Source organism: Dromiciops gliroides, chromosome 5 (genome assembly GCF_019393635.1).
Source record: "Dromiciops gliroides isolate mDroGli1 chromosome 5, mDroGli1.pri, whole genome shotgun sequence".
Lineage (NCBI taxonomy): Eukaryota > Metazoa > Chordata > Mammalia > Microbiotheria > Microbiotheriidae > Dromiciops > Dromiciops gliroides.
Genome location: NC_057865.1, coordinates 223,601,650 through 223,673,738, shown reverse-complemented (window position 1 = coordinate 223,673,738; position 72,089 = coordinate 223,601,650). Strand labels below are relative to the sequence as shown.

The window sequence follows — 72,089 nt, the reverse complement described above, 5'->3', positions numbered from 1 at the left end:
CTTCTGGGAGGAGCAAGGAAGCGTTAGGTCCTTTTTGTTCCTGACCTCACTGTGGCAGGTCAGATAATGGGGTCTCTTAGAAATAGTTAAATTTTTACCTTTCTCTCTGATCATTATATCCTAATGCTCTTTAATAAATACTTAAAAGTCTAAACTCTTGCTAAAGCTTCCAATTTATTGCTGACCACTTGTTGGATTTTTAAACAGTATAGCTAGATAGCAACTTTACATCTATTTATCCAGTTCTATTTTTAAGAAATTCTTTTTGGGGCAGCTAGGTGGTACAGTGGATAGAGTACCAGCCCTGGATTCAGGAGAACCTGAGTGCAAATCTGGCCTCAGACAATTAACACTTACCAGCTGTGTGACCTTTGGCAAGTCACTTAACCCCAATTGCCCAGGAAAACAAAACAAAACAAAACAATTCTTTTCTTCAGTTGTCTTCTGCCTCCTTTATCATTTGGTCGATTCTGTTTTTAAGGTATCATTTTCTTCAGTATTTTTCATGCCTTTTTTAACCAAGCTGGTAATTCCCTATTCATAATTTACATTATTGTTCTCATTTCTTTTCCAAAATATCCCTCTAACACTTGATTTTTAAAATAATTTTGTCCTCCGAGCCCAATTATCTCATTCTTTAGCTCTTCCAGCAATTCTTGTTGGACTTGTGTCTAATCTACATTTTTCTTTGAGGTTTTCACATTCCTGTCTTATTCTGAGTTTGTGTCTTGAGCTTCCCTGTCACCATAGTAGCTTTTTGTGACCAGGTTCTTTTTTGTTCTTGCTGTTTGCTCATTTTTCCTTCCTATTTCTTGACTTTGTATTATATGTTTGATTTGGGGTTAGGTTACATTGGTGTTTACATATGGTTTACTTTAAATGGAGCAGGGAGAAAACATTAGAATTAATTCATTCCATCATTCAAACATTTATTAAGTCCCTGTTATGTTAGTATGGTATGTATGAAAGGGGTTTCAAAAATAAGTGAGACACGGTTGATGCTTTTAAGGAGCTTAACATGGTTGGGAAGATATGTACGCAAATAAAATACAAATTAGAATGTTGTTAAGTACCATATGCCTCCAAATGAAATAAGGACTTCTTTTTTCTCCTTAACATATTATTTAATGTCATTTGTAATTGCCTTCCAATCTACTTTTTAGGCTTATTTTATAATACCATCTTTTTATACATCATACAATCTAGTCAACCTAGAAGATCTTACCATATACTTCAGTATATACCACAAACTTTTCACTTTGCTCACAATTCTCCTTCTTTACATATGAAATATCCTTTTCTCCTCTCCCTGCTAAATCCAACATGTCCAATTTATGTTTCCTTATCTGTAAAATGGGGATAATAACACTCCTCTAGTTAGTAATAAACTTCTCTGCCTCCAACCTAAGAGCATTTTGTGCATCTTTGATGGCTTTATCATGTATCACTGCATTTTACTGTCATATGTACATCATATACCTCTAGTAGACTATAACCATGAAGTGAAGCACATACTTTCTTGTCATTTACATTGCCAATCTCTTGTTGTCATCATCTCTCCTATATTTCTAGGAATGGTGTAAAAAAAGAGTTAAGAAAACCAAAAGATAAAATCTGACTAAGCTCTAGGAAGCCTAGTAAAGCTATATGTGAAGCAGAGTTGAGATTATTTGTTCAACTCTTCATAGAATGTCCTGAAGCTTGTATTAAGAACAGCCTTCTTGACTTCCAGTCACTATTATCACTTTCCCCAATGTTATTTGATTTTTAAAAAATGCAAAACAAAGGAGAACAGAAATCTTTCTGTATAATGACAAGTATTCTGCTAAGTTCACAATAAATTTAATTACTATAAAGAGTTTATTTTTCCATAATTTATATTTAAAAAGACACAAGTTCATTTCTATGTCAGGTAGGATAGAAAAGAAGGGAAGACAAACTCCTAATAGTTTCCATTAAAATTTTATGTAAAAGGAATCAAAATGTTTGCTAGTGAGGGATATTAGGCAATAAAACTTAAAGTTGGAAAGGGCCTTGCAGAGTCTCTGATCTCACTCTTTATTTTGCAAATGAGAAAACCAAGCAAAGAAATGAGGAGATTTGCTTAAAGCCAGTAGGATGATAAGGAGAAGATCTGGATTCAAGCAGTTCTTTTTAATCCAAATTTAGGGCTTTTTGTACTATAATACACCATTTTTTTTGTATAGATTGGCCAACAAAATGTCCCACACCAAATCTTATTGGCTATTGTTTGGCCTCTTGATGGCTTGGAGTGAGAGAAAATAGCAAATGCTTCTGTTTTGGCCAGAAACCATGTAGGACTTACCTTCTTTCCCTGAGGAAGTCAAAAGGTATAGGTAGTTCAATAACTCTTTGAGCATAATTCCAGATTGCTCTCCAAAATAGTTGAATCAGTTCACAATTCCACCAACAATGAATCAGTGTACCAGCTTTTCTATATCTTCTCCAAAATTTTTCAATTTCCTCTTCTATCCTTTTAACCAACATGGTAGGTATGAAATGATATCTCAATGTTGTTTTAATTTTCATTTCTCTAATAAATAATAATTTATGCCATCTTTCCTATGACAATAAATTATTTTGATTTCTTCACTGGAAAACATACTGTTCATATACTTTCACCATTTATAAATTAGGGAATGGCTCATATAGATTTGGCAAAATTCTTTATATATGAGACCTTTATCTGATCAACTATATATAAAAATTTCCCCCTAATTTTCTGTTTTCCTTATAAACTTGACTACATTTGTTTAATTGGTAGAGAAATATTTTTAGTTTAATGTAGTTAAAATTATCCATTTTACATGTAACTTTGGTCTCTATATCTTGTTTATTCATAAATTATTTACCTATCCATAAGTCTGATAAATTATTTGTTCTATATTCTAATTTTCTTATATCTCTCTTTATATCTAGATCATGTGTCTATTTTGACCTTCTTTCAGTAAATGTTGTAACATATTGTTCTACATCCAGTTTCTGCCATACTGCTTTTGAGTTTTTGAAATAATTTTTATCAAATAAGTCTTTACTTATCTTGCCTTTACACTTGTCATATACAAGGCTATTGTATTTGTTTTCTACTGCAAATTGTATGTCTACTCTGTTCCATTTATCTACCTTTCTATTTCCTTTATCTATCATATGTCTATCTGTCTTTCTCTCTGTCTCTCTCTGTCTATTTAGCTATCATCTATAAGTATTTATAAAGTACTTATACCATTGCAGGCACTGTGGTAAGTGCTAAGGATACAAAGAAAGTAAAAAAAACAACAACAAAGATCTTGTCTTCAAGGAGCTTACATTCTAATGGTGGTGATAAAAGGGAAGCAACACTGGAACATTTCTAACAACCTCCTTCCCTCTGCTAATTAATCTATGGGACATAGATCTAAGCATTCCTTTATTTTATACTTTCATCTTCAGGAACTGATGCCTATATCTTTCCCTTGAATAGGTGCCTCTATTTGCTTTCTCCTCATTCTGTAAGCAGCTGTTGGAGCAGTGGATAGAGCGCTGGGTCAGGGATCAGTATGACCTTAGTTCTAATCATAGCATAGATATGTACTATCTATGTAATCTTAAATAAGACCCTTAACCTCAGTGTCCTCAACTGTAAAATGGTGACAATAATACTATCTACCTGGCAAGACTGTTGTGAGTCTCAAATGAGAAATACTTATAAAAAGTGCTTAGCACACTTCTTGGCACATAGTTAATATTATAACAAAACTTATTCCTTTCCTTTCTTTGTTTTGTATGTATCTTTATTAAGCCTGCCAGACCTGACCTGCAACATCATACATGCTTTATTCATATAGGAAAATTCCTTCTGTTTCATTTTATTAAATAATATTTTCTACTTCATCTGAGATAATATTAGTACTTTGGTAATTATAAAGCACTGCATATGGGTATTCCGCAAATGCTCTAAGTTCTCAGTTCCTTAATCATCTTAAATCCCATGGTCTATTCTTCTCTTCCACTTTGGTTACACACAAGTATAGTAATATGCTAGTTCTTACCCGTAGCTCAGCTTCAAGACTTTCACTAGCCCTGTTGAGCAGCATGCAAGTAGGAATGTAGAGCAAAGGCAAAAAGATTTGAGAGTAAAAGACAGGCTAGAATTGAATTAGTTACCCATAAGATTGAGATTATTAAAGGAAGAAAGTGAAATAGAGCTGAGGTAAAGGAGTAAGAAAGTGTTGAGGGGTGCAAATATTGGCAGTCATGGTGATGTGTCCATCACTCCCCAGTGAATATCTGAGGGAACATGTACTCTCTGCATTCCTCTCCTAGGATAAAAACTTCCCTTTTTCTAACTGAGGACTCAACTTAATGTAATGGATAGAACTCTGGACCTGGAGTCCAATCTTGCCTCAGAAGCTTCTTAGCTCTGTGACCATGGGCAAGATACTTAATAACTGGGCAAGTCAGCCTCAGCATCCCCATCTATAAAACAGGAATAATAAAATCACACGCCTCCCAGAATTGCAAGGAATATGTGGAAATACTCTGCACACTTTAAAAGAGTATACAAATGCTAGTTATTAATTTTTTTCATCTCTATATGTGCTTTATTCTTCAAAACCTCTTCTTTCTCATCATGGTTCCAATCTTTTGACCCATTAGCACTTTTTTTTTAGGTCATTTCATATGCTCTAAATTCACTCTCCCCTTTTTTACAACCTCAATCCTAGAGTTAAGTAATTCAACTTTATCCTATCTTTTCCTCTCACATCACTTGGGTCTTTACCCTGTATTTCTACTTGCCTGCTGATGAACAGAAGTCCTAAATCTGAGCTGACTTGGTCTATGACAAATTTATATTATCCAATTTGTGTTAATAGTATCTAACCAAAACAGGGCCCCCTCTTTACTTTGTCTTCATTAATTCCCATTTAAACTCCCTAGAAAGATGATTCTCAACCTTCCCCTCTATTCTCAGATCTTCCCTTTCCCCTAACTTAAGGTACTTGCTTCATTCATCACTAAGAACATTGCGAATATTCACCAGGATCTCCATCTTCTCACTTCTTTTGTTTCAAAATCATTTGAAATTGTTTCTCATACTTTCCTCTTTTCCTCAAGTCTCTGATTGAAGGGGTTTTTCTTCTTGTTGACAAGGTCAACCCCTCTACTTTTTTGGGGGGAGGTGGCAATGAGGGTTAAGCGACTTGCCCAGGGTCACACACCTATTAAGTGTCAAGCGTCAGGTCATCCTGAATCCAGGGCCAGTGCTTTATCCACTGTGCCACCTACCTGCCCCCTCTACTTTTTTCTTGATTTCATTCCTTCCTGTGTTCTCCAGCATATTTGATTGTCCCTTCAACATTTCCCTTTCTCTCTATAATCTCCAGTCTCTCTCTATTGAAAATTTTCATCTCTCAGACCTTAAAGCATTTCTAGGTCTCATATCATTAGGTGAAAAAAATTCACTATGACTTCTTATACCTTCAAATTAACATTTTATACATTCCTTCCCCTTTTTCATTCAAAGTCCTAGAACATCACCAATTTTCAATATTATAGATAATAAATAACAAGATACTCCATTTTCTGGATAAGATCATGCTATTATTATTATTATTATTAATAGTAGTCATAGTCATAGTAGTAGTAGTAGTACTAATAGTAGTATTTTTGTTTATTTTTTGTTTTGTTTTTTAGTGAGGCAATTAGGGTTAAGTGACTTACCCAGGGTCACACAGCTAGTAAGTGTTAAGTGTCTGAGGCCGGATTTGAACTCAGGTACTCCTGACTCCATGGCCAGTGCTCTATCCACTTCGCTGCCTAGCTGCCCCAATAGTAGTATTTTAATAGTGGATTTTTTGGAGATGATGGAAGTCATTGTTCTGCAATTCAAAGGAATTACTCTGGTGGAGAGAATTTGAGAGTGAGTATGCAAGAAGTGCAATGCTAAGATGAGCAAGTAAGATGGAAGATGCCTTGGAGTACATAGTATCCTGAGCCTTACTTGTTCAAATCACATTGTATGTCTTTGTAGTTACTGTGTAATTTGGGGCAAGTCATTTTGTCCCACTGGGTATTATTTTCTTCATCTTTAAAAGGCAGGGATTGGATTAGATTACCCTCTTTGTCATCTAGTTCTAAATCTTTAATTCTACAATTCCCCTCAATAAATTCTGACCTGGTCTTAGGCTTCATGGTTTAACTTTCTTTATTTTTCATGTCCTTTTTCTGAATGCTCACTTGTCCTAATGAAATCAATTGTCCTCCTCTGTGCCTTGGACACTCAAGGGGTACATTTCATTTTTTCTTAGTCTCTTAGTCATGCTTTATACTAAGCTTTATGGAAATCTCTTATATCTTCCATAATTCCTTTGAATGTTAGATTCCCACCCTTCTCATGTATCCTAGTATAGTCAAGATTCACTTCTATGAAGATTCATTAGAAAATATGAGGGAAAAAAATGAAGACCAAAGAAATCTACAACATTCTGTGGTTCCTCCTCCCTGTCATTGCCTTTCTGACATCCTTAGTGTTCAATTTCAATTCAATAAACAATAATTAAGTACCTGTTATGATCATTGTGGGAGGCATAGAAATATAATCTTATTTTGTAAATGTCGATGGCAATGATTTAATTCTATTTTTTGGACAACAGCAATTTCAGGTTAATGAAATTAATAATTACTTTAAAATTTCTTATCCATTATTATTCATCCTACAAAAAGACAAGTTTCCAGAAGAGTCTAATTAAAATTTTTATGCCTGGGTCTTACTAAGTTGTATAATAACATTCTTCATTGTTATTTCTGAGAGTTCCTTTTTTGAAGTCCTCTGAGAAATTTTCATTCTTTTTCTTCCTGTGAAGATAGAAGTTGTCAGCTTACAGTATTTGTACATTTTATTTAAATTCAGCCAAAAGATTATAGAATTTAGAGCTGAAACACAACTTTGAGCTAATTTTGTTCATTATCTTCATCTTAAACATTAATAAATAGTTCTTGAAGCCACTTGTCCTGCATTATATGGCTTCTAAGTGGCAGAGACAGGACTTAAAGCCACCTCCTCTTACTGTAAATCCACATTATTTCCCTGTCCTGGGGAGAGAAGGAAGGAATCATACAATGACCTAGTCATGTTTAATAAGCTTTTTTTTTTCTGGAGGTTTATAATTATTCATAATTAGATGCAGTGTGCTATAGTGGAAAGAATGCTGTCTTGGGCATCAGGAGACTTTTGTCCAAATCTTGCCTTTGCCACTTACTTCCTGTTTGACTTAGAAACATCATTTAAGCTCTCTGGTTCTCAGTTTTCTCAAATAAACAATTAGAAAGATTAATCTTGATGATCTCTAAGAACTTTCCTAAATTTATGATCTTATGGATTAAAGGACAAAGAATGACAATTTCCAACTTTATTTTCAATTAGGAAAGAATTAATGAATTAAGCTGTTGAGAACCAAACAACAAATAAGAGATCATCATTGATTTTTATTCTATGATTTCCATGAATAAAATTGTCCTCATGAGAATATGTTAGTATCTATGGTCATGTTTAAGAAGGAACACATACACACACAAACATATGCATGCAGAGTTTTGCTATAATTTCAAAGGAAAAAAGAAAAATGGATATTAAATCAAAAAGATACTTACTTTTAGGGCAATTCTTGATCACTTAGTGCTGAAATTTTAATGAAAATATCCTATATAGTTTGCCTAAAAACTGAGAAATAATGAGTTAATACTGACCACATGGGCAGGTTTGCCCACTAGCTCTCATATAAGTATACATTCAGAACATACTCTGAGTGTATATTCTCTGAGATTCCCATTTATTGTCAACCAGTGGGGCAAGTCTGTCCATTCAAATATGACCTTGCCTTTTTGATTCTGAGACATTCTAGTGATTTTATCCTCTGGAAATATAAGGTTCTTCAAGACTCTCAATGCTGATTATACCTTTTTAGAAATAGAGAAGATAGCTCATCTACTGTGACTGATACCTGTTCAGGAGGATTACTCCATTGAACAAAGCAAAAGTGTCTTCAAAAGTCAAGTTCGGAAGGCACTGAGGATTATAAATTGTAATCCACTTCAGCCCAAGTTGGAAACAGTAGTTTAGGGGATAGCGCCTAAAGAGAAGAAAAACAACAACAACAAAACTTTGGCAAGATAAATATCTAAGGATAGATAAGGCATATGGCCAAATGGGAATGTGTAGTTATTTCCCAAACTCTTCATTATCTAATCTTAAGGAATAATGTGCCAGTCTGGAGTTCTCTGGAGCTACTTACGCATGAAGGCAAGTCCTACTGTTCCTTATCACCAGAAATCCTGTAAATATAGAAGAATCCCATTTCCTATTTCCCATTATGCTCATTTCCCACAAAAACTGCTCTCTGGTGGCAAACACAGAATACACTGATTCCTGTTCCTAAGGGAACCTCCATAAATCCTTCTGTATAACCTTCATGTTTGTTCTCTCCATTCTTTCTCATTTTGTTTAATGAGCATAGTCAAAAATCTCAGAGCAATGAGTAGCATCTCAAAGTTCAAAATTTATCGGCCTTGCAATCTTTAATTACTTTAGAGGAATGTTTAACTGGAGAAAAATAAGAAAGAATGGAAGAAACAACGTGATGATAATGATAGTATGGGGCAGCTAGGTGGCACAGTGGATAAAGCACGGGCCCTGGATTCAGAAGAACCTGAGTTCAAATCCAGCCTCAGACACTTGACACTTGCTGTGTGACCATGGGCAAGTCACTTAACCCTCATTGCCCCCCCCCAAAGAATAATGATAATAATGCTCTTAGTCCTTTTTTATTAATTATTTTTATTATATTTCTTTTTAAATTGTTTTTTACTTAGTATTTTATTTTTCTCCAGTTACCTGTAAAAATAATTAACATTCATTTTTAAAACTTTGAATTCCAAATTCTCTCTTCCTCTCTCTCCCCAGCATACCTCCTTTGATAAAGCACGTAATTAGATATAGGTTATACATGTATGGTCATGCAAAACATTTTCATATTAGTCACTTTGTGAAAGGAAACACAGACAAAAAAAATCTCAAGGGAATAAAGTTTAAAAAGCATACTTTAATTTGTATTCAGACACCATCACTTCTTTCTCTGGGAATGGATAGCAGATTAGCTGTCATTCACAGCTGATCATTTTACAGTATTGTTTTTACTTTGTACACAATACATTTCACTTTGCATCAGGTCATGTACAGTTTTCTGGGTTTTTCTGAGAGCATTCTTCTCTTCGCACAACAGTATTTCATCATAATCACCTATCACTCAATTGATGGTCATCCCCTCCATTTCCAATTATTTGCCAGTAGAAAAGAACTATTTTTGTACATATAGATTCTTTTTCTTTTTTATTTCTTTTGAGATACAGACTTAGTAAAGGTATTGCTTAAAAAAGGGTATATATTTATAGACCTTTGGGCATAGTTCCGAATACCCCTGCACAATGGTTGGATATATTCACAGTTCTATCAACAACACATTAAAGCCTCATTTTTTTCCCCTACATCTCCACCAACATTTGTCTTTTTCCTTTCATGTCCTATTAGCCAATCTGATAGGTATGAGGTGGTACCTCAGAATTATTTTAATCTGCACTTTTCCAATCAGTAGTGAGTTAGAGAATTTTTTTCATATAGATAGCTATGAATAGTATTGATTACTACATCTGAAAACTTCATATCTTTTGATCATTTATCAATTGGGGAATGACTCTTATTTTTATAAATTTGACTTAGTTCTTTGCATATTTGAGAAATGAGGCTTTTATCAGAGAAATTTGCTTCAACTTTTATTTCACAGTTACTATTCCTAACTGCATTTTCCTCCATCCTATTCCCCCTTCCTATTCTATTCTCTCTCTCCTTTCATCCTGTCCCTCCTCAAAAGTGTTTTATTTCTGACTACTCCTCTCCCCCAATTTGCCCTCCCTTGGATCACCTTCTCTTCTCTTATCTCCTTCCTTTCCTGTAGGGTAAGATAGATTTCTGTACCCAATTTAATGTGTATATTATTCCCTTTTCGAGATAATTCTAAAGAGAATAACGTTTATTGACTCCCTTTCACATCTACTCTCTTCCCCTCCATTGTAAAACCATTTTATTGTGCTGTTTATGTGAGATAATTTACTCTATTTTCCATCTAACTTTCCAGTTCTCCCAGACATTCCTCTTCCACCACTTAATTTTATTTTTTAGATACCATCCCCTTATATTCATGCCTGTGCCCTCTGTCTACATATACTCCTTCTAACTGCCCTAATAATGAGTTATTACAAGTTACAAGTATCTTCCCTTGTAAGAATATAAACAGTTTGATCTTATTAAATCGCTTATGATTCTCTCTCTGCTCCTGCCCCTTGGCTCCCAATTCCGTGGCCTCCCGCCCCACCACCAAAAAAAAAACCCAACCCTAAAAAAATAAGCCCTCCAAGTGAAAGCAGAAGATGACTCCCGGGCACAGAGACCGCTACCACCGAGGGCTTGGTGAGAGAGCTCGGGCGACCAGAGAGGAGACCTTTACCCCGCTCTGCCCACCCGCCCGCGTGTCTTGTCCGCAGTCTATCCCCGCTCTGGTACCGGGTGTCTGGCCCCGCCCCCATGTGTCGCTGGTACTCCCATGTCAATCCCGCCTAACCCCCACATGTGTCCCCGCGTGGTAATCTTCCTTGTTCCAGCCAGGCCCACCACGTGGCCGGCCAAGGCCCCCTCCGCTTTCCTCCCTCTCTTACTTCTGGCGCCGGCCCCCAAGTGTCCTTGAGCCTTTTGCCGGCCCCCTCCCTCCCTTCCTTCCTTCCGCATGTCGGCGGATGCCACGCTTCCCACATGGCTTCTCCCCCGTGTGCCGGGGCGGCTGCTGCTCCCAAGCCGGCTCCCTCCCCATCCCCCGGCCTCCGCTCCTGTTCCCTCCCAGCGGGGAAGGCGACAACTGCCACCGCCCGCCTGCGGAGCATACTCGGGCTGTGGCTTGCCAGGGGTGCCTCGCGTCGGAAACCCCTCGGCCGGGCTCGTCCTTGTGGAAAGGGGAGGGGGCGCGAGCCCGAAACGCCCTTTAATCGGGGGAAAGCTCGGGCGCCTTTTGGAGGCTCGTAGTCGGAGGCCGAAGGCGGAATCATGGGCCCCATCTTGTCTGGGCTGCCCGTGGGCCCCGTACCAATGCGGCCATGAGCCTAGGGACGGCGTAGCCACCTTTCCTTGAGGCTCCGCGACCTCCCCCGGGGCGGCTCGGACTTTGTCTCGCCCCTCGTCTCTGGATAAATTTTGGCCTCGGCCAAAATTGTAAAAGTCTCGTCTTTTTTTCTCCTTGCCTTGGTTCCAGAAAGAGTTACTCCTAGTGGGGTTTGGGGTATTGGGGAGGTGGGGTGGGGAGATGAACACTGCTCCCAGCAGTTAACCCATGGCCTCCTTGTATGTGGGTGACTTGCACTCTGATGTCACCGAAGCCATGCTGTACGAGAAGTTCAGCCCCACCCAGACCGTGCTCTCCATCTGGGTCTGCAGGGACATGATCACCAGCTGCTCCCTGGGCTATGCCTATGTCAACTTCCGTGCCCTGGATACCATGAACTTTGATGTAATTAAAGGCAAACCCACCCGCATCATGTGGTCTCAACGGGATCCCTCCTTGAGAAATTCAGGAGTTGGAAATGTTTTCATTAAAAACCTGGATAAATCCATAGACAACAAGGCACTTAACGGCACCTTTTTCGCATTTGGGAACATTTTGTCCTGTAAGGTGGTGTGTGATGAGAATGGTTCTAAACGCTACACATTTGTGCACTTTGAGACCCAGGATGCTGCAGATAGGGCCATCGAGAAGATGAACGGCATGCTTCTCAAGGACCGCAAAGTGTTTGTTGGTAGATTCAAATAAAGGAGAGAACGGGAAGCAGAAGTAGGTGCCAAACCTAAGGAATTCACCAATGTTTATATCAAAAACTTTGGTGATGACATAGAAGATGAAAGTTTGAAAGAACTTTTCAGCAAATACGGTAAAACTCAGTGTAAAAGTGATGACTGACCCTAGTGGAAAATCCAAAGGCTTTGGTTTTGTGAGTTTTGAGAAACATGAGGATGCCAATAAGGCAGTTGAAGAAATGAATGGAAAAGACATCAATGGGAAAATGGTATTTGTAGTCGGGGCACAAAAAAAAGTTGAACGCCAGGCTGAAATCGCTTATGATTTCCTTTTTCTTTTTACCTTTTTATGTTGCTCTTCAGTCTTGTATTTGACAGTCAAATTTTCTATTCAGTTCTGGTCTTTTAATCAAGAATCCCTGAAAGTCCTTTCTTTCATTGAATATCTATTTTTCCCCCTGAAGGATTATAGTCAGTCATGCCTGCTAGGTGATTCTTGATTATAAACCCAGCTCTGTTGGCATCCTGAATATCATATTCCAAGCCCTCTGATTCTTTAATATAGAAGCTACCAAATATTGTGTTTTCCTGACTGGCTCCACAATATTTGAATTGTTTGCTTCTGACTTCTCCTAAAGCATATAGTTGCTTTGTCAGTCTTGGCAGGTAGACTCCCAAGAATTTTATATGGGCCACAGTTATTTTATTTTATTGTTTTTGTAGGGCAATGGCCGTTATGTGACTTGCCCAGGGTCACACAGCTAGTAAGTGTCAAGTATCTGAGGCTGGATTTGAACTCAGGTCCTCCTGAATCCAGGGCAGGTGCTTTATCCACTGTGCAACCTAGCTGCCCCCAAGGGCCACAGTTATATTAAATGGAATTTCTCTTTCTAGCTATTGTTGCTGTACATTATTGGTAATATGTAGAAATACTGATGATTTATCTGGGTTTATTTTGTATTGTGCAACTTTGCTAAAGTTGCTAATAATTTCAAGTAGATTTTTAGTTGATTCTCTAGGATTTTCTAAGTATAACATCATATCATCTGCAAAGAGTAATAGTTTTGTTTCCTCTTTACCTATTGTAATTCCTTTAATTTATTTTTCTTCTCTTATTTCTATAGCTAACATTTCTAGTACAATATTGCATAACAGAGATGATAACAGGCATCCTTGTTTCACCCCTGATTGTATTGGGAATGTTTTTGGCTTATTCCCATTACAGATAATGCTTGCTGATGGTTTTAGATAAATAGTACTTATCATTTTAAGGTTGACTCCTTTTATCCCTATGTTCTCTAATGTTTTTAATAGGAATGGATGCTGTATTAGGTCAAAGGCCTTTTCTGTATCTATTGAGATAATCATATTATTTCTGTTGCTTTTGTTATTGATATGGTCAATTATATGGATAGTTTTCCCAGTATTGAACCAGTCCTGCATTTCTGGTATAAATCCCGCCTGGTCATATTGTTTGATTCTTGTGATACATTGCTGTAATCTTTTTGCTAGTATTTTATTTAACATTTTTGCAGCAATATTCATTAGTGAGATTGGTCTATAATTTTCTTTCTCTGTTTTGGCTCTTTCTGGTTTAGGTATAAGCACCATATTTGTCTCATAAAAGGAATTTGGTAGGGCTCCTTCACTCATTTTTTTCACATAACTTATAGAGTATTGGGATTAATTGCTTTTTAAATGTTTGGTAGAATTCACTTGTGAATCCATCTGGTCCTGAGGATTTTTTCTTAGGAAGTTCATTGATAGCTTATTCAATTTCTTTATCTAAAAGTGGATTATTTACATATTTTATTTCATCTTCTGTTAATCTGGGTAATTTATATTTTTGTAGATATTCATCCATTTCTTTTAGATTGTCAAATTTATTGGCATATATTTGGGCAAAATAGTTTCTAAGTATTGTCTCAATTTCCTCTTCATTGCTAGTGAGTTCACCCTTTTCATTTTTGATACTAGTAATTTGGTTTTCTTGTTTCCCTTTTATGATCAAATTAACCAAAGGTTTATCTATTTTATTGGTTTTTTTGTAAAACCAGCTTCTAGTTCTATTTATTAATTCAATGGTTTTCTTACATTCAATTTTATTAATCTCTCTTTTTATTTTTAGGTTTTCCAATTTTGCGTTTAGTTGGGGATTTTTAATTTGTTCATTTTCTAGTTGTTTTAATAGCATGCCCAATTGATTGATCTGCTTTTTCTCTATTTTATTGATGTAAACAGTTAGGGATATAAATTTTCCCCAAAGTATCCCTTTGACTGTATCCCATAAATTTTGATATGTTGTCTCATCATTGTCATTTTCTTTAATGAAATCATCAATTGTTTCTATTATTTATTCTTGACTCACTTATTTTTTTAGGATCAGATTATTTAATTTCCAATTGATTTTTAATCTCTCTTTCAATTGTCCATTATTTAATATAATTTTTATTCCATTATGATCTGAAAAGTATGTGTTTACTATTGCTGCTTTTCTGCATCTGGTTGTAAGGTGTTTATGCCCTAATACATGGTCAGTTTTCGTGTAGGTCCCATGTACTGCTGAGAAGGTATATTCATTTCTATTCCCATTCAGTTTTCTCCAGAGATGTATCATAACTAACTTTTCAAAAGTTTTATTCATTTACTTAACTTCTTTCTCAGTGATTTTTTTGGTTGAATTTATCCAGTTCTGAGGGGAAAACATTAAGATCTCCCACCAGGATAGTTTTATTATCTATTTCCTCCTGCAACTTATTCAACTTCTCCTTCAAAAATTTAGATGCTATAACATTTGGTGTATATATATTAAGTATTGATATCACTTCATTGTCTATGGTAACTTTCAGCAATATATAGTTTCCTTCTTTATCACTTTTAACTAGATCTACTTTTGAGCAGATGCTGAGCCAAGATGGTGGAAGAAAGGCAGTGACTTGCCTGAACTCAAGATCTCTCCAAATACCTTCAAATAATGCCATAGGACAATTCCTGGAGCAGCAGAACCCACAAAAGGACAGGGTGAAATCATTTTTGATCCAAAGACAACTTAGAAGGTCAGCAGAAAAGGTCTATTATACCAGGGTGTTAGTAGAGCTCAGTACAGTGGAGGCCATGCCATCACAGACCCCACCCTGGTGCAGACACAGCCACAACCACAGCTACAGCAAACTAGGAGCATGCCTTGGAGCTTCTGAATCAGCTGCAACAGCAAATACTTCTGGAACTCAGCCCACAGACTGTAAGGGCAGTGAACAATTGGCCAGAAGGAGATTATAAGGGTCTCCTTCCTAGCACTGAGGCAGGACTCTGTTGTTTTGCCCATACTCATATCCAGGTCACAGTCCTGGGTGGCAATCCCAGGTAGGGGAAGAGCACAAGCACACAAGAACTTGAAGCCACATTGGAGCAGGATTATGTTCATAGTTCTAGTGCAGAAAAGTAGTTTTGTGATTGCTTGCAGACCAGAGCACAGGCTAGAAGAGTAGTGAACATACCTCTCCTTACATCATACCACCTTAGAAGAACTAATGACTTAAAAATTCCTAGGAGAATTTTTTGAGCAGAGAACAGCTGCTCAAACCCCCTGAAGCTTGGGACAATGCACCCTCCACCCTGGAAGCAGTGCCCCACTTTAAAAAAAGAGTAAAAAGTCAAGAAAGAGGCTGGTAAAATGAGCAAATAGTAAAAAAATGCTGACCCTAGAAAGTTTCTATGGTGACAAGGAAGATCAAAATGCACCCTCAGAAGAAGATAACAAAGTCAAAACTCCTACATCCAAACCTTCCAAGAAAATTATGAATTGGTCTTAGGCCACAGAAGTGTTCAAAAAGGACTTTGAAAATAAAGTAAGAGAGGTAGAGGGAAAAATGGAAAGAGAAATGAGAGTGATGCAAGAAAATCATGAAAAAAAGCCAACAGCTTGGTAAAGGAGAAACAAAAAAAAAATACTGAAGAAAGTAACACCTTAAAAAAAACAGACTGAGTCAAATGGTAAAAGAGGTACAAAAACTTTCTGAAGAAAATAATTCCTGGGGGCAGCTAGGTGGCATAGTGGATAAAGCACCAGCCCTGGATTCAGGAGTACCTGAGTTCAAATCCGGCCTCAGACACTTGACACTTACTAGCTGTGTGACCCTGGGCAAGTCACTTAACCCTCATTGCCCTGCAAAAGAACACAAAACAAAACAAAACAAACAAAAAGAGAAAGAAAAAAAGAAAGAAAATAATTCCTTAAAAATTAGGATTGAGCAAGTGGGAGCTAATGACTTTATGAGAAATCAAGAAACAATAAAGCAAAACAAAAAGGATGAAAACATAGAAGGCAATGTGAAATATCTCCTTGGAAACACAACTAACTTGGAAAATAGATCCAGGAGAGATAATTTGAAAATTATTGTACTACCTGAAAGCCATGATAAAAAAAAAAATCATCTTCCAAGAAATTGTCAGGGAAAATTGCCCTGATATTGTAGAACCGGAAGGTAAAATAGAAATTGAAATAATCTACCTATCACTTCCTGAAAGAGATCCCAAAATGAAAACTTCCAGGAATATTATAGCCAAATTCCAGAGCTCTCAGGTCAAGGAGAAAATATTACAAGTAGCTAGAAAGAAACAATTCAAGTATTGTGGAAGCACAGTCAGGATAACACAAGATCTAGCAGCTTCTACATTAAGGGATTGGAGGGCTTGGATATGATATTCCTGAGGGCAAAGGAATTGGGATTACAACCAAGAATCACATACCCCGCAAAACTGTGTATAATCCTTCAGGGGGAAAAATGGGAATTAAATGAAATAGATGACTTTTAGGTGTCCTTGATTAAAAAGACCTGAGCTGAGTAGAAAATTTGAGTTTCAAATACAAACCTTAGAGAAGCATAAAAAGGTAAACAGGACAAAGAAATCATAAGGGATATTAAAAAGGTCAAACTGTTTACATTCCCACATGGGAAGATGATACTTGTAACTCATAAGAACTGTCTCATTATTAGGGCAGCTGGGTGTAGTATATTTAGACAGAAGACAAAGGTGTCAGTGGAATATGAAGGGATAATATCTTAAAAAAAATAAAATTAAGGGGTGGGAAGAATGTACTTGGAGAAATTGAAAGGGAGAGGTGACATGGGGTAAAGTATCTCACGTAAAAGAAACAAGAAAAATGATTATCCAGTGGAAGGGAAGATGGGGGAGGTGTCAGGGAGTGAGTGAACCTTACTCTCATCAGAATTGGCTCAAAGACAGAATAATATCCATACTCAATTGGGCATAGTAATGGATCTTACCTTGCAGGAAAGTAGGAGAGGAAAGGGATACAGGGGCGATAGAAGGGAAGGTAGATTGGGAGAGGGGGCAGTCTGAAACAAAAGACTTCTGAGTAGGGACAGGTTGATTGAAGATAGAAAATAGAGTAAATGTCATGGGGAGGGAATAGGATGGAGGGAAATACAGCAATAATCACTGTGAAAAACAAAAATTGAAGCAAGTCTGACAGGCCTCATCTCCCAAACACATAGAGAACTGCGTCAAATTTGTTAAAATAAGAGCCATTCCCCAATTGATAAATGATCAAAAGATATGAAGTTTTGAGATGAAATACTCAAAGCTACCTATAGTCATTTGAAAAAAAAATGCTCCAACTCATTATTAATTGGAGAGATGCAGGTCAAAACAATTCTGGGTCCTACCTCATACCTAATGAATTGGATAATAGGACAGCAAAGGAAAATGACAAATATCAATTTCCCCAGTGGATAAAAAAAGACATTAATGCACTCATGGTGAAGTTGTAAACTGATTCAAACATTCTGTAGAGCAATTTAGAACTATGGTCAAAGGGCTATAAAACCATGCATAGTGTTTGACCTAGTAATACCACTACTAGGTCAGTATCCAAAAAGAGATGAAAAACAAAAAGTTCAATTTGAAATTTAGGAGATGCCTATCAATTGGGGAATGGCTGAACAAATTGTGGGATGAGACTATGGTGGATCATTGTAGTATAAGAAGTGATGAACAGAACGATATCAGAAAAACCTGGAAAGACTTACATGAGCTGATGCAAAGTGAAATATACTGTATACAAAAAACAGCAGTGTTGTAAGATTATTAGCTACAAATGACAGGTATTATCAATCCAATCAATCCATTCAAGCTGGGGCCTTTGGGCATTGGCAAAACCCATTATTTTTTTACAAAAGGGAAAATTTCTACCCAGTGGAAGAACATGTAATCCATAATTAATACAAACTTATAACTGTAAGAGGGTGGAAGCTGAATAAAGTCAATCTGCCAGACTTGAAAAAGGGGCCTCAGTGAAAGGGAATTTTCCAAGGGGCACCATTATCATTAAGGACAAGACTATTCATTATAATAGCTGTATGGTTCAGTTGTTTTTTTTGTCATTCTTTTGGGAGTAACTGAATTTGACATTCTAGCAGCCATGTCCTATGATCGCTATGTGGCCTTTTGCAAACTTAGATATATGTCGTGGGGGAAGTTCATTCCAGGGGTTCTTACGAATCGCTGTAAAGAATTACACTATCACCCACAATCCAATTAGAATTAATATGTTTGTTTTTTATGTGCTAGAGGAAGTGACCTAGAGGGAAATTGAAGATAGCTTCAAGGGGAGGGGATGGCTTAGAAACATCTTCTACACACAGTAAGAAGGCAAAAATATTATAGAGGATAGATGGGGTGACTGCCTAAAAATGGAAAGTCCCTTTTGGGGGTGGAATGGGGAAAGATTCCTGAGTGTCAGGGGATTTTTTTTTGGGGGGGGGGGGAGGATGGAATAATACTGCCGACTTCTGGAATCTTCTGTTTCTTAGCTCAAGTAATAGCCAAACCTAACTGACTTTCATGCTACAGAATTTTATTTCCCCTTACTTCTTAGATGTGTCCCTCCTGATATTTGGTTGGCCAAGCTAAACTGAGAGTCCCTTGACTCCTTGATATGACCTAAGCCCCATTCCATAGAGCACTGTTTAACTAGAGACAAATAAGACAGAATGGAAGAATCAATATCATAATAGTGATAGTAACATTGTTAGTCCTTCATTTTGTTTTGAAGAGGACTAAGGACTTCACAAGGTGTCATCTTGACTTTTGTGGGCATTGGATTTAAATGACATAGAGTTACAGAGAGGTATCATGGTCTATCTCTCTTCCAGAGTCATCAATGTCCAGTGGTAAGACAAAAATGAAGAGATTGACAATTGTATCTAACATGTCTGACAAAGCTCTAAGTGTTCCGCAACACCAGCTTCAGCCACCTTTATAGCCATTGGTAAAAGTTATTCTGATCTGTGAGGTGCAATCTTCACATGCTTTGGGTAGACATGCCCCTAAATCATAGATGGGTTTGAGGCATGTCAATGTAGTTTAACCCATCTGTTGATATGGGTTTTACCATAATATGACCACAGTGCATATTACTACTTCTTGGAGCTACTGGTGAGAACTGGGTGATGGTGGACACCAAAGGTGGATGAGCAGCCCTGAAAAGAGCTTGGCAAGGCTTCACACCACAGGTTCTAGTCCTCCCTGAATGCCCCTATACCCCATGAAAGCAATAGTAGGAACATCATGGAGTAATAGAGAGAGGGATTAGACTGGAGTTAGGAATGTGTAGACTCAAAGACACTCCCTAACCTAAGTTAGTGGTGTTCCTGGGCCTGACTCAGAACCCTGCTCTCTGTGCCTCAGGCATCTCCCTAGGACTCAACTCCAAAGCTGAAAATGGTTCATGAATGATCTTTATTCCTAGAGGGAGTTTCCAGTGTTGAGAATTATTTACATTCACATAAACATCATGACATATTGCACTTGCATTAAATTCTAACTTTTCAAACCCTCATTCTCTCTCATCCATGGGGTCTCCTGAAATTCCTCTTTCCTAATTCTTTTTCTATCTGTTGCACTAATCTTACTGACCACATTTGTACGTAATCACAATCCAAATGCTGTGTTCTTTGTATTGGTAATCTCCAAGCCTCAGTCCTGGTTTTTTTCTATTTTTTTTTAACCTTTTTAAATTACAAAGTTAACAAACACCAAATAGGTGGTAGTAGCCACACCTAAGTGACTTTTCTGCTATAGAATTTTATCTCCCCTTATTTCTTAGGTGTGTCTGTACTGATATCTAATTGGTCAATATAAACTTTAATAAGTCCCTTGATTCCTCCATATGTCTGTCTTTGGTTTTGTTTCTCCCAGGAGAATCTTCTTCTGACTTATCCTAAGCCCCATTTCAGTCTCAAAGATAAGTAAGATGTGGTTGATGATTTTAAGGAGTTTAACAGACTTGGGAAAATATGTACCCAAATAAAGTACAGGGTAGAATATGATTAAGGACCATATGCCTCCAAATGAAATGAGAACTTTCTTTTTCTTTTTAAGCTATTATTTAAGGTCACCTATAATTGTCCACCAATCATTTACTCATTATGCTCTGTAGCCAACCTAGAACAATTTACCATATACTTCAGTATATCCCACAAACTTTTCACTTTGCTTACAATCCTCCTTCTTCATCTATGACATAACCTATTCTCTCATTCCTCCATCCTGACCCAATTCATGATGTCGATTTTATGTCTGCCTCTGCTTACTTGTCTATAAAATGGGTCTCTAGTTAGTAACAAACTTCTCTGTCTCTAGGCTAAGAGCATTTTGTGCACCTTTGGTGTGCTTATCATGCATTATTGCATTTTAGAGTTGTATATTGACCAAAAATCTCTACTATACTGTAACCATGAAGTTAATGACATATCTCTTATAATTTACACTGTTAATCTCCTGTTATCTTATCATCAATTGTCAATCTTCTCATCATCTATCCTATATTTCTATGAATGGTATAAAAAAAGGAGTTAGGCAAACCAAAAAGTAATATCTGGCTAAGCTCTAGGAAGCTTAGTAAAGCTATGTGTGAAGCAAAGTTGAGACTATTTGTTGGACTCTTGGCAGAATGTCCTGAAGCTTGTATTAGGAATAGCCTTTATGACTTTCAATAACTATTACTTTCCCCTATGTTACTTGCTTTTTAAAAAATACAAAACAATTGGAGTACAAGCATCTTTCTGTATAATGACAAGCACTCTAGGTAAGTTCACTATAATATGAATTTCTATAAAGATAGTTTATTTTCCCCACAACTTATGTTGAAAAAACACATAATTCATTTCTATGTGAGGTAGGGGAGGAAAGAAGGGAGGACAAGTCCCTAAGAATTTCCATTGAAATTCTTTAGAAAAGGAATTAAAATATTTGCTAGTGTGGGGCTTTAGACAATAGGTCTTAAAGTTTGAAAAGGCCTTACAGAGCCTCTGATCTCACTCTTCATTTTACAAATACAAAAATATCAGAGACGTTGAAGAGATTTGATCAAAGTCACAAAAATAGTAAGCATAGTAAGAAAGAGATCTGGATGCAAACAGCTCTTTTGAATCCAAATCTAGGGCTTTTTGTACTATATAATACACCCTTTTTCTATAGATTGACCTACAGTAGATTCCAGTCCAAGTTTTCTCAATTAAAAAATTAGGAGGATTAACCTTGATGATCTCTGAGGGCTTTCCACTTTTAAGTTGATGATCTTTTGGAGTAAATGACAAATAATGCTAAGTTCCAACATTATTCCTACATAGGATAGAATTAATAAATCATTTGTTGAGAATGAAATGTCAAATTGGAAGTCATAATTCATTTTTCTTCTGTGATTCCCATGAATAAAATTGCCTTTGTGAGGACATGTCAACATATGTGGCTTTGTTTAAGAAGGACCACATATATGCAGACACACAGACACACACACACAGAGTTTTGTTATAATTCCAAAGGAAAGAAAAAAAATTGGATATTAAATTTTTTAAAAATACTTAATTTTTTGACAATCTTTGATCACTTACTGCTAAAAATTTAATGAAAAAAACCCCTACATAGTTTGTCTAAAAACAGAGAAATAATAAGTTAATGCTGCCCATGTGGCCAGGCTTGCCTACTACCACTCACACAAATGCATGCTCCCTCAGACACTGTTTCAGACTTCTATTTATTGTCAGCCAATGGGGCAAGTCTGGACCCATTTTCTACCTATCTATTCAAATATTACATTGTCTTTTTGATTGAGACATATTACATATTTAAGCTCCCAGAAATATCTCACACAACTCTATGGAGAATATAAGGTTCTTCAAAACTTTCAATGCTGACTATACCTTTCTAGAAATAAAGAAGATGCCTTCTCTACTGTGACTGAGACCTGCTCAGGAGGATTAATTCACTGAACAAGGCCAAGGTGTCATGGAGAGGAAGGTTCATAAGGCACTAAGGAATATACAACCTAATCAACTTTAGCCCAAGTTATAAATAGTAGCTTAGGGGATAGTGCCCAAAGAGACCAGAAAAAAAAATTCTTGGCAAGCTAAATACCTAAGATAAAGAAGGAAGGTAGCCAAATGGGAATCTGTAGTTATTTCCCAAACTATCCATGTGATTAATTATGTAATCTTATGGGATAATGTCTCTGTCCAGAATTCTCTGAAGCTACTTAATTATGAAGGCAATCCTACTGCTCCTTATTACCAGAAATGTTTTAAATTCATAAGAATCCTATATCCTATTTCCCATAATGCTCATTCTCCACAAAACTGCTCTCTGGTAGAAAAAAAAATGTCTTTGATTCTAGTTTCTAAGGGAAACTTCATAAATTCTTCCTTATAACCTACATATTTGTTCTCTCCATTGTTTCTCTACTGTTTTACTTTAGTTAGTACAGTCAAAAATCTCATAACAATGAGTAGGATCTCAAAGTTCAACATTTACCTTCCTTGCATTGGGAATCTGGAATTATTCTATAGGAATATTTAACTGGAGACAAATAAGGTGGAATGGAGGAATCAATGTAACAATGAAAATAATTTTGTTAGTCCTTCAGTTTTTCTCTTTTCCTGTTTTTAGGCTTAGTTATTTTCTCTTAATTTTATATTTATTTTTAAAATATTTATTTATATTTAATATTTTATTTTCCCCATTTACATGTAAAAATAATTTTAACATTCATTTTAAAATCTTGTTCCAAAATCTCTCTTCTCTCCTCTCCTCCCAGTTTCACCCCTATAGAACAGGCAAGCAATTGGATACAGGTTATACATATGTAGTCCTATGAAACATTGGCACATTAGTTAGCTTGTGAAAGAAAACATAGGCCAAAAAAAAAAATTCAAGAAAGTAAAAAAATAATACCTCAGTCTCTGTTCAGACAACATCTGTTCTTTCTCTGAGTGTGGATACTATTTTTCATCATCAGACCTTCAGAGTTGTCTTGGATCATTATATTGCTGAAAATAGCTGTAATTCAGAGCTGATCATCTTACAGTATTGCTGTTACTTTGTACACAGTACATTTTACTTAGCTAAGCTCATGTAGTTCTTTCCATGTTTTTTTCTGAGAGGATCCTGGTCCTCTTTTCTTATAGCACAGTAGTATTCCATCATAATCACATACCACAATTTTTTCAGCCATTCCCCAATTCATGGGCATTCCCTCAATTTCTAAGTCTTTGCCACCAGAAAAGAGCTGCTATAAATAATTTTGTACATATTTGTCATTTTCCTGTATTAAAAAAAACAAAACAAAACTTTTTTTTGTTACGGATTTAGTAGTAGTATTTCTAGGTCAAAGGATATGTATGGTTTTATGGCCCTTTGGGCATAATTCCAAATTGTTGCCCAGAATGGTTGAATCAATTCACAACTCCACCAACAATGCACTCATTTTCCCCATGTCCCTTGCTCCATGTGTTATTTTCCTTTTCTGCCCTATTAGCCAATCTAACAGTTATGAATTAGTACCTCATAATTATTTTAATTTGCATAACTCCAATGAATAGTGAGTTAAAACATTTTTTCATATAGCTATAAATAACATTGATTACTTCATCTGGAAACTGTTCATATATTTTGCTCATTTTTCAATTGAAGAATGGCTCTTATTTTTATAAATTTGACTCAGTTCTCTCTATATTTGAGAAATGAGGGTTTTGTCAGAGAAACTTTCTTCAATTTTTTTCACTAAATTTTTCACTAATTTTGCTAACTCTATTTCACTCCATCCTTTCCCTTCCTCCCCTATTTATTCTCTTCTCTTCTCTTCTCTTCTCTTCTCTTCTCTTCTCTTCTCTTCTCTTCTCTTCTCTTCTCTTCTCTTCTCTTCTCTTCTCTTCTCTTCTCTTCTCTTCTCTTCTCCTCTCCTCTCCTCTCCTCTCCTCTCCTCTCCTCTCCTCTCCTCTCCTCTCCTCTCCTCTCCTCTCCTCTCCTCTCCTCTCCTCTCCTCTCCTCTCCTCTCCTCTCTCCTCTCGCTCTCCCCCTCCCCCTCTCTGCTTTCACCCTATCCCTCCTCAAAAATGTTTTGCTTCTTACTAGCCCCACCACCAATCTGCCCTCCCTTCTATCACCCTCCCCCCTTTTTAGTTATTCCTTTCCTACTTTCCCATAGAGTAAGACAGCTTTCTATACCCAATTGAATGTGTATATTATTCCTCTTTCAGCCATGCAACTAAGGTTCTCTCACCACCCCTTACCTTGCCTGTCTTCTCTCCTAATGGAAAAGCTTTTTCTTGCCTATTTTATGTAAGATAGTTTACTCCATTCTAAATCTCCCTTTCCCTTTCTTCTAGTACAGTTTGGTCTTACTCCTTAATCTTGTTTTTAAAAAGATATCATCCTGTCATATTCAATTCATAACTTTCCCCCCTGTCTTTATATACTCCTTCTAACTGCCATAATAATGAGAAAGTTCTGATGAGTTACAAGCATCTTTTTTTAGGAATATAAATCATTTAACTTTATTAAATCCCTTATGAATTTCTTTTCTTGTTTAAATTTTTGTGCTTCTCTGAAGTCTTCTATTTGAAAGGCAAATTTTCCATGCAGATTGGGTCTTTTCATCAAGAAAAACTCAAAGTCAATTTGAAACTGAGGAGATGCCCATTAATTGAGGAATGACTGAATAAATTGTGGGATGAGATTGTGATGGAACACTATTGTGCTGTAAGAAATGATGAGTAGAATGCTCTCAGAGAAACCCAGAAAGACTTACATGAGCTGATGCAAAGTGAGATGTACTGTATACAAAGTAACAGCCATATTATAAGATGATTAGCTGTGAATGACTTGGCTATTCTTAGCAAAGTAATGATTCAAGACAACTCTGAAGGACTTATAAAAAAATGATACATCTCTAAAGAAAGAACTGATGGTGTCCAAATACAGATTGAAGCATATGTTTTTAAAGTTTCTTTTTCTTCACCCAAAGTACTCACTGGGGGTTGTTATAGTCCTTAAGCACCCAAATTTTATGCCTTTGTTAGTAAGGCAATCAGGTCTGAATTGGTTCCTGATATTCTTAGTTCTGTGATGTTTAAAATCTCAATTGTGGTCGCCAAAACGTAAAAGGCTTCAGTACCAGGCTTTGGGCATTAAACATTTATTAGAACATACAGATATTTACAAAGAGTTCAGAAGGTTATGAAAAAGAAGTCCTACCTAGCCTAGAGTTCCAGCTTGGTTGGGTTCTTCCTAAAGTCCTCCTCCACAAGCCTGCTTTAATCAGGAACTCCTCAATGAGCCTGTCTTAATCAGGAACTCCTTCACCAGCCTGTTTTAATCAGCATTCCTTAGCAAGCTGTTTGTGGAAGCTTTTTTATAGATCTGGAACAGAGGCGGTCCTTACACACTGCTTCAAGGTGATTGGTTGGCGTCATCCAAATCCATTGTCTATGAAGGTGTTCTCAAGTTGAGTTCACAGTCTAGTTTCTGAGAACAATACCTTCTTAAGGGATAGCCAGGTGTGATTACAATCCAATTAACTCAAAGTAGGCTTAATCAGCAGTCAATTACTCTCACTTGATTCAATCAGTCTTGATTAATCTCCAGGTGGGTCTTTGAGTATCTGCTAAATCCCATTATTTCATCACATTCCCCCCTTTGTTTCTTCTAGGAACAGGTGTTCCTTGATGAAACAGTAAAAAATAATTAAGTCTTTGGAAGTCTTTTCTCAGTTATCTTGTCTTCTTGGAGTGGTAAGATGTCATCAGGAGGAAGCTGGATTCTGGTCTGGAAAGCTGGATCCTTCTTCTTGAACTGTTTGAATTGCTGGATTTTTTTTACTAAACCTTAGCATAGCATTGTCACTGATCAAATTTAATACATTCCATTACATTCCCTCCTTTATATAATAGAGGGTTGAGGTAGTTATGGAATCTATAACACTTCTTACCACCATGTGTCTGGATCAAAGTCAAATTTAGTAATGTATTCATGACACCTGAAAATGTTATTGAAAGGTTATCATACCACATCACATGGTTTCAAGACATCCAGTAATTGTGCTAGGCCACAGGTGGATGGATTCTGACCATGCCATCAGACTTAGTGAAAGAAAAAGAAAACTTTTAGAAGGGAGAGAGGAAGAAACTGGACTGTGTCCAGCAATTGTGGTCTATATAGTTGCCATCATAAGCAAACCATAGACTTACATGTACCTGTCTCTCCTCCTGTTGTACATATATTCTCTACAGGGCCTATATCAAACTCATTGTAAGAGTAGTTAGTCTCTGAGAGTTCCTTTAACAGAATACAAATCAATTCGACAGTACAAACTTGAAAGCAAACACTACGACAAGGGATTATGAATCAGGAGATGTCCTTATAGAGAGGGATGTTTTCTTGGAAGGTCCATCAATATACTTTTGATTTGTTAATCAAGATTTTCATACAGCTTCTCTGGGAAGTAGGGCAGCTCCAATAAGCCCAAATGGTTTATATATTCATTAACCATTTCACTGATACATGAATTACTAAACTTTCCATACTTTCTAAGTTGTCCACTATACCACCTAGCTGCCCTTCCTAATTCTTTCACAAATAAGACTAATGACATCACAAGGTGATGCCTTGATTTTCATGTTAATCATATTTAAATGATACAGAGTTGCAAAAAGGCATCAGCCTCATGCTCTCTTCCAGAGGTATATATATCCAGTGGCAAAATAAATATTAAGGGACTGATGATGGTCTAGAATGCAGTTGATGACCTTGAAATCTTTCATGTCTGATCAAGCTCTAAGTGTTCTACAGTACCTACTTCAGCCACCCTACTAGACTCTGTAACAATTTGCTGTCATCTACCCATTCTGCCAGAAGAAATCTATACATGTTTGGGGTAGACATCCTCCTAACTCGCAGATGGGTTTGAGCCCTGTCACTTATCCTCAACTTGGTTAAACCATCTGCTGAGATAGTTTTACCATGGCATGGCCAGAGTGCATGCAACAATTTCTTGGAGTTGCAGGTAAAAGATGGGTGAAGGTGGACACCAAACATGGATGAGCAGTCCTGAAATGAGTTTGTCAATCCCTCACACAGGGGAGTTAGTGCTTCCTGAATACCTCCTATAGCCCCATGAAAGCAATTGTAGGAACAGCATGGTCTTGTGGAGAGAGAGACCAGACTGGAGTTAGCAATATGTGGAGTGAAAAACATTCTCTGACCTCTGTTAGTGGTGTGCCTGGGTCTGATTCTGAACCCTTATCTCTGAGCTTCAGGCAGCTCCCTAGGACTTAACTCCACAGCCAAAAACATGTTATTATTTTTATTTCTAGAGAGAGCTCCCTGTATTGAGGATTATTCATGTTCACATAAAGATTATGGTGTTTTGCACTTGATTAAATTCTAACTCTTAAAACTCTCATTCTTTTCCCTCCATGGGGTTTCCTGAAATTCCTCTTTCCTGATTCTTTTTTTACCTATTGCATAAAACTTATTGATCTCCTTTCTAGGTAATTCTATGGATCACTATCCAAGTGCTGTGCTCTTTGAATTGGTATTCTCCAAGCTTCTTCCCTGACTCATTTCTTCTCACTTCTTCTCTTTCTTTTTTTTTAATTACAGAGTTAAGAAATACTTAACAAAATGAACATACAAGATTAACAAAAAAAGAGGATTGTACAAAAGGAAAACAATTATTATATGAAACATGTTTTTATTGTTAAGCTTCCTTTTTATCAATTTTGGCTTTATTTCTATTCTCCTCTGAAAATTAACAACAACAACAACAAATCAATGACTCCTGCTTTCTTTTCCTTTTTTTTTTTTTTGAAACTTGATGGATAGGCATTACTCAATAACTTTTTAATTCATTCTCAGTTGCTTCTCCCCTTTGATGGGTAGAGTATTAATCTTTTTTGAAATCTATCCTTTATAGTGGGCTCACAACCTTTCAGGTTACTCTGTTTTCCATCAGCACATATGCCTGGCTTGTATTCCTTGGAACACAATTCACATTTCAACCTCTGACACTCCATTTACTCCCTTGTGATTGATACCCAAAGTTTTAAGCTTCTTTTTGTATGTTGGCTTGTTCCATTAAATTGAAAGATCACTGAGGTTATGAACTGTTGCTTTTTCTTATTTTTATTCATAGCAGTTACCAGAGTTTCTGGCACAAACCGGGTACTTAATACGTGTTTATTGAATTGGGAAGGGCTTCTTGTAGATTGTAGGATTTTAATTAGGACTTAAGGAGATCCAGGAAGCAAAGATATGAGGAGGGAGTATATTCTGTGCAAAGTGGATACCCAGAAAAAGGACTAGAGGTGGAAGATAGAGTATCCTGTTCAAGAAAGAGAAAATAAGCCAGTATCAATGGATCACATTTTTATGACACTGGATATCAAGCATCCTTTGGAAAAATAACAGAGAACACAAAGGAGGGATGTGGGAATAATGTGTATAGATGTAAAAAGACTAGAAAGGTAAGGGTGGGGTGACTCAAAAAAAAGACTTTAAAGCTTAAAGAGAAGATTTTATTTCTTCTATTCTGGAGGTGAGAGGGAGCAACTGGAGTATACAGAGTAAGATGGTGGGGTGACATGGAAAGATCTGTGCTTTAGGAAAATCATTTTGGTGAAAGACAGACTAGAGTAGGGACACACTTGTGGCAAACTGACCAAACTTTAGGCTACTGCACTAATTCCAGGTGTTAGAAGTTAAGGGCTTCTACCAAGTTGTTGCCATAATCAGAGGGGAGAAGGGATATATTTGAGAGATGATACAAAGGTCAAATTAACAGGCTTTGCCAACAGATTGGATCTAGAGAGTAAAAAAGCTTGAGTAGTCAGAGATGACAGTTGGGTTATGAGCCAGGAGAATTAGTGGATGGTGATATCCTTTGCAGTAATAGGGGATTTGGCACTAGGATGGGGTATTAGGGGAGAAGGGAAGACAATGAGTTGAGTGTTATAAGACATCTATTTAAGAGATCCAATAGATAGGTGGAAATTGGAAACTAGAGGTCAGCAGCAAGTTTATAGCCTGATAAGTAGATTTGAGAATCATCAGCATAGATAAGATAAGATGAGATAACCAATTTAAGTAATTTAGAGGAAGAAGAAAAGAGAGCCCAGAAGAGAACCTTGGGGGATACTCATGGTCAGGGAAAGTGACTTGGATGAAGTTCTATTAAAGGAGACTGAGAAGGAATGGTCAGAGAGTTAAAAGTAGAACCAAGAAATGTCTTGAAAACCTGAAGAGAAGAGAGTATCAAGTAAAATAGAGTGACTGACAGGGTTAGAAGCTACAGAAAGATCAAGAAAGAAGAGGATTGGGGCAGATATGTGGAGCAGTGCCTAGAGCACCAGCCCTGGATTCAGGAGGACCTGAGTTCAAATCTGACCTCAGACACTTGACACTTACTAGCTGTGTGGCCCTGGGCAAGCCACTTAACCCCAATTGCCTCACAAAAAAAAGAAGAAGAGGAGGATTGAGAAAAGGCCACTAGATTTGGCAATTAAAAGATTCCTGGTAACTTTGGAGAGAGAAATTCCAGTTATATAATCAGATCAGAAACTATACTATAGTGAGTTAAGAGTGAGAGGACAATAAACGAAAACACCTATTGTAGAGAACCTTCTTAAGGTGTTTAACCATAAAAAGCAGGATATGGAAAAATTGGAGATAGATGGATCAGTAATGGTCTTTTAAGAATTTAAGAGACAGGGACATGTTTGTAGTCAGTGGGGATGTATCCAGCAGATTTGGAGAAACAAGATCAGAAAGAAGGGATGACAGAAGATGAAGAAGAGATGGAATAGGATGGTATCAGTTGCAAATGTCAGGGTCCCTACCATAGGACCACTCCTCTGTTGAGTTCTCTCTTTTCTCTCTTTTCTCTCTTTTCTTATTATTAGGACACAACTTGATCTAAAGAGCTAAGGCTCAGAAATCAAGCTGTGCCCTGAGCTTGGCATAACAATAGTCTATTGCACTGACCCTTTGGATGAATTCTGCTACAGCTAAATCAGAAAACTGGCAGTCCGTGGCCTTTGGCATGCATCATCAGGAACCACTTCCCCATCATGAAACCCTTCCGTGAATATTTTTGTCCCTAATAACTTTGCTTCACTGTTGCTTTTGAGTCTCACCACTGTTGTTAAAGCTCAATGATTGATTCTTTTTTTAGTCATAACTATGTGTATCAAGACTTAGCCTTGAGTCTCCTCAGTATTAGAGGGGACCTTGGCATACATATCTGTGGGATTTAAAATTGGATATTAGATCATAAATCTCCCCTACTTAACTTTTCCCTTAATTTATCTCCCAGACCAGTAAATGGAAGAAGCTTCTGGTTTTCTAGTTAGAGCTTTTATTGTATGGTAGTTACAAGGTGATGTTGATTAGAGGGATAGGAAAGTAGAAATACAAAGCAAATCGTCTTAAATCTAAGCTTGGTCTATATTCCGTATAAAACTCACCAAAAACCCAAGGCCACCTTTGGGGAGAGAGAGAGAGAGACCGAGTCAAGCACATGCTGCTAACCAAGAGCCAGGCCGAGTCGAACTCCAGTCAGTGTCTGTCTGTGCAGCGCAGCCAGGAGACCAGCGGAGCAGGAAAAAGGACCCACTTCTGTTCTCTCCTTGCCTTTTAAGCTCACACCCCAGAAGTCGAGTGCTCAGCAGGCAATCTGGCGTGAGTTGCAGGCGGACTGGTGTGTGTAGCTCATGCCGTTGGTCTCCTCCCCAAAAGGGTGGTCCTAAAAAAAAAACTGGCATCTCTCCATTATTGATAACCGACTGTTAAAACTTTTTACCACATTCCCCCCTTTTGTTCCTCAAGAAACAAAATATTTCCTTGACGGAACAGTAAAAAGAATATAATAACTATTGCTAACTAATAATATGTGAACAACGATATAGAAAAGGAAGAGAGGAAAGTTTGTCTGTGTCTGAGATGATTTCTACAGTGACCTTCTAGCTGGTCTGCTAAAGCCCTAAAAAGGCAATTTCCATCTCCTGATACTTTACGAAGACTGAGTCCCAAAGCATTTAACTGATCAGTGGGATTATCAAATGGGAACTGCCTTTCGATAATGGAGAGATGCCATATCTAATGTCCTGTCTACAATAGATTAAGGAAGGCTTTTTGCCTATAACTTCTTTGAGCTCTTTGTTTTGGTATCATATTTTATCTTATTTTAATTTCAGAGTTGACAGTTGTTATAACTGTTATAACATCTATGGCTGTTTGGTCTTTAATTGTTCAGAGTTAACAGTGGGTGTATAATCTTTGTGGGCTCTTTGGTATTTTCAGGGCTAACACACATATAGAAAGATTGACCTTACAAAGGAGAAGGGATATTTTGTCATATGAGACAGAGGTTAAGGTAGAAATAGGGAGAAGGCATCTGGGTGATATAAGATGTGGAGGGGAAAAGAGAGAGCAATAGATTAATAGTTTCAGGGTTTCAGCATAATAAGAGGGAAGCTGAAATGGTAGGTAAAGGGGAACCTATGAAATTTTTGAGGAAGGAAGAAAAGGTTTGGAAAAGTTACTATGGAGAGTATGTTAGTGAGTAAATAAGGCAAATACAGAATTGCCTAGCAGCTGAGAGGATCCATTAACACTGTATAACATGAATTTGTGGTGGGCCAAGTCAGAATGGCTGTTTGATTTTCTCCATTTTCGATAGCATGTGTGTAGGTAGAATTGAAGACAATGGACAGTGAGAGTTACCTAAGGCTGAAGCTTGGCAGGGTACAATAGACAATATGATAAGGGGGCAGAAGACTCGAGAGAAAATGAAAGTATAGAATAGAACCACTCTGAGAATGACCTAGGAAAGAACTGAGTGATCAAGGGATTAGATATCAAAGTTTTGATGAAAGGCAGGGTTTGGTATTGGAAAGCAGAGAGAGAGGTAGAATGCCAATACATTGTGATTATGCAAGAGAATTTTAGGGTTTATGAATATGGAAGTGGTGCATTTATTAGGGATAGTAAGATCAAGGTTATGACCATCTCTGTTTTTGCTTGAGGAAGAGTGGTTCATAAAAAATGGCCTTAGGGGTAAGGATGGTAGAGGGCATTTCAATATGTATATTGAAGTTCCCAAGTATCAGTGCATATATTTGGAAGGGAGTGAAAGACTATGGGCTTGGTAGTGAACTCATTGATGAAGAGAAAAGGGGAAGAAATTAATATTAAGTGGTCATAATTTTTTTCAGGAAAAGAAAGAAGATTTTCTGATGAGAGGTTAGGGAGGAAGTAGTGTGGGGCACTTGAGGAATAACTGAGGAGAAGAAAATAGAAGATTTGGAATAAATTCAATAGGGAGAGACATATGAAATCAGTTAGATGGAATAAAGGCATTTACTGCCTTGATGGATTGAAAGTCAGATTGAAGTCAGATAATATGATTTTGTAATGTTTCAAGTTAGTACAGTGGTGACATTTTCTTCCAACTTCATTCTGTAGCTCATTAGGAGCAGAAGAGATTTTTTATGAGAGTAATCTTGGGCTCTGGTTTGGCAAGAAAAGAGCAAAGGGAGAGAGGATTTCAGAGCAGTAGGCCATATAGAGTTGAAAAGGCTTATGCTTGGGTTAAGGTTGTAGAGGGAGTAAAGTGAAATCCAAGAAGGGAAAAAGGCTGGAGAAATACTGAGTGGTAGTGGAATTAAGGAAGATTAATATGTTTAGTAGGGAAGAAACAGAAGGATCCTTGGAAAAGTAGGTTATGGATAGGAGGTTAAGGTCAGAGAGTGGATGTCAAGTTGCTAATTAGGGAAATAGTGCACTAATAACAAAATCTAGTGTGTGTTCATCCTCATTTGTGTCTAAGGAGTGAAGGAGTAGGTCATGGGGCTTAAAGGAGATTCAGACAATGGCAATAAATGGAGCTTGAGGGAGAATCTACATGGATATTAAATTTCTCTAGTAAAAGGAGTCAGGCAGAAGAAAGATGGCAAGCCAAGTGGTAGATTCCTTCAGAAAGGAGGAAGAATGGCCCGTGGCTGGCATACCACAGTTATCATAATTGTGGCTGTAAAATTTAAATGAGTGGATGGTAAAAAAAAAAAAAAAGATGAACTGAAGGAAGCAAATGGAGTGCAGAGAGTTTTCTGCTTCCCCCTCTAGCACCATCATGAGCAAATAGGGAGAGTGAAAGTCAGCCAGTGCTAGAGAGGCTTATCAAAGATTCAGCATAGTCAGAGGGAAGCCTGGTCTACATGAAGGCTAGTGTAAGAGAGAAAAGGGTGCTGAATGAATAAGAGTGTTAAATGTGGAATGGGAAATGCCAAGGACACAGTGTAATGGGTGGCCAGAGTAGGACTGGAACATGATTGGGATGTGATTGAGGGGAAAGGGGATGAAAGCATATAAAGAAGGACCAGAGATAGTTTTCTCTAAATATCCACATTTTCCTTAAATGTCCATATTCTGTATTTACTACCGTAGAAGAAAATAGAAGTAAGAGGGGCAATAGTTGTTGGCATATGGAAAAAGAAGCTCACAGCTTCCAAAGGGTGTTGCAGAGAGAGCTGGGTAGGATCTGAGTCTTCCATCACCTGAGAGACTAGTGGAAGGCATAGAAGTAAAGGTGTTGTTTGATGCCATATGGACTATTGCTATGTGGAAGTCATCACAAAGAGGAAGATGGAACATAGTAGATGTGAGTAAGCTACAAGATTTAACCAACCAGGGACTCTAAAGACATATAAGGATAAAGGTTGCCATTAAGAAGAGACTATGGACCAGTTATGTGGCAAAAGCAAGGGATGACAGGTGGATCATCAGTATTATCTAACCATACCCTGGTGACACTGATTAAGCTAGGAAGAACTCCATCATGTTGGGTAAAACTCCTATTAAAAACTTTGGGGGGGGGCAGCTAGGTGGCGCAGTGGATAGAGCACTGGCCCTGGATTCAGTCGGACCTGAGGTCAAATCCAGCCTGAGACACTTGACACTTACTAGCTATGTGACCATGGGCAAGTCACTTAACCCCAATTGCCTCTCCAAAACAAACAAACAAACAAACAAAGAAAAAACCCTTTTGGGAGAATATAGACAAGAAGCACAGAAAATGGTCATGCATAGATTCATTGCAATCTGTATTACTGGCACAAACTCACAAATTGATGACATTACAAATTGGCTTGAGCACTTGAGTCAGAAACCAATCTTCCACTAAGTAACCAACTGGAAAGCCTTAACAACATATGGAAATGACATTGATATCTTGAATGCTGTTCAAGTGTTAACAGAAGTTCTGGTGATCTTATTCTCCATAAGGCTAGCTCCTATGAAGATAGAAAGGTCTTCACAAGGGAGTGATGCATCACCAATAAGCCAGGTACAAAGTGACAATTCATTTTTCAGAGGGGCCAGAGCAACTCACAAACCATTTCTTTAGACATGGACGTATTGTGATAGGGATTACTGAATGGGCTATCAACCTCTAAAAAGAAATTATTGATAAAAATCTATAATATATCTACTTTGTGAGGCACTATGCTATGTGCTGGGGATATAAAGACATAAAATTAAATAGTTTTTATTATCCAAAAGCTTACATTCTGTTGAGAGAGGCAACATTTACAGATAGAAATGTATTCAAATTAAATACAACAGAATTTCATCTGTAAATCCAAATTTTTTAAAAAGTAATGACTTAACAGAAATCAAAAGATACAGAGATATGAGGCAGCTGATACAATTTTGAGTAGACTATCAAAATTCTCTATTTTCCCTTTCACCTTTTATTCATTTCAATAGTTTTTTCTTTCCTTTGCTTAAAGAAAATACAATCTTGCAGATCATGTCCATGAAGGCTTGTTTCACTTGCTGATTCCTTAGGCTATAAATGAAGGGATTCAACATGGGGGCTATTGATGTATTAAGCACAGCCACTCCCTTGCTCAAAGATACTCGGTCCTTTGCTGAGGGTTTAATGTACATGAAGATGCAGCTTCCATAAGAAATGGAGATGACAATCATATGAGAAGAACAAGTTGAAAAGGCCTTTTTCCTCTGACTGACAGAGGGGAACCGCAGAATTGTCTGGATGATATAAGTGTAGGAGAGAATTACTAAGACCAATGTGAACATAAGAGTCACCACAGCCCAGGAAAAGCCTACTGTTTCTAACAACTGTGTGTCTGTACAGGATAGCTGCAAGAGGGGAGAATAGTCACAAAGGAAATGGTCAATGATATTATCAGCACAATAGTCAAGCTGCTGCATCAGCATGATTGCTGGGAATATGATGATGAATGACATGAACCATGAGCAGAACACAAGTATTGTGCAGACTCTGGGACTCATGATGGTCATGTAATGCAAGGGTTTGCAGATGGCCACATAGCGGTCATAGGACATGGCTGCTAGAAGGTAAAATTCAGTCACTCCCAAGAGAATAACAAAAAACATCTGAGCCATACAGCCATTATAGGAAATGGTCCTGTCCTCAGTGATAATGGTGCCCAAGAATTTGGGAACACAGGCAGTTGTAAATGAAATTTCTAAGAAGGAGAAATTCCGGAGGAAGAAATACATTGGAGTCTGGAGGTGAGAATCCAGCAGGGTGAGGATGATGATAGTCACATTGCCAGCAATGCTGAGTATGTAGGCCAGTAACAGAAAAAAGAAAATGACCATTTGAAGCTCTGGATCATCTGACAATCCCAGGAGGATGAACTCTGTTATCTCTGTGTGATTGTTCATGTTTGTTTTCTTTCCTCATAAGTAGATCTTCAATGACAATAAAAGGAAATTACTAAAGAAGAAGAAGGAGAAAACAGAAGACTTAGGTATAGGTTATTCTTGAAATGGAGCAGGAAGAAAGCTTTCAAGTTCATTCATTCATTCATTCATTCATTCAAACATTTATTAAGTAAGAGAGTCTCAAAGGTCAATAAGATATGGTTGATGTTTTTAAGGAGATTAACATAGTTGGGAAGATATGTACAAAATCAAAAAAAGGGTTGAATGTTGTTAAGTACCATATGCCTCCTAATGAAATCAGAACTTCACTTTTCTCCTTAATGTATTATTTAAGGTCATTTATCATTGTTCACCAAGATATTTTTTTAGGCTTATCTTATAATACCATCTTTTATTTATTGTACTCTTTATTTTTCTTCTCAGTAAATCTCTTTTCTTTAAAGTTTTGAGTTCCAAATTTTATTCCTTCTTTCCTTCCTTCCCTCCCCCCTCTATGGGGCAGTAAGCAATCAGATATAGGTTATACAAGTGAAATTATGTAAAGCATTGCCATATTATCATTGTGTACAAGAAAACAAATAACAGAAAAAAATGAAAGAAAGTGAAAAATAGCATGATTCAGTCTCCATTCAATCACCATGAGTTCTTTCTTCAGAAGTGGATAGTGTGCTTCATCATTAGTCCTTTGGTATTGTCTTGGATCATTGTATTGCTGAGAATAGTGAAGTCATTCACAATTGTTCATCAAATGATATTGCTGCCACTGTATGCAACATTCTCTAAATTCTGCTCACTTCACTATACATCAGTTTATACAAATTTTTCCAGGCCTTTCTGAAATCACCACACTTGTTATTTCTTATAGAGCAATAATATTCCATCACTATCACATACCACAGCTTGTTTAGCCATTCCCCAATTGATAGGTATTCCTTTGATTACCAATAAAAAAAAAAAAAAAAAACAAACCTGGTGCACTATACTCTGTAGCCAACCTAGAACACCTTACCATAGGCTTCAGTATATGCCTCAAACTTTTCACTTTGTTCACAATTCTCCTTCTTTATGTATGTAATATACTATTCTCCTCTCCCTCCTACATACCAACGAGTTTCAAAATGTCCATTTCATGTCTGCCTCATTTTCCCTATCTATAAAATGATAAGAATAACACTCATCTATTTAGTAATAAACTTATCTACTATTAACCTAAGACCATTTTTTTTCATCTTTGATGCCCTCAGTATATATCATTGAATTTTACAATTGTATGTATACCTTATGCCTCTACTAGACTGTAACCATGGAGTTAAACACATACTCTCCTATCATTCACACTGGTAATCTCCTGTTATTATCATCTATTCTATATTTTAGGAATGGTATTAAAAAAGGATTTAAGGGGCAGCTAGGTGGTGCAGTGGATAGAGCACTGGCCCTGGAGTCAGGAGGACCTGAGTTCAAATCCAGCCTCAGCCACTTGACACTTACTAGCTGTGTGTGAATGTGGGCAAGTCATTTAACCCCAATTGCCTCACCAAAAAAACAAAAAAAGATTTAAGAAAACCAAAAGATAAAATCTGGCTAAAAACTAGGAAGCCTAGTAAAATAAACGTGAAGCTAAGTGGAGACTATTTTTAGGAACCTTGGTGGAATGTCCTGAAGCTTGTATTAGAAACAGCCTGTTTGATTTCCAATCACTATTATCACTTTCCCCCATGTTACTTTCCCTATATTGACAAGCACACAAGGTAAGTTCACTATAATCTGAATTTGTGTAAATAATTTATATTTAGAAACCACAACTTCATGTCTATATGAGGGAGGAAAGGTAAAACGGGAAGACTAACTCCTAATAGTTTCCACTGAAATTCTATATTAAAGGAATTATATTTTCATTCCAGGATGTTAGATAATAGAACTTAAAATTGGAAAGGGCCTTTCAGACCATCTAAACCCACTTCTCATTCTACTGATGAGGAAAGAGGGTCAAGAGGTGAAGAGGTTTGCTTAAAGTCAGATTTAGCTTGAAGAAGCAGATCTGGATACAAGCAGCTCTTTTGAATCCTAGTCTAGTGCTGTTTCTACTCTAACACATCGATTCTATTAGCTTGTACTTCTGATGTCACTTTGTTAATCTCTCATCTGTCTCTCTGTCTGTCTACCTCTCCATCAAGTTCTCTGTCTGCCTGCCTGTCTGTATCTATCTACCTATCTTTCTACATGTCTATCAGTCATCTATTTATAAACATTGATTAAGTGCTTATTTTGTGTGAGGCACTGTGATAATTGCAAAAGCTACAAAGAAAGAAAAAAAAAACCCAGGCTTTGCCCTCAAGTAGCTCACACTTTAATGTGGTTTATAATATGGAAACAACACTAGGACATTTATAACACCCTCCTTCCCTCTGACAATTACTTTCTGGGACATATATCTAAGCATTCCCTTATGCGACACTGTCAACTTCAGGAACTGATGCTTATTCCTTTCCCTAAAGTGCTTCTACTTACAGACACATACCAGATGTGAGATCCTAGACAAGAGACTTCAGTTCAATTTCCTCAGCTGTAAGATGTTAACAACAAAAGTAGGGGAAGCTAGATGGGGCAGTGGTTAAAGCACCAGCCCTCAACTCAGGAGTACCTGAGTTCAAATCCGGCCTCAGACACTTGACATTTACCAGCTGTGTGACCGTGGGCAAGTCATTTAACCCCTGTTGCCTAAAAAAAAAAAAAATAAAAGTAGATATCTTGCAGAGTTGTTGTGCTTCTCAAATGAGAAAATCCTTGTAAAAAGTGCTTCATGCAATGCTTGACACATAGTAAATTAAATATCAAAGCTTATTTCTTTCCTTTCTTTGTCTTGTGTATATCTTTCTTAAATCTACCAGTCCGGACCTACAATATCATACATAAGCTATTTAAGCAGAAAATTGCTTATGTTTAAGGACTTCAGGTTTTATTAAATAATATTTTCTACTTCATCAGAGATATTAATACTTGTATAAAATATATATAATATATATATATATACATATATACAGGTATTCCTTAAATACCCTAACTTCTCAGTTCCTCAACCATTTCTTTATTTATTTATCCATCCATCCATCCATCCATTTATTTATTTATTTATTTATTTATTTTTGTTTATCTGGCTATCCATCCATCCATCCATCCATCCATCCATCCATCCATTTATTGCAGGGCAACGAGGGTTAAGTGACTTGGCCAGGGTCACATAGCTATTAAGTGTCAAGTGTCTGAGGCTGGATTTGAACTCAGGTCCTCCTGAATCCAGGACTGGTACCTTATTCACTGTGCCACCTACCTGCCCCATCTCAATCATTTTAAATCCCATGAACTACTCTTCTCCATATTGGTTCCACACATCAATAGTCATATCCTAATAGCTCAGTTTCAAGTCTTTCATTAGCCCTGTTCACCAGCAGGCAGCTAGGAATGTAGGACAGTGGCTCAAAGGATTTGAGAATAAGATAGGATGGAGTTGCATTAGCTATATCTAGGATTGAGATTGTGAAGACAGTTACTTTTCACATCTTTTTTCTGCATGCTCACCTACCATGAAGAAATCAACTAACTTCCTCTGTTTCTTATACCCTCACTGTTTCCATTTCATTTTTTTCTTTTTCTTTTAGTCATATTTTGGACAATGATTTATGACAATCTCTTATAGCTTTTATAATTACTTTGAATGTTAGATCCCCTCTCCTTGTATATCATGGTACAGTCAAGACTCTTTTCTATGATGCTCCTTTCTAAAATATCAGAGAAAAAGAGAGACCAACGGAATGAGCAAGACTCTGTGGCTACTCCTTGCTGTCATTGCCTTCTGTTTCTTTCATGAAACTCCCCATGTTCAATTTAAATTTAATAAATAATAATTAAGTACTTATGATCATTGGGTAAGGGATAGAAATATTGACTTATTTTGTCAATGGTGAGAGCAGTGATTTAGTTCTGCTTTTGGACAGTAGCTACTTCATGTTAATGATAGCAATAACTACTTTAAGAATTTTATCCATGATAGGAAAACAAGTTTCCAGCAGATTCTAATGAAATTTTGTAGAATTAGTTTTTACAAGCTGTCATAACATTCTTCATTATTACTTCAGAGAGTTCCTTTTGCTAAGTCCTCTGAGAGATTCTCTTTCTCTTTCTTCCTCTGAAGATGAGAAGTGTTAGATTTCAATTTGCCTATGTCTTATTTTAATTCATTCAAGGGATTCTAGAACTTAGAGCTGAAACAGAGCACTGAAGTCATCTTGTCCATTTCCCTCATTTCAAACATTAATAAATAGTTCTAGAGAGGTGAAGTCACTTGTTCTGCATCATATGGCTCCTAAGTGGCAGAGACAGGACTTAAGGCCAGGCCCTCTGATTCTAAATCCCCATGTTTCCCTGTCTAAGGTTGGGAAGGGGGTGCACGCATTATTCTAGTCATGTTTAATAAGCTCTTTCTGAAGGCTTGTGAGGCTTCATATTAGAAACACTGTGTTATAGTGAAAAGAATGCTGTCTTGGGTGTCAAGAGACTTTTATCCACATCTTGCCTTTGTCACTTGCTACCTGTTTGACCTTAGGAAAGACAGTCAAACTCTCTGATTGGGGGAGCTATGTGGTACAGTGGATAGAGCACTGGCACTGACATTGGGAGGACATGAGTTCAAATCTTACCTCAGATAGTTTACTACCTGTGCAACGCTGGGCAAGTCACTTAACCCCAATTGCCTTCAAAATCCGGGGCCATCCCCAGTCTTCCTGATGATAGTTCTGGAGGAGAGAGTGAGGCTGGTGCCTTTGCACAGTGCTCCCTCACTTAAATCCAATTCACTGCAAGTTGTGAGATCACCACCTCCAGAATGAAGGACAGAGAAAAACAATCTGTCTGGTTCTAAATTTTCTCAATGAAACAATTAACATGATTGATCTTGATGACTTCCTTGGGCTTTCCAGCTCTAAACCTATGATTCTTGAATTAAAGGACAAAGAATGACAATTTCCAACACTATTCCCATAAAGGACAAAATTAATAAATAAGCAGTTGAGAATAAAATGACAAATTGGACATCATAATTGATTTTTATTCTGTGATTTCCATGAATAAAATTGCCTTTTTGCAGATATGTCAATGTGTGTGGTCATGTCTAAGAAGAAACACAAACACACTAACGCACTGGGTTTTGGTATAATACCAATGGAAAGAAGGAAAAAAGAGATATTAAAACAAAAATACTTACTTTTTAAAGCAATCCTTGATCACTTACTGCTGAAAATTTAATGAAAATATAAAATATAGTTTGCCCAAAAATTGAGAAGGAATGATTTTATGTTGACTATATAGCCAGCTGTGCCCACTACCTCCAACAAAAGTGTATCCTCCCTCAGACACTTTCTGGGACTCCTGTTTATTGTCAGTCCATAGGGCAATGGATATCCATTCAAGTATGACTTTGTCTTTTTGATTCTGACACTTCCTACTGATTTTGCCTCCCAGAAATATCTCATTGAACTCCATAGAGAATGTAAGATTCTTCAAAATTCTCAGTGCCGATTATAACTTTCTAGAAATGGAGAAGATGACTTATCTACTGTGACTGATGCCTACTCAGGAGGATTAATTCATTTAATAAGGCCAATGTGTCATGGAGAGGCAGGTTCAGAAGGCACTAAGGATTATAAAACCTAATCCATTGTAGCACAATTTGGAAATAATAGTTTAGGTGACAGTGAGCAAGGTGTCCCCCTCCAAAAAAAAAAAAATCCTTGGCAAGCTAAATACCTATAGATAGAGAAGGCAAATAGGCAAGTGGGAATCTGGTTATTTCCAAAACTATCTTTGTGACTAATTTTCTAATCTCTTGGGATACTATCCCTGTTCAGAATTCTCTGGCGCTACTTAACTATCAAGGCAAGTCCTACTGTTGCTTATCACCAGAAATACTGTAAATTCACAAGAATCCCATTTCCCACTTCCCATAATGCTCATTCCCCACAAAAATTGTTCTCTGGTGACAAATACAAAAGACTTTGATTCCAGTTCTTAAAGGATACTTTGTAAATCCTTTGATATAATCTACATGTTTGTTTTTTCCATTTTTCTCTCCTGGTTTATTTTAGTGAGTACAGTAAAAAATCTCATAGCCATGAGTAGGATATCAAAGTTCAAAATTTATCTTCCTTGCCATCTGGAATTATTCTAGAGGACTGTTTAATTAGAGACAAATAAGACAGAATGGAAGAATCAATATGGTAATAATGATACTAATGTTGTAAGTCCTTCATTTTTTTGAAGAGGACCAAGGACATGACAAGGTGATGGCTTGACTTTTGTGTACATTGGATTTAAGTGAGTGACATAGAGAGTGACAGACAGGTATCACACACACTCTCTTTTCCAGAGTCATCAGTGTCCAGTGGAAAGACAAAAATGAAGGGACTGACAAAACTTGGGATGCAATGGATGACCTTTGCATCTTCCATGTCTGACAAAGCTCTAAGTGTTCCACAGCACCAGCTTGAGCCACCTTCATGGCCATTGGTACATGTTATTCTGATCTGACCATTCTGTCAGGTGTAATCTTCACATGCTTTGGGTAGACATCCTCCTAAGCCATAGATGGGTTTTGTGAGATTTAAAATTGGATATTAGATCATAAATCTCCCCTACTTAACTTTTCCCTAATTTATCTCCCAGACTAGTAAATGGAAGAAGCTTCTGGTTTTCTAGATAAAGCCTTTATTGTATGATAGTCACAAGGTGATGTTGATTAGAAGGATAGGAAAATAGAAATACAATACAAATCGTCTTAAATCTAGGCTTAGTCTATATTCCTTATAAAAACTCACCAAACCGAAAAGGCCACCTTTGGAGAGAGAGATACCGTCTGTGCCGCGCCGTCAGGAGTCCCACCAAGCAAGCAAAAAGGCCTACTCTCGTTCTCTCCACCCCGGAAGTCAAAAACCGGGCAGGCAGTCTGACATGCGCAGCAGGCGGACTGTTCATCTCCTCCCCAAAAGGGTGGTCCTTGAAAAACTGGTGTCTTTCAGTTATCCTAACCGACTGTTAAAAACTTTCATATTTTACCACAGTTTGAACCATGTCATCCTAGCTTAACCCATCTGCTGAGATGGCCACAGTGCATGCTACAACTTCTTGAAGCCAGGGGTGAGAATTAGGTGGAGGGGCAGCTGGGTGTTGCAATGGATAGAGCACCTGCCCTGGATTCAGGAGGACCTGAGTTCAAATCTGGCAATCAGACACTTAACACTTACTAGATGTGTGACCCTGGGCAAGTCACTTAACCCCAATTGCCCCACAAAAGAGGGAGAGAGAGAGAGAGAGAGAGAGAGAGAGAGAGAGAGAGAGAGAGAGAGAGAGAGAGAGAATTAGGGGAAGGTGGACACCAAAGATGGATGAGCAGCTCTGAAAAGAGCTTGGCTAGGCCTCACACCACAAGTAGTAGTCCTCCTTGAATGCCCCTAAACCCCATGAAAACAATAATAGGAAAAGCATGGAATAATGGAGAGAGGGATTAGACTGGAGTTGGGAATGTGTGGATTCAAAGACACTCTCTGCCCTAAATTAGTGGTGTTCCTGGTCTGACTCAGAACCCCATCTCTGTGCCTCAGGCAACTCCTAAGGACTCAATTACAAAGTCAAAAATGGGTCATAATCTTTATTCCTAGAGGGAGTTTACATTTTTAAGGATTATTCATGTTCACATAAAGATCATGAGATATTGCATTTGCATTAAATTCTAACTTTTCACACCCTCATTCTCCTCCATGGGGTTTCCTGAAACAACTCTTTTATGATTCTCTTTCTACCTATTGCATTAATCTTATTGACCTCCTTTATAAGTAATGCTATGAATCACCATCCAAGTGCTGTGCTCTTTGTATTGCTATTTTCCAAGCCTCCATCCTGGCTCTTTTTTTTCTTTTACTTTTTAACTTTTAATTATTATTATTATTAATTAATTAATTTATTTTTTGCAGGGCAAAGACGGTTAAGTGACTTGCCCAGGGTCACACAGCTAGTGTTAAGTGTTTGAGGCCAGATTTGAGTTCAGGTCTTCCTGAATCCAAGGCCAATGCTTTATACACTGTGCCACCTCACTGCACACCCCACCCCCCAATTTTTTTTAATGACAAGGTTAACAAACACCAAATAAAGTAAATATATGTGTGCCCAGCCGAAGGATGATTTCACAAAAAATAAACTGCAAAAATTTATTATATGAAACGTTTTTATTCTTAAGCATCCTTTTGATCTATGTTTCTTTTTTACTTTTTATCTATTTTCTTCTGAAAAATTAAAAAAAAAGAGTCAATGATTACATGTGCTTTCTGTTCTTTTTTGGAAACTTGATGATAGATATTACTCAATAACTTTTTTTTTTTTTTGGTGAGGCAATTGGGCTTAAGTGACTTTCCCAGGGTCACACAGCTAGTAAGTGTCAAGTGTCTGAGGCCAGGTTTGAACTCGGGTCCTCCTGGCTCCAGGGCCGGTGCTCTATCCACTGTACCACCTAGCTGCCCCTCAATAACTTTTCAAGTAACATTCAAGTAATTCTCTCCTTTGATTGGTAGAGCATTAAACTCCTTTTAAACCTTTCCTTTTTAGTGTGCTCACAACCTTTCAGGTTACTCTATTTTCCATCAGTAGTCATGCCTGGCTTTCATTCCATGGAACACCATTCATACCCATGTCCCCCACAACCCCAGATAATTCCTTGTGATTGATACCTTCAGTTTTCAGCTTCTTTGTATGTTTTCTTTTTCCATCAATTGTAAGATTCTTAAGAATATGTACTTTCTCTTTTTCTTATACGCATCCTTAACAGTTATCAGAGTCTCTAGCACAAACTAGGTACTTAATAAATGTTTATTGAATTGAATTGAATTGATAGTCTCCTCTCCACCCTTGTCAAATAGAAAAAGAAAAAATAGAGAAGGAAAACGCATTTGTAAAGAAATAGGAGTGATCAAGAAAAATAAATTTCACCATTGGACATGCCTGAAAATGTATTTTTCATTATTCCCCTTGAGTTTCACTGGTCTTCTGGAATCAAAATAGTTGATTGCACTGAACATCCCTCTAGTCCTCATCTCTCTCCTTACTTTTAGTCTTATTCAAGACCAATGGTACACTGGATCTTTTAAAATGGAGTGGATCTGCTTTTTGCTGTATCTTCCTCTTGCATTCCAGGTGGCATTAGAGAACTTTGGAATTTGGGGAGACAATTCGACTTCCAGTGCAGAGGCAAGATGGCAGTGAGCTCTCAAACTCATGACACAATTGCTCCAAAGAACATCCAAATAATGCCATAGGACAATGCCATATAGAGCAGAAGGCCATATAGAGCTGAAAAGGCTTATGCTTCAGTTAAGGTTGTAGAGGGAGTAAAGTGAAATCCAAGCAGGGATAAAGGCTGGAGAAATACTGAGTGGTATTGGAATTAAGGAAGATTAATATGTTTAGTAGGGAAGAAACAGAAGGATCCTTGGAAAAGTAGGTTATGGATAGGAGGTTAAGGTCAGAGAGTGGATGTCAAGTTGCAAATTAGGGAAATAGTGCACTAATAACAAAATCTAGTGTGTGTTCATCCTCATTTGTGTCTAAGGAGTGAAGGAGTAGGTCATGGGGCTTAAAGGAGATTCAGACAATGGCAATAAATGGAGCTTGAGGGAGAATCTACATGGATATTAAACTTCTCTAGTAAAAGGAGTCAGGCAGAAGAAGATGGCAAGCCAAGTGGTAGATTCCTTCAGAAAGGAGGAAGAATGGCCCGTGGCTGGCATACCACAGTTATCATAATTGTGGCTGTAAAATTTAAATGAGTGGATGGTAAAAAAAAAAAAAAAGATGAACTGAAGGAAGCAAATGGAGTGCAGAGAGTTTTCTGCTTCCCCCTCTAGCACCATCATGAGCAAATAGGGAGAGTGAAAGTCAGTCAGTGCTAGAGAGGCTTATCAAAGATTCAGCATAGTCAGAGGGAAGCCTGGTCTACATGAAGGCTAGTGTAAGAGAGAAAAGGGTGCTGAATGAATAAGAGTGTTAAATGTGGGATGGGAAATGCCAAGGACACAGTGTAATGGGTGGCCAGAGTAGGACTAGAACATGATTGGGATGTGATTGAGGGGAAAGGGGATGAAAGCATATAAAGAAGGACCAGAGATAGTTTTCTCTAAATATCCATATTTTCTTTAAATGTCCATAATCTGTATTTACTACAGTAGAAGAAAATAGAAGTAAGAGGGGCAATAGTTGTTGGCATATGGAAAAAGAAGCTCACAGCTTCCAAAAGGTGTTGCAGAGAGAGCTGGGTAGGATCTGAGTCTTCCATCACCTGAGAGACTAGTGGAAGGCATAGAAGTAAAGGTGTTGTTTGATGCCATATGGACTATTGCTATGCGGAAGTCATCACAAAGAGGAAGATGGAACATAGTAGATGTGAGTAAGCTACAAGATTTAACCAACCAGGGACTCTAAAGACATATAAGGATAAAGGTTGCCATTAAGAAGAGACTATGGACCAGTTATGTGGCAAAAGCAAGGGATGACAGGTGGATCATCAGTATTATCTAACCATACCCTGGTGACACTGATTAAGCTAGGAAGAACTCCATCATGTTGGGTAAAACTCCTATTAAAAACTTTGGGGGGGGGCAGCTAGGTGGCGCAGTGGATAGAGCACTGGCCCTGGATTCAGTCGGACCTGAGTTCAAATCCAGCCTGAGACACTTGACACTTACTAGCTATGTGACCATGGGCAAGTCACTTAACCCCAATTGCCTCTCCAAAACAAACAAACAAACAAACAAAGAAAAAACCCTTTTGGGAGAATATAGACAAGAAGCACAGAAAATGGTCATGCATAGATTCATTGCAATCTGTATTACTGACACAAACTCACAAATTGATGACATTACAAATTGGCTTGAGCACTTGAGTCAGAAACCAATCTTCCACTAAGCAACCAACTGGAAAGCCTTAACAACATATGGAAATGACATTGATATCTTGAATGCTGTTCAAGTGTTAACAGAAGTTCTGGTGATCTTATTCTCCATAAGTCTAGCTCCTATGAAGATAGAAAGGTCTTCACAAGGGAGTGATGCATCACCAATAAGCCAGGTACAAAGTGACAATTCATTTTTCAGAGGGGCCAGAGCAACTCACAAACCATTTCTTTAGACATGGACGTATTGTGATAGGGATTACTGAATGGGCTATCAACCTCTAAAAAGAAATTATTGATAAAAATCTATAATATATCTACTTTGTGAGGCACTATGCTATGTGCTGGGGATATAAAGACATAAAATTAAATAGTTCTTATTATCCAAAAGCTTACATTCTGTTGAGAGAGGCTACATTTACAGATAGAAATATATTCAAATTAAATACAACAGAATTTCATCTGTAAATCCAAATTTTTTAAAAAGTAATGACTTAACAGAAATCAAAAGATACAGAGATATGAGGCAGCTGACAAAATTTTGAGTAGACTATCAAAATTCTCTATTTTCCCTTTCACCTTTTATTCATTTCAATAGTTTTTTCTTTCCTTTGCTTAAAGAAAATACAATCTTGCAGATCATGTCCATGAAGGCTTGTTTCACTTGCTGATTCCTTAGGCTATAAATGAAAGGATTCAATATGGGGGCTATTGATGTATAAAGCACAGCCACTCCCTTGCTCAAAGATACTCTGTCCTTTGCTGAGGGTTTAATGTACATGAAGATGCAGCTTGCATAAGAAATGGAGATGACAATCATATGAGAAGAACAAGTTGAAAAGGCCTTTTTCCTCTGACTGACAGAGGGGAACCGCAGAATTGTCTGGATGATATAAGTGTAGGAGAGAATTACTAAGACCAATGTGAACATAAGAGTCACCACAGCCCAGGAAAAGCCTATTGTTTCTAACAACTGTGTGTCTGTACAGGATAGCTGCAAGAGGGGAGAATAGTCACAAATGAAATGGTCAATGATATTATCAGCACAATAGTCAAGCTGCTGCATCAGCATGATTGCTGGGAAAATGATCATGAATGACATGAACCATGAGCAGAACACAAGTATTGTGCAGACTCTGGGACTCATGATGGTCATGTAATGCAAGGGTTTGCAGATGGCCACATAGCGGTCATAGGACATGGCTGCTAGAAGGTAAAATTCAGTCACTCCCAAGAGAATGACAAAAAACATCTGAGCCATACAGCCATTGTAGGAAATGGTCCTGTCCTCAGTGATAATGGTGCCCAAGAATTTGGGAACACAGGCAGTTGTAAATGAAATTTCTAAGAAGGAGAAATTCCGGAGGAAGAAATACATTGGAGTCTGGAGGTGAGAATCCAGCAGGGTGAGGATGATGATAGTCACATTGCCAGCAATGCTGAGTATGTAGGCCAGTAACAGAAAGAAGAAAATGACCATTTGAAGTTCTGGGTCATCTGACAATCCCAGCAGGATGAACTCTGTTATCTCTGTGTGATTGTTCATGTTTGTTTTCTTTCCTCATGAGTAGATCTTCAATGAAAATAAAGGGAAATTACTAAAGAAGAAGAAGGAGAAGGAGAAGGAGAAGGAGAAGGAGAAGGAGAAGGAGAAGGAGAAGGAGAAGGAGAAGGAGAAGGAGAAGGAGAAGGAGAAGGAGAAGGAGAAGAAGAAGAAGAAGAAGAAGAAGAAGAAGAAGAAGAAGAAGAAGAAGACAGAAAACAGAAGACTTAGGTATAGGTTATTCTTGAAATGGAGCAGGAAGAAAGCTTTCAAGTTCATTCATTCATTCATTCAAACATTTATTAAGTACCTGTTATGTTAGTATAGTAGGTATAAAGGGAGTCTCAAAGTCAATAAGATATGGTTGATGTTTTTAAGGAGATTAACATAGTTGGGAAGATATGTACAAAATCAAAAAAAAGGTTGAATGTTGTTAAGTACCATATGCCTCCTAATGAAATCAGAACTTCACTTTTCTCCTTAATGTATTATTTAAGGTCATTTATCATTGTTCACCAAGATATTTTTTTAGGCTTATCTTATAATACCATCTTTTATTTATTGTACTCTTTATTTTTCATCTCAGTAAATCTCTTTTCTTTAAAGTTTTGAGTTCCAAATTTTATTCCTTCTTTCCTTCCTTCCCTCCCCCCTCTATGGGGCAGTAAGCAATCAGATATAAGTTATACAAGTGAAATTATGTAAAGCATTGCCATATTATCATTGTGTACAAGAAAACAAATAACAGAAAAAAATGAAAGAAAGTGAAAAATAGCATGATTCAGTCTCCATTCAATCACCATGAGTTCTTTCTTCAGACGTGGATAGTGTGCTTCATCATTAGTCCTTTGGTATTGTCTTGGATCATTGTATTGCTGAGAATAGTGAAGTCATTCACAGTTGTTCATCAAATGATATTGCTGCCACTGTATGCAACATTCTCTAAATTCTGCTCACTTCACTGTACATCAGTTTATACAAATTTTTCCAGGCCTTTCTGAAATCACCACACTTGTTATTTCTTATAGAGCAATAATATTCCATCACTATCACATACCACAGCTTGTTTAGCCATTCCCCAATTGATAGGTATTCCTTTGATTACCAATAAAAAAAAAAAAAAAACCTGGTGCACTATACTCTGTAGCCAACCTAGAACACCTTACCATAGGCTTCAGTATATGCCTCAAACTTTTCACTTTGTTCACAATTCTCCTTCTTTATGTATGTAATATACTATTCTCCTCTCCCTCCTACATACCAACGAGTTTCAAAATGTCCATTTCATGTCTGCCTCATTTTCCCTATCTATAAAATGATAAGAATAACACTCCTCTATTTAGTAATAAACTTATCTACTTCTAACCTAAGACCATTTTTTTTCATCTTTGATGCCCTCAGTATATATCATTGAATTTTACAATTGTATGTATACCTTATGCCTCTACTAGACTGTAACCATGGAGTTAAACACATACTCTCCTATCATTCACACTGGTAATCTCCTGTTATTATCATCTATTCTATATTTTAGGAATGGTATTAAAAAAGGATTTAAGGGGCAGCTAGGTGGTGCAGTGGATAGAGCACTGGCCCTGGAGTCAGGAGGACCTGAGTTCAAATCCAGCCTCAGCCACTTGACACTTACTAGCTGTGTGTGAATGTGGGCAAGTCATTTAACCCCAATTGCCTCACCAAAAAAACAAAAAAAGATTTAAGAAAACCAAAAGATAAAATCTGGCTAAAAACTAGGAAGCCTAGTAAACTAAACGTGAAACTAAGTGGAGACTATTTTTAGGAACCTTGGTGGAATGTCCTGAAGCTTGTATTAGAAACAGCCTGTTTGATTTCCAATCACTATTATCACTTTCCCCCATGTTACTTTCCCTATATTGACAAGCACACAAGGTAAGTTCACTATAATCTGAATTTGTGTAAATAATTTATATTTAGAAACCACAACTTCATGTCTATATGAGGGAGGAAAGGTAAAACGGGAAGACTAACTCCTAATAGTTTCCACTGAAATTCTATATTAAAGGAATTATATTTTCATTCCAGGATGTTAGATAATAGAACTTAAAATTGGAAAGGGCCTTTCAGACCATCTAAACCCACTTCTCATTCTACTGATGAGGAAAGAGGGTCAAGAGGTGAAGAGGTTTGCTTAAAGTCAGATTTAGCTTGAAGAAGCAGATCTGGATACAAGCAGCTCTTTTGAATCCTAGTCTAGTGCTGTTTCTACTCTAACACATCGATTCTATTAGCTTGTACTTCTGATGTCACTTTGTTAATCTCTCATCTGTCTCTCTGTCTGTCTACCTCTCCATCAAGTTCTCTGTCTGCCTGCCTGTCTGTATCTATCTACCTATCTTTCTACATGTCTATCAGTCATCTATTTATAAACATTGATTAAGTGCTTATTTTGTGTGAGGCACTGTGATAATTGCAAAAGCTACAAAGAAAGAAAAAAAACAAAACCCAGGCTTTCCCCTCAAGTAGCTCACATTTTAATGTGGTTTATAATATGGAAACAACACTAGAACATTTATAACACCCTCCTTTCCTCTGACAATTACTTTCTGGGACATATATCTAAGCATTCCCTTATGCGACACTGTCAACTTCAGGAACTGATGCTTATTCCTTTCCCTAAAGTGCTTCTACTTACAGACACATACCAGATGTGAGATTCTAGACAAGAGACTTCAGTTCAATTTCTTCAGCTGTAAGAAGTTGACAATAATAGTAGATATCTTGCAGAGTTGTTGTGCTTCATGCAATGCTTGACACATAGTAAATAAAATATCAAAGCTTATTTCCTTCCTTTCTTTGTCTTGTGTATATCTTTCTTAAATCTACCAGTCCAGACCTACAATATCATACATAACCTATTTAAGCAGAAAATTGCTTATGTTTAAGGATTTCAGGTTTTATTAAATAATATTTTCTACTTTATCAGAGATATTAATACTTTAATAACTATAAAGCACTGCATATTTATATATAATATGTATTATACATATACGTATGTACAGGTATACCTTAAATACCCTAACTTCCCAGTTCCTCAACAATTTCATTTATTTATTTCTTTATCCATCCATCTATTTATTTATTCATTTCTTTCTTTCTTTTTGTTTATCTGGCTATCCACCCATCCATCCATCCATCCATCCATCCATCCATCCATCCATCCATCCATCCCTTTATTGCAGGGCAACGAGGGTTAAGTGACTTGGCCAGGGTCACATAGCTATTAAGTGTCAAGTGTCTGAGACTGGATTTGAACTCAGGTCCTCCTGAATCCAGGACTGGTACCTTATTCACTGTGCCATCTACCTGCCCCATCTCAATCATTTTAGATTCCATAGACTACTCTTCTCCACATTGTTTGCACACAGCAACAGTCATATCCTAATAGCTCAGTTTCAAGACTTTCATTAGCCCTGTTCACCAGCAGGCAGCTAGGAATGTAGGACAGTGGCTCAAAGGATTTGAGAATAAGATAGGATGGAGTTGCATTAGCTATATCTAGGATTGAGATTGTGAAGACAGTTACTTTTCACATCCTTTTTCTGCATGCTCACCTACCATGAAGAAATCAACTAACTTCCTCTGTTTCTTATACCCTCACTGTTTCCATTTCATTTTTTTCTTTTTCTTTTAGTCATATTTTGGACAATGATTTATGACAATCTCTTATAGCTTTTATAATTACTTTGAATGTTAGATCCCCTCTCCTTGTATATCATGGTACAGTCAAGACTCTTTTCTATGATGCTCCTTTCTAAAATATCAGAGAAAAAGAGAGACCAACGGAATGAGCAAGACTCTGTGGCTACTCCTTGCTGTCATTGCCTTCTGTTTCTTTCATGAAACTCCCCATGTTCAATTTAAATTTAATAAATAATAATTAAGTACTTATGATCATTGGGTAAGGGATAGAAATATTGACTTATTTTGTCAATGGTGAGAGCAGTGATTTAGTTCTGCTTTTGGACAGTAGCTACTTCATGTTAATGATAGCAATAACTACTTTAAGAATTTTATCCATGATAGGAAAACAAGTTTCCAGCAGATTCTAATGAAATTTTGTAGAATTAGTTTTTACAAGCTGTCATAACATTCTTCATTATTACTTCAGAGAGTTCCTTTTGCTAAGTCCTCTGAGAGATTTTTTTCTCTTTCTTCCTCTGAAGATGAGAAGTGTTAGATTTCAATTTGCCTATGTCTTATTTTAATTCATTCAAGGGATTCTAGAACTTAGAGCTGAAACAGAGCACTGAAGTCATCTTGTCCATTTCCCTCATTTCAAACATTAATAAATAGTTCTAGAGAGGTGAAGTCACTTGTTCTGCATCATATGGCTCCTAAGTGGCAGAGACAGGACTTAAGGCCAGGCCCTCTGATTCTAAATCCCCATGTTTCCCTGTCTAAGGTTGGGAAGGGGGTGCACGCATTATTCTAGTCATGTTTAATAAGCTCTTTCTGAAGGCTTGTGAGGCTTCATATTAGAAACACTGTGTTATAGTGAAAAGAATGCTGTCTTGGGTGTCAAGAGACTTTTATCCACATCTTGCCTTTGTCACTTGCTACCTGTTTGACCTTAGGAAAGACAGTCAAACTCTCTGATTGGGGGAGCTATGTGGTACAGTGGATAGAGCACTGGCACTGACATTGGGAGGACATGAGTTCAAATCTTACCTCAGATAGTTTACTACCTGTGCAACGCTGGGCAAGTCACTTAACCCCAATTGCCTTCAAAATCCGGGGCCATCCCCAGTCTTCCTGATGATAGTTCTGGAGGAGAGAGTGAGGCTGGTGCCTTTGCACAGTGCTCCCTCACTTAAATCCAATTCACTGCAAGTTGTGAGATCACCACCTCCAGAATGAAGGACAGAGAAAAACAATCTGTCTGGTTCTAAATTTTCTCAATGAAACAATTAACATGATTGATCTTGATGACTTCCTTGGGCTTTCCAGCTCTAAACCTATGATTCTTGAATTAAAGGACAAAGAATGACAATTTCCAACACTATTCCATAAAGGACAAAATTAATAAATAAGCAGTTGAGAATAAAATGACAAATTGGACATCATAATTGATTTTTATTCTGTGATTTCCATGAATAAAATTGCCTTTTTGCAGATATGTCAATGTGTGTGGTCATGTCTAAGAAGAAACACAAACACACTAACGCACTGGGTTTTGGTATAATACCAATGGAAAGAAGGAAAAAAGAGATATTAAAACAAAAATACTTACTTTTTAAAGCAATCCTTGATCACTTACTGCTGAAAATTTAATGAAAATATAAAATATAGTTTGCCCAAAATTGAGAAGGAATGATTTTATGTTGACTATATAGCCAGCTGTGCCCACTACCTCCAACAAAAGTGTATCCTCCCTCAGACACTTTCTGGGACTCCTGTTTATTGTCAGTCCATAGGGCAATGGATATCCATTCAAGTATGACTTTGTCTTTTTGATTCTGACACTTCCTACTGATTTTGCCTCCCAGAAATATCTCATTGAACTCCATAGAGAATGTAAGATTCTTCAAAATTCTCAGTGCCGATTATAACTTTCTAGAAATGGAGAAGATGACTTATCTACTGTGACTGATGCCTACTCAGGAGGATTAATTCATTTAATAAGGCCAATGTGTCATGGAGAGGCAGGTTCAGAAGGCACTAAGGATTATAAAACCTAATCCATTGTAGCACAATTTGGAAATAATAGTTTAGGTGACAGTGAGCAAGGTGTCCCCCTCCAAAAAAAAAAAAATCCTTGGCAAGCTAAATACCTATAGATAGAGAAGGCAAGAGGCAAGTGGGAATCTGGTTATTTCCAAAACTATCTTTGTGACTAATTTTCTAATCTCTTGGGATACTATCCCTGTTCAGAATTCTCTGGCGCTACTTAACTATCAAGGCAAGTCCTACTGTTGCTTATCACCAGAAATACTGTAAATTCACAAGAATCCCATTTCCCACTTCCCATAATGCTCATTCCCCACAAAAATTGTTCTCTGGTGACAAATACAAAAGACTTTGATTCCAGTTCTTAAAGGATACTTTGTAAATCCTTTGATATAATCTACATGTTTGTTTTTTCCATTTTTCTCTCCTGGTTTATTTTAGTGAGTACAGTAAAAAATCTCATAGCCATGAGTAGGATATCAAAGTTCAAAATTTATCTTCCTTGCCATCTGGAATTATTCTAGAGGACTGTTTAATTAGAGACAAATAAGACAGAATGGAAGAATCAATATGGTAATAATGATACTAATGTTGTAAGTCCTTCATTTTTTTGAAGAGGACCAAGGACATGACAAGGTGATGGCTTGACTTTTGTGTACATTGGATTTAAGTGAGTGACATAGAGAGTGACAGACAGGTATCACACACACTCTCTTTTCCAGAGTCATCAGTGTCCAGTGGAAAGACAAAAATGAAGGGACTGACAAAACTTGGGATGCAATGGATGACCTTTGCATCTTCCATGTCTGACAAAGCTCGAAGTGTTCCACAGCACCAGCTTCAGCCACCTTCATGGCCATTGGTGCATGTTATTCTGATCTGACCATTCTGTCAGGTGTAATCTTCACATGCTTTGGGTAGATATCCTCCTAAGCCATAGATGGGTCTGAACCATGTCATCCTAGCTTAACTCATCTGCTGAGATGGCCACAGTGCATGCTACAACTTCTTGAAGCCAGGGTTGAGAATTAGGTGGAGGGGCAGCTGGGTGTTGCAATGGATAGAGCACCTGCCCTGGATTCAGGAGGACCTGAGTTCAAATCTGGCAATCAGACACTTAACACTTACTAGATGTGTGACCCTGGGCAAGTCACTTAACCCCAATTGCCCCACAAAAGAGGGAGAGAGAGAGAGAGAGAGAGAGAGAGAGAGAGAGAGAGAGAGAGAGAGAGAATTAGGTGAAGGTGGACACCAAAGATGGATGAGCAGCTCTGAAAAGAGCTTGGCTAGGCCTCACACCACAAGTAGTAGTCCTCCTTGAATGCCCCTAAACCCCATGAAAACAATAATAGGAAAAGCATGGAATAATGGAGAGAGGGATTAGACTGGAGTTGGGAATGTGTGGATTCAAAGACACTCTCTGCCCTAAATTAGTGGTGTTCCTGGTCTGACTCAGAACCCCATCTCTGTGCCTCAGGCAACTCCTAAGGACTCAATTACAAAGTCAAAAATGGGTCATAATCTTTATTCCTAGAGGGAGTTTACATTTTTAAGGATTATTCATGTTCACATAAAGATCATGAGATATTGCATTTGCATTAAATTCTAACTTTTCACACCCTCATTCTCCTCCATGGGGTTTCCTGAAACAACTCTTTTATGATTCTCTTTCTACCTATTGCATTAATCTTATTGACCTCCTTTATAAGTAATGCTATGAATCACCATCCAAGTGCTGTGCTCTTTGTATTGCTATTTTCCAAGCCTCCATCCTGGCTCTTTTTTTTCTTTTACTTTTTAACTTTTAATTATTATTATTATTATTATTAATTAATTAATTTATTTTTTGCAGGGCAAAGACGGTTAAGTGACTTGCCCAGGGTCACACAGCTAGTGTTAAGTGTTTGAGGCCAGATTTGAGTTCAGGTCTTCCTGAATCCAAGGCCAATGCTTTATCCACTGTGCCACCTCACTGCACACCCCACCCCCCAATTTTTTTTTAATGACAAGGTTAACAAACACCAAATAAAGTAAATATATGTGTGCCCAGCCGAAGGATGATTTCACAAAAAATAAACTGCAAAAATTTATTATATGAAACATGTTTTTATTCTTAAGCATCCTTTTGATCTATGTTTCTTTTTTACTTTTTATCTATTTTCTTCTGAAAAATTTAGGAGGCAGAAAGCTGGGAAACAATTTTTGAGGCCAGTGCTTCTGATAAAGGCCTCATCTCTAAAATATATAGGGAATTAAATCAAATTTATAAGAATCCAAGTCATTCCCCAATTGAGAAATGGTCAAAGGATATGAACAGGCAGTTTTCTGATGAAGAAACCAAAGCTATCTATTCCCATATGAAAAAATGCTCTAAATCTCTAATGATTAGAGAGATGCAAATTAAAACAACTCTGAGGTACCACCTGACACCTATCAGATTGGCTAAAATGACAAAAAAGGAAGATAATAAATGTTGGAGAGGCTGTGGGAAAATTGGAACACTAATACATTGTTGGTGGAGCTGTGAGCTGATCCAACCATTCTGGAGAACAATTTGGAATTATGCCCAAAGGGTGATAAAGCTGTGCATACCCTTTGACCCAGCAATCCCACTTTTAGGTCTTTTGCCCAAAGAAATCATGGAAGGGGGAAAGGGACCCACATGTACAAAAATATTTATAGCTGCTCTTTACGTGGTAGCAAGGAATTGGAATTTGAGGGGGTGCCCATCAATTGGGGAATAGCTGGACAAGTTGTGGTATATGAATACAATGGAATACTATTGTGCTGTAAGAAATGATGAGCAGGAAGAGTTCAGAGAAACCTGGAGGGTCTTACGTGAGCTGATGATGAGTGAGATGAGCAGAACCAGAAGAACATTGTACACAGTATCATCAACATTGAGTGTTGACCTACTGTGATGGACTATATTCTTCTCACCAATGCAATGGAACAGAAGAGTTCCAGGGAACTCATGATAGAAGAGGATCTCCAAATCCAAGAAAAAAAAAGAAAGAAAGAAAATACTGTGGAGTATAGATGCTGATTGAACCATATTATTTCTTTTGTTTTGGGTGCTGTTGTTTTTTTTTTCTATTTTGAGGTTTTGCATCACTGCTCTGATTCTTTCTCTTGTAACAGGATTAATGCAGAAATAGGATTAATGTTATTATGTTTATATATATATGTGTGTGTGTGTATATATATATATCTATATGTATATGTATGGAGATATATAGATATAACCTATATCAGATTACCTGCTGTCTAGGGGAGGGTGGAGGGAGGGGTGGGAGGGAGAAAGATCTGAAATTGTAAAGCATGTATAGACAAAAGTTGAGAACTATCTTTGCATGTAACAGAAAAAATAAAATACCTCATACATTAAAAAAAAAAAAGAAAAATTTTAAAAAAAGAGTCAATGATTACATGTGCTTTCTGTTCTTTTTTGGAAACTTGATGATAGATATTACTCAATAACTTTTCAAGTAACATTCTAGTACTTCTCTCCTTTGATTGGTAGAGCATTAAACTCATTTTAAACCTTTCCTTTATAGTGTGCTCACAACCTTTCAGGTTACTCTATTTTCCATCAGTAGACATGCCTGGCTTTCATTCCATGGAACACCATTCATACCCATGTCCCCCACAACCCCAGATAATTCCTTGTGATTGATACCCTCAGTTTTCAGCTTCTTTGTATGTTGTCTTTTTCCATCAATTGTAAGATTCTTCAGAATATGTACTTTCTCTTTTTCTTATACGCATCCTTTACAGTTATCAGAGTCTCTAGCACAAACTAGGTACTTAATAAATGTTTATTGAATTGAATTGAATTGATAGTCTCCTCTCCACCCTTGTCAAATAGAAAAAGAAAAAAATAGAGAAGGAAAACGCATTTGTAAAGAAATAGGAGTGATCAAGAAAAATAAATTTCACCATTGGACATGCCTGAAAATGTATTTTTCATTATTCCCCTTGAGTTTCACTGGTCTTCTGGAATCAAAATAGTTGATTGCACTGAACATCCCTCTAGTCCTCATCTCTCTCCTTACTTTTAGTCTTATTCAAGACCAATGGTACACTGGATCTTTTAAAATGGAGTGGATCTGCTTTTTGCTGTATCTTCCTCTTGCATTCCAGGTGGCATTAGAGAACTTTGGAATTTGGGGAGACAATTCGACTTCCAGTGCAGAGGCAAGATGGCAGTGAGCTCTCAAATTCATGACACAATTGCTCCAAAGAACATCCAAATAATGCCATAGGACAATGCCTGTAGCAGGAAAAACCTAGAGAAGAATGTGCTGAAATCATCTAACCAAGAACAGCATGGAAGGTCAGAAGGAGGGAACTGCTGTGCTGATACAGGAGTGGAGACCAATCCCACAGTCACCCTGACATAGACCCAGTCCCAGAAAGGCCTCACCAGAAAAGGAGATCCCCAGAGCCTTTGAATCAGCTGAAGCACCGGTGTCGTCTGGATAACAGTGAGAGGGCTGAGCCCTTGGCAAGGGGGAGACTTACAGGGGTCTATGCTGGTACTGAGGCTGAACTTGGGTTTTTCACTCCTGCTGAGAACCAGGAGGTAGACTTGAGCAGCAGTGGCCCAGGTTGGGGAGGGGCACAGGCTCATCAGAGCTGACAACCACAACACACAAAGCTGCTTGATTAGCAAGTTGGTCTGGGGTCATCTATGGTCCAGGGAACAGGCCAAGCAACTGAAGAGCATGATCTTCCTTAAATCATACCACCTGGGACTTCTGATGTTTGGGATACTGTAGCCTGGAAACAGTGCCCCAATTTAAGGAGCTAAAAGTCAAGTAAAAGAAAAGCAAGATGAGCAGACAGGGAAAGGTGAGAACCATAGAAAGTTTCTTCAGTGACAAGGAAGGTCGAGGAGTACCCTCAGAGGAAGATGTCAATGTCACGGCCCCTATATCTAAAGCTTCCAAGAAAAATATGAATTGGTCTCAAGCCATAGAAGTGCTCAAAAAGAACTTTGAGTATAAAGTTAGAGAGGTAGAGGAAAAAATGGAAAGAGATATGAGGGTGTTGCAAGAAAGATATGAGAAAAAGTCAACAGCTTGAAAAGCCAATTGGAAAAGCTCTCTGGTGAAAATAATTGCCTAAGAATTAGGATTGAACAAATGGAAGCCAGTGACTTTATGAGAATCCAAGACACAATAAAGCAAATCCAAATGAACAGAAAAAATAGAAAGCAATGTGAAATATCTTCTGGGAAAATCTGCTGACCTGGAAAATAGGTCCAGGAGAGATAATTTGAAAATTATTGGTCTACCTGAAAACCATGATCAAGGAAAGAGCTGAGACATCATCTTCCAAGATATTCTCAGGGAAAATTGCCCTGAAATTCTAGGAGAAGAAGCTAAAATAGAAATTGAAAGAATCCACCAATCACCTCCAGAAAGAAATCCCAAAAGGAAAACTCCTAGGAATATTATAGCCAAATTCCAGAGCTCTCAGGTCGAGGAGAAAATATGGCAAGCTGCCAAAAAGAAAGAAATCAAGTACTGTGGAGCCCCAGTCAGGATAACACAAGATCTAGCAGCTCCTACATTAAAGGACCAGAGGGCATGGAATATGATATTCCAGAGGGCAAGGGAATTTGGATTACAACCAAAAATCACCTGCCCAGCAAAACTCCGTATAATGTTCCAGAGGAAAAAATGGGACTTTAATGAAAAAGAAGACTTTTAGGTTTTTGTGATGAAAAGACCTGAACTGAATGGCAAATTTGACTGTCAAATACAAGACCCTAGAGAACCATAAAGAACTGGAGTTGGAGGACATACCTGGGGTCATGCAGTGGGTGACTGTCTTGGGTCGGTGGCTAGGTTTGGGCTGGGATCCTCCTGGTCCCAGGTTGGATGCCTTGTCCACTCTCACCAAACTGCTCCATGATGACATCTTTAGGATTAAATTGAGGGGTGAGGGGGAATACACTGGGGGCGGGGGAAGGGCAGAGTTGAAATCCTACATGAAAGAAACAGGAAAAGGCTTATAGCGTGGGGGAAGAGATAGGAGAGGAGCAGGGCAGTAAATGAATTTTGCACTCATCAGAAAAGGCTCTAAGACCTTAAACTCATCAGAGTTGGCTCAAGGAGGGACTATCACACACACCCAACTGGGTGGAATAATCTATTTAATCTGTGCAGTAACTAGCCTGATACTCATCAGAATTGGTTCAAAGACCTCAATCTCATTAGAATTGGCTCAAGGAGGGAATAAGTACACACTCAGTTGGCTGGAGTAATCTCTATAACCCTGCAGGAAAATAGGAGGGAAAGGGGATAAAGAGAGAGGGGCAAAAGAAGGAAGGGTAGAGTGGGGGAGGGGACAGACAGGAAGAAAGAAGATGGATAATAGAAAAAATATCATGGGGAAGGGAATAGGATGGAAGGGAAACAGTTAACAATAGTAAGCATGAAAAAGAGAAAAGGGGGGAAATTGTACAAAAAATCTTTATAGCAACTCTTTGTGGTGGCTAAGAATTGGGAATCAAGGGAATGTGCATCAATTGAGGAATGATGGAAGAATCTGTGCTATATGATTATGGTGGAATGGTCTTGTGCTATAGGAAATGACAAATGGGATGATCCCAGAAGAACCTGGAAAGACACATGAACTAATGTATAGTGAAGTGAGCAGAGCTGGGAGAACATTGTGCATAGTGACAGCAGTATTCTTCAATGAGCATTTGTGAATGACTTAACTCCTCTCAGCAATGCAATGATCCAAGACAATTCCAAGGGACTAATGAGGAAGCATACAATCCACCCCCATAGAAAGAACTGATAAAAAAAAGAACACTTGTGGATTGTACATATGTAACCTGGTTGCTGTGTTGTGGAGGGGGGAGGAAAGGGAGGGAGGGAGAAAAATTTGGAACTCTAAATCTTATGAAAATGAATGTTGAAAACTACCCTTACATGTAACTGGAAAAAACAAAATAGGGGCAGCTAGGTGGCGCAGTGGATAGAGCACTGGCCCTGGAGTCAGGAATACCTGAGTTCAAATCTGGCCTCAGACACTTAACATGTACTAGCTGTGTGACCCTGGGCAAGTCACTTAACCCCAATTGCCTCACTTAAAAAAAAAAGAAAAAAAAAGAAAAAAAAAGAAAAGAAATGTTGCTAAAAACAAATAAATAAAATAAAAGATAAGTGTAGGGGAGCACCCACACTAATAAAATCCTAAATAAATAAATAAACAATCAAATAAATAGACAGAAAATTTAATAATCCCTCTTCTCAAAGAGCATATATTATGTTGAGAGAGACCATGTATATGCACACATACACACTCAAAAATACACACATATATATATACACAAATACATGTGTGTATAAATATGTACACACACATGTACACATGAATTTTTGTATACACATGTATACAAATTAAATACAAGGTAATTAGTTGCCTAGATTTGATTTATAAAGAGAATTCTTTTGAAATATTGCACATAAGAAATAAAAATTATGGAGATATGAGGGAGCTCGCATGAACAGAGTGTCAAAAAATTTCTATTTTATATTGCACCTTTCTTTCAGTTCAATTAATGCTTTCTTTTGTTTAAAGAAAATATAATCTTGCAGATCATGTCCATGAAAGCCTGTTTCACTTGCTGATTCCTTAGGCTGTAAATGAAGGGATTCAACATGGGGGTTACTGATGTATTAAGCATAGCCCCTCCCTTGCTCAAAGATGCTCTCTCCTTTGCTGAAGGTTTGATATACATGAAGATGCAGTTGCCATAAAAAATGGAGATGACAATCAAATGAGAAGAACAAGTGTAAAAGGTCTTTTTCCTCTGACTGACCGAGGGAAAACACAGAATTGTCTGGATGATGTAAGTGTAGGAATGAATTATTAATGCCAGTGTTAACATAAGAATTATTATAGCCCAAGAAATTCCCATTGTTTCTAAGAATTGTCTATCTGTACAAGATAGCTGTAAAAGGGGAGAATAGTCACAGATGAAATGGTCAATTACAGCAACATAATAGCCAAGCTCTTGCATCGGAAGGATTGCTGGGAAGATCATCATGAGTGCCATGAACCATGAGCAGAACACAAGCCTCCCTACCACTGCCTTCCTTTTCTTTACTGATATCCCCAATTTCAATTTAATAAACAATAATTAGGTACCTATTATGATCATTTGTGGAGGGATAAAGATATAAACTTATTTTGTCAATGTTGATGGCAGTGATTTAATTCTGTATCTTGGATGGTGGCTATTTCAGGTTAATTAGATTAATAATCACTAAAAAATGTTTATATGTTATTATTCATCTGATAGAAAGACGAGTTTCCAGGAGATGCTAATAAAAATTTATATGACTGGTTTTCACAAGAGTGTTTTATAACATTCTTCATTATTACTTCAGAGAGTTCCTTTTCTTAAGTCCTCTGAGAAATTATTCTTCTATTTCTTCCTATGAAGATGTAAATTGTTAGCTTTCAGTATGTATAGATTTTATTTGAATTCATCAAAGAATTCTAGAACTTACAGTTGAAACAGAACTTTCAGATAATATTGTCCATTTTTCTCATATCAAATATTTAGAAACAGTTGTAGAGAGGTGAAGTCATTTGTCCTGCATCATATGGCTCCTAAGTGGCAGAGACAAGACTTAAGGCCAGGCCCTTTTACTCTGAATCCACTGTCCCGGGGAGGGAAGTAAAGGATCACATAATGATATGGTCATGTTTACTGAGCTTTGCCAGAAGGTTTATAATGCCTCATATTTAGAAAGAGTGTGTTAGAGTGGAAACACTTGTCTTGGGGCTGAACAGACTTTTATCTAGATTTTGCCTTTGTCGCTTACTATCTGTTTGACTTGGGACAGTCATTCAATCTCTCTGGTTCTCAGTTTTCTCAATTAACCTTGATGATCTCTGAGGGCTTTTCACTTCTAGGTTGATAATCCTTTGGAGTAAAGGACAAAGAATGATCATTTCCAACACTATTCCCACATATTAATGAATTAATGAAGCAGTTGTTAAGAATGAAATGAAAAATTTGAAATCATAATTGATTCATATTCTGTGATTTCCATGAATAAAATTGCCTTTGTGAGGATATGTCAATATGTGTGGTCATGTTTAAGAAGGACCACACATACAATCACACACACACATACACACAGAGTTTTGTTATAATTCCAAAGGAAAGAAGAAAAGTAGATATTAAATTTTAAAAATAATTACTTTTTGGGTAATTCTTGATCCCTTACTGCTGAAAATTTAAGGAAAATTTCCTACATAGTTTGTCTAAAAACAAAGAAATACTGAGTTAATGCTGACCATGTGGCCAGTCTTGTTCACTACCTCTCACACATGTGCATGCTTCTTCTGATACTCTTTGAGGCTTCGATTTATTGTCAGTCAATGGGACACAAGTGTGGAGCTAGTTTGTACCTATCCATTTAAATATGACTTTGTCTTTTTGATTCTGAGATATTCTACTGATTTTACCTTCAAGAAATATCTCATTCAACTCTATAGAGAATGTTAGGTTCCTCAAAACTCTCAATGTTGACTATACCTTTCTAGAAATAGAGAAGAGGCCTTATGTACTGTGACTGATAATTGCTCAGGAGTATTAATTTACTGAACAAGGCCAAGGTGTCATGGAAAGGCAGGTTCAGAAGGCACCAAGGAATAGACAGCCTAATCAATTTTACCCCAAGTTGGAAATAGTAGCTATGGGGACAGTACCCAAAGAGACAAAAAAAAAAAAAAATCTTGGCAAGCTAAATACCTAAAGATAGATAAGGAAAGTAGCCAAATGGGAATCTGCAGCTGTTTCCAAAACTATCCATGTGATTAATGATCTAATCTTATGGGATAATGTCTCTATCCAGAATTCTCTGGAGCTACTTAACTATGAAGGCAATTCCTACTGTTCCTTATCACCAGAAATGCTCTAAATTCATAAGAATCCTGTATCCTATGTCCCATAATGCTCATTCCTCACAAAACTGACCTCTGGTGGCAAACAAAAAAGACTTTGATTTCAGTTCCTAAAGGAAACATATTTGTTCTCTCCAGTTTTTCTCTACTATTTTACTTTAGTGAGTACAAATATCTCATAGTAATGAGTAGGATCTCAAAGGTCAAAATTTATCTGCCTTGCAATCTGGAATTATTAAAGTAAATAATACAGAATGGAAGGATCAATGTGATAATAATGATAATAATTTTGTTAGTCCATGCTTTCTCTTTTCCTTTTTTTAGGTAGTTCTTTTCACATCTATCTATCTATCTATATCTATCTATATACACACATACACTATTTATATGGACACTAAATATATGGACTATATATATGTGGACTATCTATTTATTATATATCTAATATATTATTATATAAATTATATAATATATATTATCTATCTATCTATCTATCTATCTATCTATCTATCTATATTCCTTAATGTTTTCTCTTTTCCTTTTTATAGGTAGTTTATATGTATATATATATATATATATAATTTTTTACTTCTTATTTTATTTTTCCTCACTTACATGTAAAATAAATTTTTAAACTTCATTTTGATATCTTTGAGTTCCAAAATATCTCTCTTCTGCCCTCCTCCCCAGTCCACTCCAAATGAATGGGCAAGCATTTTGATATAGGTTAGTGATATGTAATCATGCAAAACATTTCCATATTAATCATTTTGTGAAAGAAAATATAGACCAAAAAAATCTCAAGAAAGTAAAGAAAGTAAAAAGTAGGCCTCAATCCATATTCAAACAATATCTAATCTTTTTCTTGGGATGGATAACATTTTTCATCATAAGAATTTTAGAGTTATCTTGGATCATTATATATTTTTAAATTTCTTTTTCTTTTATTTTTTAATAATAAATATTTTTATTTAAAGTTTTAAATTCCAAATTTTATCCCTCCTTCCCAGCCAAACCCTCCCTGAGGTGGTATGCAATCAGATATAGGTCATGCATGTGCAATTATGTAAAACTTTACCATATTAGTTATTTTATGTAAGAAACCTTGAATAAAAAAATGAAAGTGCAAAACCAGCATGTTTTGGTCTATATTTAATCAATATCACTTTTTTTCTTGGGAGGTGGATAATATGTTTCATCATTAGTCCTTTGGAATAGCCTGGGATCATATTGTTGAGAATAATCAAGTCATTCATAGTTCTTCATCAAACAATATTGCTGTCACTGTGCACAATTTTCTTCTGGTTCTGTTCTCTTCACTATATATCATTTCATAAAAGTCTTTCCAGGACTATCACAAATCACCCTGCTTATCATTTCTTATAGCACAATAATATTCCATCACCTTAACCCTTTGGGCCTAGTTCCAAATTGCTCTCCAGAATGGTTGGATCTGTTCACAACTTCGCCAAGAGTGCACTAATGTCTCCTTTTTCCCATATCCCCTGCTACATTTGTTATTTTCCTTTTCTGTCCTATTAGCCAACCTAGAGATTGCTTCCTGCTGACTTGCCCTGACCCCCTCAGTGCTGGGCTGCTGCCCTGCACTGTGCCTCCCTTTTGCTGGAGTAGACCGACTTTTCCTGAAGTCTTCTAAATTATCTATGGTTGGAAGACTGTGTCTCTCTGTCTCTTTGCAGGTTCTGTAGTTTCAGAATCTGTCCAGAGGCTTGATTTAATGTTCTTTTTGAGGGAACAGAAGGAAAGTTCATGCAGCTTGCTGATTCCTCTCCTCCATCTTGACTCTGCCTCCAGTTTGATCTTTTAATATCCCTCGTGAAGTCTTTTTCCTGTTTACCTTTTTATGCTTCTCCATGGTCTTGTATTTTAACGTCAAATTTTCTATTCAGTTCAGGTCTTTTTATAGCAAATGCCTAAAAGTCCTCTTTCTCATTGAAATTCCATTTTTGCCTCTGAAAGATTATGCTTAGTTTTGCTGGGTACGTGATTCTTGGCTGTAGTCCCATTTCCTTTGCCCTCTGGAATATCATATTCCATGCCCTCTGGTCCTTTAATGTAGAAGATGCCAGATCTTGCTTTAACCTTATTGGAGCTCCACAGTATTTGAATTCCTTTATTCTAGCTGCTTGCAATATTTTCTCCTTGACCTGGGAGTTCTGGAATTTGGCTATAATATTCCTGGAGGTTTTCCTTTTGGGATCTCTTTCAGGAGGTGATTGGTGGATTCTTTCAATTTCTATTTTAGCTTCTACTTCTAGAATATCAGCACAATTTTCCCTCACAATCTCTTGGAGGATGGTGTCTAAACTCTTGTTTTGGTCATGGTTTTCAGGTAGTCCAATGATTTTCAAATTATCTCTCCTAGATTTATTTTCCAGGTCAGCTGTTTTTCCAAGGAGATATTTCACATTGCCCTCTATTTTTCATTTAATTGGATTTGCTTTACCATGTCTTGATTTCTCATAAGGTCACTAGATTCAATTTGTTCAATCCTAATTCTTAGGCAATTATTTTCATCAAACAGTTTTTTAATCTCCTTTTCATTTGGCTTTTCAAACTGTTGACTTTTTTCTCATAATTCTCTTGCATTGCTCTCATTTCTCTTTCCATTCTTCCCTCTCTCTACATCTGCTTTCTATCTCTCCTACTTTCTCTTCAAAGTCCCTTTTGAGAGCTTCCATGGCCTGAGACCAATTCATATTTTTCTTGGAAGCTTTGGATGTTGGAGCTTTGACCCTCTTATTATCTTCTTCTTCTGAGGTTGTATTGTGCTCTACCTTTCCGCCAAAGAAGTTTTCGATGGTCTTCTGCTTTCTCTGCCCACTCATTCTGGCTTACTATTTCTTGGCTTTTAGCTCCTTCTTAAAATGCAGCACTGCTTCCAGGACACATTGTTCGTGCTACAGCGTGGCCCAGGGTGTGATTTGGCTTCTTCTCAGCCTGCCTGGCCTTTGAGTAATCATGGCCGCTTTCTCTTTGACCCAGAGACAGAAGTCTGATTGAACTCTGATTCTCTATGGTTGGAAGCTTGGCATGCTTTTGCCCCTCCCCCACTAGGTCACCACCACTCAATTCAGCCCACTGGTTCAGACCCAGGGCACTTTGCTCCAGCTCCAGCAGATACTGCCTCTACTTCACCCTGGCCTACCACCGAACCCCCTCACCAGTTCATGATCAGAGCCTCACAAGCTGCTGGTGCTGATGACTCTTACATGTGCTGGAAGCACTGTCCCTAGCTGGGTCCGGACTGCACACTGAGCTGTTCAACCTGATCAGTAGGTGATTGGAATTGCCCTCTTTTGCAGAGAAATTGTCTCACTCTGTTCTTATGTGCAGTAAGCTTTTCTGGGTTTTGTTTTTTTACCACATTATTTAGGCGTGAGTGGACGGGTTTATCTGGAGCTTGTGGGAGTCACAGCCTCTCCTTCACCATTTTGGCTCTGCCCCTCTCAATCTTATTTTTTAAAGGAAATCATCCTGTCATATTCAACTCACACCTGTGTTCTCTGTCCTTATATATATTTTTCTAACTGGTCTAATAATGAGAAATTTATTATGAGTCACAAATATCTTCTCTTGCAGAAATGTCAACAACTTAACTTTATTAAATCCCTTATGATTTCTATTTCTTATTTACCTTTTTGTGCTTCCCTCAAGTTTTCTATATGAAAAACATATTTTCTCTTCAGCTTTGGTCTTTTCATCAAGAATGCCTGAAAGTCCTCTCTTTGTCCATTTTTTCCCTGGAAAGATTATACTCAGTTATGCTTGCTAGGTGATTCTTGGTTATAAACACATCTCCTTTGGGATCCTGAATATCATATTCCAAGGCCATTGATTTTTTAGTGTAGAAGCTGCCAGATCTTGTATTATCCTAACTGTGGCTCTATAATATTTGAATTATTCCTTTCTGGCTGATTACAATATTTACTCCTTGACCTAGCAGCTTGGCTATAATATTCCTGAAAGTTTTCATTTTGAGATCTCTTTCAAGAGATGATGGGTCAATTTTTTCAAGTCTTATTTTACCTTCTCTTTCCAGTATATGAGGGCAATTTTCCTTGATAATTTCATGAAAGATTATATCTAGGCTCTTTTTCTCACCGTGACTTTCAGGTAGTCCAATAATTTTAAAATTATCTTTCCTGGATCTATTTTCTAGGTCTCTTGTTTTCCAATGAGATATTTCATATTTGTTTCTAATTTTTCATTCTTTTGGTTTTGTTTGTTTTTTGATTTCTCAGAAATCCATTAGTTTCCATTTGCTCAATTCTAATTTTTAAGGAATTATTGTCATCAGTGACCTTTTGTACCTCTTTTTCCATTTGGACAATTCTATTTTTTTTTCTTCAGTGAATTTTTGTGCCTCTTTTTACATCCAGCCACTATTGATTTTCTTTTCTTTTCTTTTTTTTTTTTTAGTGAGGCAATTGGGGTTAAGTGACTTGCCCAGGGTCACACAACTAGTAAGTGTTAAGTGTCTGAGGCCGGATTTGAACCCAGGTACTCCTGAATCCAGGGCCGGTGCTCTATCCACTGTGCCACCTAGCTGCCCCCACTATTGATTTTCAATACATTCTTTTCCTCATTGGCTTTTTGTACCTGTTTTACCATTGGCATTATCCATTTTTTAAGATGTTATTTTCTTTGCTATTTTTTAATCTCCTTTGCCAAGCTCTTGAATTGTTTTTATCATTTTCTTGCATCACACTAATTTCTCTTGCCTATTTTTTCTCTGCCTCTCTTACTTGATTTTCAAAATGCTTTTTTGATCCACTTTGATACCTAGCTACATATGGTCTATTTTTCTAAATCTAGCATTGATTATAGTCCATACTTATTTTTTTTTTCGGTGGGGCAATGAGCGTTGAGTGACTTGATGAGGGTCACACAGCTGGTGGGTGTTAAGTGTCTGATGTCAAATTTTGAGTTCACCTCCCCCTGAATCCAGTGCCTGTGTTTTGTCTATTGTACCACCTAGCTGCCCCCTAGTCCATACATTTTTAATAGGATTTAAATAAAGTACTCACAGGCCACTAAACTGTGCATATGTGTGTGTGTGTATATGAATTGCTATTATTATCCACATTTTATGATAGAGGAAAACAGAAGTTAAGCAACTTGCCCAGGGTCAGTTCTTTCTGACTCCAGGAACATCTGTCTATCCAATGTACCACCCAGCTGCCTAGAAGGATAAGACCTTCTTCTTCTGTCCAGAAGAGCAAAGCACCCCTGTTGGAGCCAACAATGTATGCATACCTAAATACATACAAATTATATGTAGAGTGGGTGCAAAGTAGTTTCTGAAAGTAAAGCTCTACCAACTACAAGGATTAAGAAAGACCTCCTACAGAAGGTGAAACTTCACCTGCATCTTGAAGGAAACCTGAGAAACCAAAAGGCAGGAGTGAAGGGGTAGAAGGAACTGAAGGCTAAAGCCAGAACTACCCTGCCTACAGCTGAGTGACCATCATCTTTTGATTTAAATGCAAGATCTATGTTCCAAAGAATTCAAGTGTTTGTTCATCACTAACTCATGCATCTTTAATTTAAAAAATCATTAAAGTACAAAAAAATGGTTTTTTTATGAGCTTGAGGTCTGGGAAAGTGACCTGGATGAAGTTCTATCAAAGAGGAACTGAGAAGGAATGGTCAGATATGTAAGAATTGAACCAAGCAATCTCTTGAAAAGTTAAAGATAAGAGAGTATCAAGGAGAATAGACTGACTGACAGGGTCAGAAGCTGGAGAAAGATCAATAAAAAGAAGATTGAGAAAAGTCAACAAAATTTGACAATTAAAACATCCCTGGTAACTTTAGAGAGAGAAATTCCAGTTATATAGTCAGGTCAAAAGCTATACTATATAGAGTTAAGAATTAGAGGAGAAGAAATGAAAACACCTATTGTAGAGAGCCTTCTTAAGGTATTTAACCATAAAAAGGGGGGATATTGAAGAAATGGAGATGGATGGATCAATAATGGCATTTTTAGAATTTAAGAGAAAGGAACATGTTTTTAGTCATTAGGGATTCAGCCAGTAGATAGGGAGAGACTAAAAATCAAAAAGTAGGAATGATAGAAGATGAAATCTACTAGAAGAGATGGAATAGGATGGCATACTTTGCAAATGTCAGGGTCCCCATCACAGGAACATTCCTCTTTTCAGTCCTCTCTTTTTTTCTTGTAAGTACACACCTTGTTTTAAAGATCCAAGGCTCAGAAAGCAAGTTGTGCCTTGAACTTGGCATTAACAACAATCCATTGCACTGACCCTTTGGATGAACTCTACTACAGCTAAGTCACAAAACTGGCAGTCCATCGACTTTGGCATGTATCATCAGGAACCACTTCCCCATCATGAAACCCTTCCTTCCATGAATTTTTTTGTCCCTAACAACTTTGTTTCATTGTTGCTTTTGAGTCTCACCACTGTTGTTAAACCTCAATGATTGATTCTTTTTTTAGCCATAACTATGTGTATCAAGACTTAGCCTTGAGTCTCCTCAGTATTAGAGGGGACCCTGGCATACATAGCTAATGCCCTGTCTACAATAGATTAAGGAAGGCTTTTTGCCTATAACTTCTGTGAGCTCTTTGTTTTGGTATCATATTTTATCTTATTTTAATTTCAGAGTTGACAGTTGTTATAAAGCTATTTGCTATAACATCTATGGCTGTTTGGTCTTTAATTGTTCAGAGTTAACAGTGGGTGTATAATCTTTGCGGGCTCTTTGGTATTTTCAGGGATAAAACACACATATTGATATTGACCTTGCAAAGGAGAAGGGATACTTCATCATGTGAGACAGGGGTGAAGGTGGAAACAGTGGGAGAAGGCATCTAGGTGATGTAAGATGTGGAGCAGGAAAGAGAGAGTAGTAGAATAATGGTCTCAGTTTGTCAGCATTATAAGAAGGAAGGTTCTCAGCTGAGATGGCAGGTTGAGGGGAAGCTATGAGATGTTTGAGGAGAGATGAAAAGGTTTGGAGAGTGCGTTAGTGAGTTGATAAGGCAAGAACAGAAGGAAGGATTGCCTAACAGCTGAGAGGATCCATTTACACTGTGTAACATGAATCTGTAATGGGCCCAGTAAAAATGGTTGACTTTTTTTCATATTGAATAGCATGTGTGTAGAAGTGAAGACAATGGTTGGTGAGAGTTACCCAAGGCTGAGGCATGACAGGGCACAATTGACAATATGATAAAGGGGTAAGAGACTCAAAAGAGAAGGAAAATATGGAATAGAATCATTCCTCCAAAAAGTGAAAATGTGAATGTAGCAAGGATGGCCTGGGAGAGAACTGAGTGATTGAGGAATTGGATATCAAAGTATGGCAGAAAAACAGGGTTTAGTATTAGAAAGCAGTAAAAGGGGGCAGCTAGGTAACACAGTGGATAATGCACCGGCCCTGGATTCAGGAGTACCTGAGTTCAAATCCGGCCTCAGACACTTACCAGCTGTGTGACCTTGGGCAAGTCACTTAACCCCCACTGCCCCGCAAAAAAAAAAAAAAAAGAAAGAAAAGAAAAAAAAAGAAAAAAAAGCAGTAAGAGAGGTAGAATGTCAATACATTGTGATCATATAAGGGAATTTAAGTTCTTGGGGGAATAGTAAGATCAAGGTTTTGATATTTTTTCATTTTGGTTGAGGAGGAATGGTATATGGAAAATGAGTAAGTTAAGGAGCTGAAAGATTAAAATGTTACAGCAAGTAACAATATGTCTGTTGAAGTTCCCTAGTATTGGTACAGAATTTGCAAAGAAGAAGATTATGAGCCAGGTAGTGAACTCATTGATGAAAGGAAAAGGGGAAAAGATTACCACTGAGTCGTCACATTTTTTTTCAGGAAGAGAAACAAGATCTTCTGAAGAGAGGTTGGGGAGGAAGTGATGTGGGGGATTTGAAGAACAACTGAGAAGTAGAAGGTTT

At 37.4% G+C, this 72,089-nt stretch overlaps 3 protein-coding genes and 1 pseudogene across 3 annotated transcripts; 1 reads left to right on the top strand and 3 right to left on the bottom strand.

The window, feature by feature from the left end:
* The first annotated feature begins 11,402 nt into the window (after window positions 1-11,402).
* LOC122728966 lies at window positions 11,403-12,216 on the top strand (annotated as a pseudogene).
* Window positions 12,217-34,999: 22,783 nt separating this feature from the next.
* On the bottom strand, window positions 35,000-35,998 carry LOC122728965 (olfactory receptor 6C1-like). The gene has a single exon (XM_043967657.1). It carries the CDS (start codon window positions 35,957-35,959, stop codon window positions 35,000-35,002), a length of 960 nt encoding a protein of 319 aa, XP_043823592.1. The 5' UTR covers window positions 35,960-35,998.
* Window positions 35,999-47,532: 11,534 nt separating this feature from the next.
* Window positions 47,533-48,495, bottom strand: LOC122728964 (olfactory receptor 6C1-like). The gene has a single exon (XM_043967656.1). The coding sequence runs from the start codon at window positions 48,490-48,492 to the stop codon at window positions 47,533-47,535; it is 960 nt and encodes a 319-aa protein (XP_043823591.1). The 5' UTR covers window positions 48,493-48,495.
* Window positions 48,496-61,774: 13,279 nt separating this feature from the next.
* Window positions 61,775-62,930, bottom strand: LOC122728963 (olfactory receptor 6C1-like). The gene is made up of 2 exons (XM_043967654.1): window positions 62,876-62,930; window positions 61,775-62,325 (listed from the first exon to the last, which is right to left on the bottom strand). The coding sequence occupies exons 1-2, from the start codon at window positions 62,928-62,930 to the stop codon at window positions 61,775-61,777; spliced, it is 606 nt and encodes a 201-aa protein (XP_043823589.1).
* Window positions 62,931-72,089: the final 9,159 nt, after the last annotated feature.

What these genes read in the sequence shown, in the direction of transcription:
- LOC122728965 (XM_043967657.1), bottom strand. Translation starts at nt 35,959, where the DNA reads ATGAACAATCACACAGAGATAACAGAGTTCATCCTCCTGGGATTGTCA.
- LOC122728964 (XM_043967656.1), bottom strand. Translation starts at nt 48,492, where the DNA reads ATGAACAATCACACAGAGATAACAGAGTTCATCCTGCTGGGATTGTCA.
- LOC122728963 (XM_043967654.1), bottom strand. Translation starts at nt 62,930, where the DNA reads ATGACCATATCATTATGTGATCCTTTACTTCCCTCCCCGGGACAGTGG. An exon ending in CCCGGGACAGTGGATTCAGA is followed by an intron (nt 62,326 to 62,875) that starts GTAAAAGGGCCT and finishes TGGGGATATCAG; the next exon opens with TAAAGAAAAGGAAGGCAGTG.